We start from the raw sequence: 72,089 nt of genomic DNA, 5'->3' as shown, positions 1-72,089 counted from the left end.
CATCATTTTGATATTTTATTTAACATCATGTAATCAAAGAAAAGTCATAATAGTAGTACAGTATGTAATGTTATTTTTTATTTTTACATTAAGTATATTTCAATGTAACATTATTCAGCAGGTAGCATTTGACTTTATGAAGCAAAATGTATTAATTCTATAGGATGATGCAATGCTTTGGTCACCGCAGTACCGTGTATCTTTTCTACCCTTCTACTGTCAGAAAGAGGCAGGGACTTTACCTTTTCGGTTCAACTGAAGTCAATGTGATCTGGATGACTGTACACATGTATGGATACTGGCAAGGTCAATCCAATGAAATATAAATAACTCTTATGACTCATAACGTATCCTTCATGTGACCAAGGCTGCACCGGATATTGAGTGAGCAGTGAGCTGTGTTGATTTCTACTCTAGTATAGATACATGCCCATATTGGAAAATGTGAGAAAGCTTGAAGTGATGGTTATGCCTATTGCATAACACATATTAGTATTATTTTGTGAGCTTTTATGTTCAATATAACATTTACTACAGTCTCACTGATGTGAATTTCAAGGGACCAGCAAAATAATTTGTCTTACCAGTAAGCCAGAGACAAAGCCAAATGCATATTGTCAGTTTTGATTAAAATTACAGTAACACTGAAATCAATTTGGAATTCTTTTTACAGAGTGGCGGCAGCACTGTCAGAGACAGCAGCGGGACTGTGGACTGAGTGTGTTCGTTCTCTCAGGGGGTGTGGCCGCAGGACTGTGCACTGAGTGTGTTCGTTCTCATTGCTTGTGTTATCAGGGGGTGTGGCCACAGGACTGTGCACTGAGGGCGTTCGTTCTCATTGCTTATGTTATGAGGGGGGGCGTGGCCACAGCACTATGCACTGAGTGCTTTCATTCTCATTGCTTGTGTTACCAGGGGGCGTGGCCACAGGACTGTGGACTGAGTGCTTTCATTCTCATTGCTTGTGTTATCAGGGGTGCGTGGCAGCAGGGTTGTGGACTGAGTGTGTTCGTTCTCATTGTTTGTGTTATCAGGGGGGCATGGCAGCGGGACTATGGACTGAGTGTGTTCTTTCTCATTGCTTGTGTTATGAGGGGGCGTGGCAGTGGGACAGTAGACTGAGTGTGTTCGTTCTCATTGTTTGTGTTATGAATGGGCATGGCAGTGGGGCTGTGGACTGAGTGCATTCACTCTCATTGTTTGTGTTATCAGGGGGGCATGGCAGCGGGACTATGGACTGAGTGTGTTCTTTCTCATTGCTTGTGTTATGTCTCTATCAGTGTGTTTGTGCTTTATTTACATACATTTATTACTTTGTCTAATTGTCCCCACCCAGGTCCTCCTGAGCCGCGTACAGGACAGCGGGGGCCTGGCTGAGTTGCCGTGTGTCGTCCGCCACTGACCTGTGTGTGAATAAACGTGCCTGTTCATTTTACACACTGACTCCTCATTCTTTCCTCCAACACTGTAATCTGCTACATTATTAAGAATTTAAAAGATCTGTGCATTTTATTGAAAATGTGGTTGGTTTTTTAAAAAGTATACATTGTAAATTAACTGCACTTGAAATCTGCATGTCCCAAATCAGAAACACTGACAACTTGCATCCTGTTTGCTGTTCATCGGCCTGCTGTAGTACCCTGGTTTTTAGTACCCTGGTTTTTCAGAATGGTTGACACAGTGCTTGTGGGAAGCAGGTACTTCCTACATCTTTCCAAAATTCCAGTAATTAAATAGTGAGTGGGACAATATAAACCAGTGGTCTGTGAATACAGTACTACTAGTGAGAAATTCAAGAATCATATATTATTTTGGTCATAATTATAATTTCTGTTTTCTTCTTGAAAATGTTTCAAAGGTCAGTTTTAAGGTTCCCATTGCATTGTTTCCAAACACTTTGATCTCACGAAGGTCCGTCCCTTTGTATTAGTTGCATTGCTGAGGCAATATAAGGAGCTGTTTGCTGATAGGGTTCCTAACATTCATAAGTACGGCAGCGATAAGCTAAAACAATGGCTTGAAAAGTATTATTTATTTATTGCATTTATATAGCACTTTTTATACAAAAGTACGCAAAGCACTGTACAGTACATAGCAGAAAAAAAGTCAGACTTGTACAGTCAGACCATTTAAATGTTAGCCTGCGTAGTTCATGGGTCGTGCAGCAGGGGGCTTCCAATTTCCTGTCAATTAGTACCTATTCTCTATTTAAGCCCTGATCACTTGCACCTTCACTGTCTAGCGTTTAGTTTTTGAAGCAAACGCTCAGACGCAGTCTTTTCGTGCTTCACCGCTAATCCATACTTCGTTGCCTTTCACTGGAGGTCAATTCTCTGCACAGCGCTCCCAAGATATTATCAAATATTTTCCTACCTGCTCCGGTGCTGCTTCTCATCATTCAGCTTCTCCATTCGGCTGCAGGAGCTCCAGAGTTAGTCTTTCCTGCTCTTTCCAGCCTCCAGCCCAGCAACAGCACCGTCCAAACCGCAGCTTCATTTCTCAACTCGTTCGTGTCTTTATTAGACAGACTGCCCCTCCACTGAAACCTCTAAAGCTCCTTCAACAGGACATCGACATTCCCGTCGGCAGCGTTTGCCTTGCCATAATTCCTCTTTTTAATCCACCACAAAGATCTGTCAGCTGAACATTCCTTTACTCTTCGCTTGCAATCAAGCGCCCCTCCTCCGCTCCCAGAGCCCGCACAAATTACCGTTCCTTCAGAAGATCCTGCCCTGGATTTCTATTAGCTACGTTCAACATTTTAAAGACCTATCCAGTCGATTTCTTACTCCATTTCAACATGTGGCGGCTCGTGCTTTTGACTGGTCACAACATGCTCCAACAACACTGCTGTTCTGCAACTTTTCCAACGGCACCACTCAGTCCGTGGCTACCACGACAACGGCCTCATTGCGTGACTGCGGGGAGTGGTAAGTCACCATGGTGACCAGGCAGCTTCATCCGCACTGCGAGCTCCGTGCCTCAGTACTGCAATCTTCTGGCTTGCTGCTGCTGCGCTTTCACAATCTGCGAGGGTTCGTTCAACTTGCTGAATTGTGACATCTAATACTGTGTTAATGTATTTATATACATGACTAACTGTCCTAAAACATGTAACGAAGATATTCAAATCTAAAAGGATACGCAATTGTTGTTCTACACCGACAAGGATTTTAATCACAATAACCAAATATATTCTACTCGGCGTCACACAAGCCAATGGTTAATTCTAATCATAACCACTAGATGGCAGGATAACACCACAAATTTTATACAGTCTCTAAGCTGGTTTGCTATCACTGTGAAGCTCGCATGCTCCAACTTTTATATACATTCCTGCAGTTGTCACTCTGAGCGATTCGCAGGAGTCCCCCTCCTCTTCAACATTTTGTAGGAACTAACGTTCTCAAATTTCAACTCTTCCCCTCTTCAAGGACCTGGTCATGAAGCAACCTTACTCAGCTGTTTTTGAGATGCTCAGTATCTACCATCATAGTAACGCCCTGCTTCCCTGCATCACACATCCATTCCTGCGACTTATTTCCGTTCCCAGATTCGTGTTCCCTCATCTGGCGCTGCTCCTCCAATCTGACCAGCTTCAACAAAGTCATCATTTCATCAACGCGAGCCACTAGTCAGTCATGGAACCATGTCCTACGATTTATCAACAATGTCCTCCTACCCCCAATAGACAATAAACTGCTCCCAACCAATCAATAGGTTTTGCAGACGCCTCGGAGCAACACATTTTTCATCCTCTGTGGTTCTGCAGTGGTCTCAGATCTCTGCATTCTTCATCTCTGTTCAAAAGCAGCCCCATCTCTGGCTCCATCTAAATCTGCCTTGACACTGAAAGATGAATATCTACTGTATTCAGCAGATCCCTACTCTCTGCAGCAGACCATCGCACTCTACCGATGGTAGTCCTCCGTTCTCTATTGCAGATCTCTGCTCTCACAGCTGGGCCTCTGCACACTACTGACAGCACTCCATTGTTTTCTTCCACAGACTGCTCTGTTCAGCAGATCCCGCCCTGTACTGTTAATCGCTCCTCACTACAGCAGATCTCCACTCTCTCTTCAGATCAGCTTACTACTGCAGCTGCAAAAGTTGCTCTAGTTTACTGTTTAAATCTGCAGCTGCACTTCTCCTGAGCCTACAATGCTCCAGCCTTCCTCCAATACGCAGATCGTGGCAGCATTCCCACAATCAAGGCTAACACTAATCCCCATCTAATCAAAATGCGGGGCACTTCCTCAGCAATCCTATTCATATCTCCACTCATCCTCCCAAATGTTATAGCATTAATACTTGGTTTGAGACTTGGTACGAGACTGGAAATCTGTCTTGATTATGAGTTAAGGATTTCCACTATTAAGAGAATAACTGGCGTTGTGAAACCCAAATCTCTGAATGTGAGTTTACCTTTTCCATTTCAAGCAGACATGATAGTAGCAAACTGCTGACCGATCCTGTATTAACTAACAATTAGAAAGACGGCATCTCATCTTTGCCCTCACTTCTAGAACATGGGGCGCAAAGGAGCCGTGCTTCCCCAGTAGCCGATTCATGTTCATTCAGTCCAGCTGCCACCTCAGCCCTCAGTTCCAGCTCTCCTTCTGCCTCTACTTTCGGTATCCAAGTTCAGTCAGTAGGTCCCATTTGCTTCCACAACTCCCATCCAGAATCCTCAGCTTCTCCAGATGCTATTTGATTGAATCCTACTCTCAGTAACCTCCTTCAATCTGCTCAGCATTAACATCTGGAAAATATGTTGCCAGCATCGGATACTAGTACAGTAGCTACTACTGCTTTATTTGAATTCTGCTGCTCTTCCAGGATTCAGTACGGGAAATGCACATTTAAACTTGCATTTGTATTTTAATTTTATCAGGGTCTTATATTAAAATTAACAATAACTTTTCCTAATCATTAACACATAACACATAATTTAGTCTCCATGGAAATCTGCGGTAACATTTCCTAAAATCTGCAATAAGAAAAGAGTGTTTCTAGAATGCATATTTTTACATTTAGATACAACAACGATCTATATGTGTTTCACTGTCTCACAAAATCTCAGTAACAAATCCCATCATGCTGAAGAGCCTTCCCTGTCTTCTTAACCCTGAGTTCAGTGCCCTGTCCTGAAATCCCATCATGCTGAAGAGTCTTCCCTGTCTTCTTAACCCTGTGATCTTGCTGAAGAGCCTTCCCTGTCTTCTTAACCCTGTGATCATGCTGAAGAGCCTTCCCCGTCTTCTTAACCCTGAGCTCAGTGCCCTGTCCTGAAATCCCATCATGCTGAAGAGCCTTCCCCGTCTTCTTAACCGTGAGCTCAGTGCCTTGTCCTGAAATCTCATCATGCTGAAGAGTCTACCTTGTCTTCTTAACCTTGTGATCATGCTGAAGAGCCTTCCCTGTCTTCTTAACCTTGTGATCATGCTGAAGAGCCTTCCCTGTCTTCTTAACCCTGAGCTCAGTGCCCTGTCCTGAAATCCCATCATGCTGAAGAGCCTTCCCTGTCTTCTTAACCCTGAGATCAGTTGCTCTGTCCTGGCACACACTTGATTTGTTTTTAAAGCAGGTGGTATAAACTGGCTTACTCCAAACATTTGATGAGCTTCTATCTGTTACCCAAGTGCACAAATGCTACAGAAGGAATGTGTAGAGCACAGCAGAAAAACGCAGCTAAAGTGGAAGCGACAGCGAGTGGGAGAAGTACAGGTGTGGAAAAGTACAGAGCAGTTTAGAAGCAGTAAGGAGAAATTGCATCTTTAATTGCTTTAATCAGAAAACACAGGGCATTGGGGAAACACAGCAGCAGCTCAAAGTCAAACAGCCACGTATGTTTTTCTGATAACAAACAAGCTGAAACTCGGAGCAGCTGATTCAAATTCAGCGCCGTTCTGAGACACGGGCGAGGGGAGAAGCCAACAACACAGCAGAACAACGCAGTTAAACGAGGCAGTCTTCCCAGCTACAGCGAGTGGGAGAAGTACAGGCGTGGAAAAGTACAGAGCAGTTTAGAAGCAGTTTGAAAGCAGGTTGACGGCTGCAGAAGAAACTAAACTTAAAAAAAGAAAAACCTCAACATGGTCTTCAAGCCAGTAATCTGTGACACCTGCTTGATGTGGGAAATCTGAGAAAACCCAGCAGAGCTAAACCAAGTGTGCATAAAGTGCCGCGCGATCCAGGACTTGCATAAACTAGTAAGTATGCTAGAAATGGAGCTGGAAGAAGTGAGACAGCAACAGGATCTTGAGGAACTGGTACACCTACAATTCATGGAAGTCTGCATCAACCCTAACAGACTGAAAGCCACCAGGGAGATAGAAGGTCAGAACAGCTGGGTTCAGGTAGGCAGAAGCAGGGGAAAAAAAAATTTGTCAAACACAACCACCAGAAATCAAAACAACCAACAAATTTGAGTCACTTCAGAATTTTGATGAGCAGAACCAACAACAAGAGAACGACAGGAACAACATCCAGGACCCCATTGACAGTGGGGACCAGAGAGCAAAAAGAAGGGAGGTCATGATTGTTGGGGACTCCATATTGAGAAACACAGTAAGTTCAATTCACAGTTTGGACCCCCTTACTACAACAGTGTGCTGCAAAGGACCATATGGACAGCTGGAAATAATTAATCAAAACGAATGGCTGAAGACGTGGTGCACACGGGAAGGCTTCACCTATCTTGATCATTGGACCACATTCTACAACGAGGACTATCTGTATAGACGGGACGGACTGCACTTAAATAACAAGGGAACCAGTCTACCTGGAGAAAAGATCCTCGAGCAGGTTCGGAAGCATTTAAACTAGAAAGGAAGGGGGGAGAAATCAACAAAAAAACAGAAGGGAGACCGCATCAAAACAAGAACAACAACTCAGGTAAGACAACCATTAAATGTGTTTATCTAAATGCTAGAAGTATCAGAAACAAAATTCTAGAACTTGAAGCTATTGCACTAACAGGTAACTATGATGTGATAGCTGTTACTGAAACGTGGTTGTCTGAGAGTGATGGGGATGAATATAATATTTGTGGGTATACACTGTATAGGAAAGACAGGCAGGACAGAAGAGGAGGAGGGGTAGCGCTATACATATGTCTTGAAGCCCAGGTGTTAAACCTGGACAAAGAAAATAAAACCGAATCAATATGGGTCAGAATAACGGACAAAAATTCAAAAGGCATTGTGGCAGGCTGGCGAGTGGATAGAGGCCCAGAGACAGACCGCAGTTCAAAAAAATAACTATTTTATTATAAATAAACACAAAATGAAAGGGCACAAGGGCCAAAACAAAGCAATTTAAACACAAAGAAAGACAAAAAACAAAATTTACAAAAATAACAATCTCCAGGCTGGGCAATGCCTTGACTGGATTCAAGCTCTCCAAACAACCAAAAAAAAAACAACCTGCTTCCTCAGCTCCCTCTCTCCCAAATGAGAAGCAGAGGCCTCCTTTTATATCAGGTGGCTGGGCGCTGATTGATCGTTAATCAACCTAATCAACTAATCAACCCCAGCCACCTGAACATAATAAACCCAGGCAGGTAGGAGAAGTTAACCCCATCCCTGCCAATTTAAAGGGCAGAGCTTTGCTCTGCCACACACCTCCCCCCATGTACAACGTACACCGGCCGCAATCGGCCAACTCCCCCCTTCCCCCCCACCCCCCTCCCCCCAAGAGTCCAATTATGTCCCTTGGGTGGGCTGTTATGGTGGGTGGTGGTGGGCGGGGTTGATGTCGGAGCCCCCAAGACTTCTTTGGTTGAGGGGGCCCCGAATGTCCAAGGTAGCATGGCGACGGCGGCCCGGCTCCCTCTGGTGGCGGAGGCGGCGACGGCGGCCCGGCTCCCTCTGGTGGCGGAGGCGGCGACGGCGGCGGCCCGGCTCCCTCTGGTGGCGGAGGCGGCGGCCCGGCGGGGCTCCCTCTGGTGGCGAGGCGGCGGCGGCCCGGCTCCCTCTGGTGGCGGAGGCGGCGGCGGCGGCCCGGCTCCCTCTGGTGGCGGAGGCGGCGACTGCGGCCCGGCTCCCTCTGGTGGCGGAGGCGGCGGCGGCCCGGCTCCCTCTGGTGGGCGGAGGCGCTTCCTCACTCCTCTCTGGCTCTGGGGCGACGGCGGCTCCTCCTCCCTCTCTGGCTCTGGGAGCGACGGCGGATCCTCCTCCCTCTCTGGCTCTGGGAGCGACGGAGGCTCCTCACCCCTCTCTGGCTCTGGGAGCGACGGCAGCTCCTCCTCCCTCTCTGGCTCTGGGAGCGACGGAGGCTCCTCACCCCTCTCTGGCTCTGGGAGCGACGGCGGCTCCTCACCCCTCTCTGGCTCTGGGAGCGACGGCGGCTCCTCCTCCCTCTCTGGCTCTGGGAGCGACGGCGGCTCCTCACCCCTCTCTGGCTCTGGGAGCGACGGCGGCTCCTCCTCCCTCTCTGGCTCTGGGGACGACGGCGGCTCCTCACCCCTCTCTGGCTCTGGGGACGACGGCGGCTCCTCACCCCTCTCTGGCTCTGGGGACGACGGCGGCTCCTCACCCCTCTCTGGCTCTGGGGACGACGGCGGCTCCTCACCCCTCTCTGGCTCTGGGGACGACGGCGGCTCCTCACCCCTCTCTGGCTCTGGGAGCGACGGCGGCTCCTCACCCCTCTCTGGCTCTGGGAGCGACGGCGGCTCCTCACCCCTCTCTGGCTCTGGGAGCGACGGCGGCTCCTCACCCCTCTCTGGCTCTGGGAGCGACGGCGGCTCCTCACCCCTCTCTGGCTCTGGGAGCGACGGCAGCTCCTCACCCCTCTCTGGCTCTGGGAGCGACGGCGGCTCCTCACCCCTCTCTGGCTCTGGGAGCGACGGCGGCTCCTCACCCCTCTCTGGCTCTGGGAGCGACGGCGGCTCCTCACCCCTCTCTGGCTCTGGGAGCGACGGCAGCTCCTCACCCCTCTCTGGCTCTGGGAGCGACGGCAGCTCCTCCTCCCTCTCTGGCTCTGGGAGCGACGGCGGCTCCTCACCCCTCTCTGGCTCTGGGAGCGACGGCGGCTCCTCACCCCTCTCTGGCTCTGGGAGCGACGGCGGCTCCTCCTCCCTCTCTGGCTCTGGGAGCGACGGCGGCTCCTCCTCCCTCTCTGGCTCTGGGAGCGACGGCGGCTCCTCCTCCCTCTCTGGCTCTGGGAGCGACGGCGGCTCCTCACCCCTCTCTGGCTCTGGGGGCGACGGCGGCTCCTCACCCCTCTCTGGCTCTGGGGACGACGGCGGCTCCTCACCCCTCTCTGGCTCTGGGGACGACGGCGGCTCCTCACCCCTCTCTGGCTCTGGGAGCGACGGCAGCTCCTCACCCCTCTCTGGCTCTCGGGAAGGCGGCTCACCCCTCTTTATTGGAGTGACCGGGGCATCTCCCATGTCTACCGCCAGGTAATTAACCACCATGAGGGCAACCTCTGGGAAGGAGGCCGGGTGGTGCTGTTCCTCCCACTGTTCCCACCTCTCCCCATCTCGACGCCACAGCGTGTTGATAACTATGGGGAGATCGTGGACGAGGTCTGCCTCAGGGTGCATCAACCAGTCCCAGATCTCCTGTGAAGGTGGTGAAGGTGGTGGTGCTGGAGGTAGTGGGGTGGCCCCTGATGCCCGGGGTGAACACGGCACCTCTTCCTGGGCCTGGTTGTAGGGGCATCCTGCCCAGTTGTGGCCGTCCTCCTCACACCGGCCACACCAGTTTGCCGGTGGCACGTCTGGGCAGGACCGCCAACGATGGTCCTCCTTCCCGCACCAGGAACACCAGGGGAAGAGGCTGGCCGGGTCCTCCAGCGGTGGCTGCAGCAGCTTACATTTCTTCAGCTGCTGCTGCTTTTCCTGCCTTTGCCGCTGTCTGCTCTTCTTTCCCATTTTTTTTTTTTTCAAAAAAAAAAAAAAAAAATTATCCCAAAAATTTCCACAAAACAAAACAAAAATACTGCTCTGAGCCTCTAGGTGGCGCTATCCTACTCTGACACCAAATGTGGCAGGCTGGCGAGTGGATAGAGGCCCAGAGACAGGCCTCCTTTTATATCAGGTGGCTGGGCGCTGATTGATCGTTAATCAACCTAATCAACTAATCAACCCCAGCCACCTGATCATAATAAACCCAGGCAGGTAGGGGAAGTTAACCCCATCCCTGCCAATTTAAAGGGCAGAGCTTTGCTCTGCCACAGGCATAATAATAGGAGCATGCTATAGACCGCCAGATTCAGACGGTGAGCAAAATAATCTGTTATACAATGACATTATAAATGCGTGTAGCAAAGGAGAAGCCATACTAATGGGGGATTTCAACTTCCCCGAAATAAAATGGGAAAACCTGGTGGGTAGCACTAAGGATGAAATAGAAATGGTGGAAATGACAAATGACTGCTTCCTAACACAATTTGTCAAGGCACCGACTAGAGGGGAGGCATGCCTTGATTTAGTCTTTTCAAATAACAAAGACAGAATAACTAAAACAGAGGTCAGAGAACCACTGGCAAACTCAGACCACAACATGGTCTCATTTGAAGTGTTTTTTAAAACCCCAAAAGTAATGACTAAAGCTAAGGTTTACAATTTTAGAAAAGCAAACTATGAAGGTATGAAACAGAGACTAACAGAAGTAGACTGGAGTAAAATAGAGAAAACACCCACAGAAGAAGGATGGTTGTTCTTCAAAAATGTAGTACTAGAGGCGCAAAACAATTACATCCCTAAAGTAGACAAATCTAAATGTAAAACTAAATTGCCAAAATGGTTTAATAGATCAATTAAAAAAAATATTCAGCGAAAAAAGGCACTTTACAGAGCATTAAAAAAGGACCAAAAAGAAAGTACGCAGAAAGAGTACACAGAACTGCAAACGCAAGTCAAAAAGGAAGTTAGAAAGGCCAAGAGAGAAATAGAAATGAACATTGCTAAGGGAGCTAAAACCAATTCCAAAATGTTTTTCCAATATTACAACAGCAAGAGAACATTCAAAGAGGAGTGTGAGGCGAGAGTGTATTAAATGGAATGTCCAGACAGTAATTTATGTGTACAGAAATAAAATAATTTATTTTTATTTTCTATACACAACAAAAGGATTAAATAACAAACGAAAAACAAAATGGTGTGAGGGAAGGAGTGCAGGGGTGAAATCCAAAACAAACCGTGATGACTCGTCTTTAATTGTCTTCGTGGCGACCATACATAAACAAAAAAAAGACAAAAGAAATGTTAGTGTTTTCAAAAATCCCGCTGCACAAAACCAGTCTCTCCCTCCACCCGTTACTCCTCCTACTTTACTTTCGGACCAACCCCGAACACAGTAGTACGTTCCCTTTAGTATGTAATGTCCCGCCTCTGTAGTCAGTGGAACACCAATCCCCAACCGACACGTGTCCTTATCCTTCACTTGACTCCAGTGGCTGGAAGTTACATACTCGTACTTCCGCCCCTCACCAAGGTGCCGCCCCTCAAAAGATGACTTTTGCCATGGTCACGAGATCTTGGTAAGGGAAGTCCCGAGTTGGTTTGATGCCATCTACTGTCGGGAGGCTGAATCACAGACCGAAACCCCTTTGACTCATCACATATCCCACCCCTCAGAGTGGAGCCGAAGGAACACTCGGAAACCTCTAACCCTTCCCTTTTACCTCCCTCCCGGGAAAAAAAATCAGCATTTTGATGTAACTTACCCGCACGATACCTTATTTGAAAGGCGAAGGGTTGGAGCGCCAGGTACCACCGCGTAATCCTAGCGTTTGAATCCTTCATCGTGTCTAACCACTTTAAAGAAGCGTGATCTGTGATGAGTACAAAGGGTCGTCCCAGAAGATAGTATTTTAAAGATTCCACTGCCCATTTCACTGCCAGGCATTCTTTCTCCACTACCGAATACCTCTGTTCTCTGGGCAGTAACTTCCGACTGATGTATAGTATCGGGTGTTCTACACCATCTCTCTCCTGGGACAGAACCGCCCCCAGACCAGTCTGCGATGCATCTGTCTGCAGGACGAACTCTCGGCTGAAATCCGGGCTTATTAATGCTGGGGCCTGACTCAAATTAGTTTTAATAGATTCAAAGGCTGTCTGACACTCTGCACTCCACTTAATTTTATTTGGAGCGTTCTTTTTAGTGAGATCAGTGAGAGGGGCGGCTATAGTGGAAAAGTGTGGAATAAAGCGGCGGTAATAACCAGCCAACCCTAACAGTGATCTCACCTGGGTTTTCGTGGTAGGTACCGGTGAATCCAACAAAGCCTGGACTTTTGAAACCAACGGTTTCACTCTACCCTTACCCATTATGAAACCTAAATATTTAGTTTCTTCTTTTCCAATAGCGCACTTTGCCATGTTCGCTGTGAGCCCCGCCCTCCTCAGAGACTGTAAGACGGCTTCTAATCTAGTCAAATGTTCTTCTCCAGGAAGAACTATAAATGACTACATCATCGATATACGCAGCTGCATACTCTCGATGAGGTTGTAAAACCCTGTCCATTAGTCTCTGAAAAGTAGCAGGCGCTCCATGAAGTCCGAACGGCATAGTACAAAATTGAAAAAGACCCTCTGGGGTTGAAAATGCCGTTTTCTCACGAGAGGCTTTCGTTAATGGAATTTGCCAATATCCTTTCGTCAGATCCAGAGTTGAAATAAACCGAGCTTGCCCCAGTTTGTCTAAGAGTTCATCTACTCGAGGCATGGGATATGCATCAAACTTGGAGATAGCATTCACCCTCCTAAAATCGATACATAATCGTAGTGACCCATCTGGCTTGTCTATTGGTACTATTGGGCTACACCACTCACTTCGGGAAGGTTCAATTACCCCAAGTTTCAACATACACTCCACCTCCCTTCGAACAGAATCTCTCCGACTCTCTGGAATGCGATACGGTCTCTGTCTAACTCTTAGACCTGGCGGAGTGATAATAGCATGTTCGATCAAATGCGTTCTTCCAGGCACGTTAGAAAACACATCACTGAACATTTTAATTAGATTGCTTACCTCTTCACGCTGATCAGGAGTTAATTGTTCCCCCATCGGGACCTCAATTGCTGACTCTGACTCAATTGAGGGTCCAAAATCCTCTCCCTCCTGTACAGGAGATATAAAATGGACTTCCCGTTCTTTCCACGGTTTCAGGAGATTAACATGATAAATTTGACTTTCTTTCCGACGCCCAGGCTGTCGGATCTCATAATTGACTTTACCAATTGCTCGAATAACCTGAAAAGGACCCTGCCATTTAGCAAACAACTTAGATTCCGATGAGGGCAACAATAACAACACTTTGTCTCCAGGTCGAAAGTTCCGAATTCTTGCATTTTTATTGTAGCTTTGTTGCTGCTTCTGCTGTGCCGCTTTGAGATTGTCATGTGCCAATCGACCGACTAATTCTAAGCGATCGCGTAACTGCAACACGTATTTTACTACATTTTTAGACTCCTTTGACTGTTCTTCCCAGCCTTCTCTTATGAGATCCAAGATACCCCGCGGCTGCCGACCGTACAAGAGCTCAAACGGGGAAAACCCCGTTGAGGATTGTGGTACCTCGCGAACTGCAAAGAGCAAGTAGGGAAGCAGTTTAGCCCAATTGCGTTTTTCTTGATCTACAAAGCGGCGCAACATATTTTTCAAAGTCTGATTAAATCGTTCAACAAGCCCATCCGTTTGTGGATGAAAAACTGAGGTTCTAATTGAACGAATTTTCAATAATTTATATAGTTGCTGAATACAGTCTGACATAAAATTAGTGCCCTGATCAGTGAGAATTTCTTTCGGGATTCCCACCCTAGAGAATATTTTTACCAATTCATTCGCTACAGCTATTGCATTCATAGAGCGTAAGGGAACAGCTTCTGGATATCTCGTTGCGTAGTCCACTACTACTAAAATATACCGATATCCTGACTCTGTTCCCTCCAGAGGGCCTACTAAATCTACACCAATCCTTTCAAACGGTACCCCAATAATTGGAAGTGGAACCAGAGGTGCGGGGCGAACTGACTTAGGGGCAGCTAATTGACATTCAGGACACTCCGATACATACTTCCGCACAAGACCATAAACCCCAGGCCAAAAAAACCGGGCCAGAATTCGTTCCTGAGTCTTTTCAGTTCCCAAATGACCTGAAAATGGAATGTCATGCGCCAATCTCATGATTTCTGACTGAAAAGGCCTAGGAACCAATAACTGTTTTACGAGCTGTCCCGTCCCGGGAGCCCGGGTTATTCTATATAATAAGTGCCCAGATACAGAAAAATGCGGAAATACCACCGGTTGTCCTTCCTGCATATCCTTCCCCTCGATATATCTAACCCGTTTCCAAGCATACTGTAACGTGGGATCATTTTGTTGTTCATATCCCAAGTCAATATCTCGGTCCCAATGGTTAGGTACACAGAGAGGAGTGTCTTTTATTACATGACCTTCCACCTCAGTAACCTCGCAGCCCCGGTTACACTGAATACCTACTCCCTTTCCTTGCCGTTTCAGCGATTGGTTTACTTTTGTGTCAGACCCCTCCCCTTGTCGTCTCAGAGTTCCCTCATATTTTTCCACCCGACGCTCTCTTTTTGTTTTTCTTGGGCGGATTTTAGGGTTAAACAGGTCGGATTGCAACGGAAAAATCTCGCCAATTGTTTTCTCCTGTTGCTTTAATTGTCCCCTGGTAGAAACTAAGACCATTTCCCGACCTAAAATACGATCAAAAAACGGCCAGTCTCTTCCCAGGAGAACAGGGTATGGTAAACATTGCGCTACAGCCACTTTAACGCAAGCTGAATAATCACCTACAATAAGTCTAACTTTAGTGGTGGGATAAACCCGAGTTTCTCCATGAATACAGGAGATAGCCACTTTACCCTGTGGCTCCCAGGCTACCCCATCCAAGAGAGCTTGCCGAATCAATGTTTGTGCACACCCAGAGTCCGCAAATGCGTAAGTACTCTTTCCCCCGACCTGTACTCTTAACTGATAAGGGCCCTCCCGACATTCCCCAGTGTTCCTACCTGTTACTGCTGACCAGGATCTTGTCGCCAGGTCCACCTTTATTACTGGACAATTCCTGGCAATGTGTCCAGGCTCATTACATTGGTAGCACACTTGGTTAGGAGGCATCAACGGAGTTAATCTGTCCTGCGAGTCCGCGACCGGCAGGTTAGGGGGATTCTCTCTCGCCCAGGATGGGGCTAACCTCGACCTCCATGGTCTGAAGGTCCGGTTACCCCCTCTGGGCTTCATTGGTTGGTTGGTCCGAGTTAGTTTAGGGGCAGGAGTGGGGTCTGACCCGGCACCTTCGTTTGCGTCTTCGTAGGCCTCCGCCAGGAGGAGGGCATCCTCGAGAGTGGTAGGTCTATTCCTCTTAATCCACTCTCGATTCCCTGGCGGTAGTATAGACGCAAACTGTTCTATAACTATTTTCTGCACCAGTTCTTGGGGTGTATGTTCTTCTGGCCGCAGCCACCGGGTGCACTGATCTAAAAGATATTGTCCCGCAACCCGGGGCCGCATCCCCTTGGACAGCTGGTATTCCCGAAAACGGCGCCGGTATGTTTCCTCCGTGATCCCGAGGCGTGAGAGAATGGCTTCTTTAACTTTAACATAGTCCCCTGCATTCGTGGCCGTCAGGGCTCGATATGCTGCCTGAGCTTCCCCTGTCAGGCAGGGTGCCAATTTCATGGCCCAGTGTTCCCTAGGCCACTCTGCAGCCTCTGCCACTCTCTCAAACGTAATCAAGAAAGCCTCGGGATCATCTTCCGAGGTCATCTTCTGAAGATTAGGCTGAGCTGCAAACATCCGGGCAACCGCTCTCTCTGATGTTGATATTGATAGTTTTTCTACCAGCTGTCCCAAGAACTGGGCGAGCTGTTCCAGGTGCCGTGTCTCTCTCTCCTCTCGCTTCTCCTCCTGCTCCCTAAACATTGTCAAAACTGTAGCTGGATCCATTTTCACTTCTGACACCACGTGTGAGGCGAGAGTGTATTAAATGGAATGTCCAGACAGTAATTTATGTGTACAGAAATAAAATAATTTATTTTTATTTTCTATACACAACAAAAGGATTAAATAACAAATGAAAAACAAAATGGTGTGAGGGAAGGAGTGCAGGGGTGGAATCCAAAACAAACTGTGATGACTCGTCTTTAATTTGTCTTCGTGGTGACCATACATAAACAAAAAAAAAACAAAAGAAATGTTAGTGTTTCAAAAATCCCGCTGCACAAAACCAGACTCTCCCTCCACCCGTTACTCCTCCTACTTTACTTTCGGACCAACCCCGAACACAGTAGTACGTTCCCTTTAGTATGTAATGTCCCGCCTCTGTAGTCAGTGGAAGACCAATCCCCAACCGACAAGTGTCCTTATCCTTCACTTGACTCCAGTGGCTGGAATTTACATACTCGTACTTCCGCCCCTCACCAAGGTGCCGCCCCTCAAAAAGATGACTTTTGCCATGGTCACGAGATCTTGGTAAGGGAAGTCCCGAGTTGGTTTGATGCCTTCTACTGTCGGGAGGCTGAATCACAGACCGAAACCCCTTTGACTCATCACAAGGAGATTAAATGTTTAAGAGATACAAATGGCAAAATCGTAGAGGAAGAAAAAAAAATAGCAAATATATTAAATGATTACTTTTCACAAGTTTTTACAAAGGAAGATACTGACAACATGCCCCACATGTCATCCAGTTCCTATCCAGTTTTAAATAACTTTAGCATAACTGAGGCAGAAGTGTTAAAGGGACTAGGAGCTCTTAAAATAAACAAATCCCCTGGGCCGGGTGAGATCCTCCCAGTAGTACTCAAAGAAATGAAAGAAGTAATTTACAAACCGCTAACCAAGATCATGCAGCAGTCTCTTGACACAGGGGTGGTACCGACAGACTGGAAAATTGCAAACGTAATACCGATCCACAAAAAGGGAAACAAAACTGAACCAGGTAACTACAGACCAGTAAGCCTGACTTCTATTATATGCAAACTTATGGAAACTATAATAAGATCCAAAATGGAAAATTACCTATATGGTAACAGGGTACTGGGAGACAGTCAACATGGTTTTAGGAAAGGGAGATCGTGTCTAACTAACTTGCTTGATTTTTTTGAGGATGCAACATCGATAATGGATAATTGCAAAGCATATGACATGGTTTATTTAGATTTCCAGAAAGCTTTTGACAAAGTCCCGCACAAAAGATTAATTCTCAAACTGAATGCAGTTGGGATTCAAGGAAACACATGTACATGGATTAGGGAGTGGTTAACATGTAGAAAACAGAAAGTACTGATTAGAGGAGAAACCTCAGAATGGAGTGTGGTAACCAGTGGTATACCACAGGGATCAGTATTAGGTCCTCTGCTATTCCTAATCTACATTAATGATTTAGATTCTGGTATAGTAAGCAAACTTGTTAAATTTGCAGACAACACAAAAGTAGGAGGAGTGGCAAACACTGTTGCAGCAGCAAAGGTCATTCAAAATGATCTAGACAAGATTCAGAACTGGGCAGACACATGGCAAATGACATTTAATAGAGAAAAGTGTAAGGTACTGCACGCAGGAAATAAAAATGTACATTATAAATATCATATGGGAGATACTGAAATTGGAGAAGGAATCTATGAAAAAGACCTAGGAGTTTTTGTTGACTAAGAAATGTCTTCATCTAGACAATGTTGGGAAGCTATAAAAAAGGCTAACAAGATGCTCGGATACATTGTGAAAAGTGTTGAATTTAAATCAAGGGAAGTAATGTTAAAACTGTACAATGCACTAGTAAGATCTCATCTTGAACATTGTGTGCAGTCACCTCGCTATAAAAAAGATATTGCTGCTCTAGAAAGAGTGCAAAGAATTATTCCGGCCTTAAAAGGCATTAAGAATTGACTAAAAGAATTTAATCTGTTCAGTCTTGAACAAAGAAGACTACGTGGCAACCTAATTTAAGCATTCAAAATTCTAAAAGGTATTGACAGTGTCGACCCAAGGGACTTTTTCAGCCTGAAAAAAGAAACAAGGACCAGGGGTCACAAATGGAGTTTAGACAAAGGGGCATTCACAACAGAAAATAGGAGACACTTTTTTACACAGAGAATTGTGAGGGTCTGGAATCAACTCCCCAGTAATGTTGTTGAAGCTGACAACCTGGGATCCTTCAAGAAGCAGCTTGATGAGATTCAGGGATCAATAAGCAATTAACCACCGAACGAGCAAGATGGGCCGAATGGCCTCCTCTCGTTTGTAAACTTTCTTATGTTCTTATGTTCTAATATTCCTTTCTGCGCCTGCATGATATACTGTATAAAAATGTGGATATTCTTATCAAATACTTATTGAATACAGAGATGAAATGACAGATACCATTAGTATATTTCTCGTTGAGGGAACATAGTATGAGAAGCAAATTGTGGTAGGACTACAGCTGTACTTGAAACAGGAGTTTACAATGGCAGACAGCTCTGGGTATCAGCATTGGTTAACTGTTTTCCTGGCCTGTAACATAGTTCCTAGTAGTAGGCTCCTAGCATCAAGCGCCACATCAACATATGAGGCGACAGGATCTGAGGCATGGGCTTGGCATGGTGCAGCAATCCCAGCAGTGGTGTGTGGGCTGTATGGATGACAAAATGATTCCCCAGAAGCCATTGGTGACATTTCTTTATGGCAAAAATGACAGCAAGGGCCTCTTTGTCAATGTGGGCGTAGTCTCTTTCAGTTGAGGTAAGTGTTCGTGACGTAAAGCTGACTGGTGCTTCCTGTCCCCCAGACTCCTCGTGACTCAGCACTGTTGCCACTCCACAGGGTGCAGCAAAAGGCAAAGCAACCCTGATTATGAAATGACAAATTACATGAATGCTTCATCCTGATCCAACTTTTATGAAGATAAATATTTTCAGGTGTTTTTGTGATGCCCATGACATCCTCTTCAGAGTCAACGTTGAAACACATGAAGCTGTAGCTGTTCATTCGCACTCTTGTTCTGATGTTGAAATAAACAACTTCAAAGCTGACCTGTGTCCTGCCGAGTACAAACCAAAAACGCACACAGTTGTCACAACACAACGCTATTTAACATGTTGAGATCTGTTTGGCATTTACCTTACCTGTGTTTCGCTGTTTATTTTCCCATTTCGCAGAGACCCGCCTTATTGTTGGGCTATCTGAGCAAAAGCATTTTCAACTTACATCCCGGAAATAAAATTCCAGCCGTCAAAATTCAACTTCAAATAACATTGGCTTGTTTTCAAGACTTCAGGAATCAAAATGTAACTGCTCATCACAACCTGAGCAGCTACTGCCTGTAAAACGTAGCTCGGAGGAACTCTGGTGAGAATAACACTGGAGTGTGTATCGGCACCTGCTGCTGCCTAAGTGTAAAGAATGAAGACGCTAATTCTGGGAATGCAGCAAAACACGGAAACATATCACTAAGCGTATTTTCCCGGAGCAGTTCATAATGCTAACTAAAATACTGAAAGTTATTTCAAGTGATCTGGGAAGAGAGGAAACAGCACAGAAAGGTCCAATACCTCTTACTGTCTATGGACGTGATCCTCGTTCTTGAAGCAATCCAAACTACAACTTTGGAACGTTTAATGCCAAGACTTGTGTATATTAACCATCTAGTATCAGTACTCTGCAATTTATGGTGTCCCACAATGAACAAAGACAGTGTAGTTACATGCATTTTCCCAGTACTGAATTCTTTCAAAACACAATTGCAACAGTAAAATCAAGCACAAGAAACAGTAAGAAAAGCAATGAATAAGAAAGCAATCCACCTGCAATTACACATCTAATCACAAGATGGTGCCGTTTTTCAAATTAATTATGTGTTTTTTAGGTTTTTTGGTTCTTTTTTTTTGCCAGCACAACATACTGCTATGTCACAGAAAAGTGAATATTGCAAGACTGCATTTCAAAGGGTGTTCGGGTCATAATTGAGGTGCACATGCAGGGTTGTGAGGGGAAGCTCTGTGCTGACTGCCAGAAGCATGCTTTGTTGAACTAGAATCCTAGAGAAATCTCTGATCTCTTCAGTATTGCAGACAGCCAAAGTAACTACAGCTAGGAGACATAATATTGTAATTTTCAGTGCTCGGCTTACAAAGAATTATATTCTTGTTACTGACAACCTTGAAATGATGCTTTTTTTTGGTTGCATACAGTATAGCTCTGTCTTCCAGTCCTTGCTGTGCTGCATTCTGTGGTTAAAGAATGGGTTACATGTACAGGGTATGTTTTCCAGGCACACAGCCCTGCTTTGTTGTTGTTTACATGCTGGAACATCACCTGGTGAGCAACAGGGAGCGGCACTTGACCCAGAACTGCTCTTTTGGTTTCTGCATCCCAGATATAATGCATGGGACGTGCAGGCACTGATGCTAAGAACTCACCAATTGAAAGAACACAGTAATGCTAAGAGTCAAAGAACTGGCTTCTGCAAGCTGTACCAGCCATTGCTCTTCAAGATGAATATGTCAGGAGATACCTTGTCAAATAAAGCAAAGCCTGTTTGGCCCAAACATCTAGTAAGAATGGGTGTCCGTGGAATTCATTCTGGGTGGGGGCAAGGTGTTTAAAAGTAGTTGGGTAGCGTGACTTTGTATTGCATAATAACTGTTAGAATTCTAAGCCTTGTTTACATTTACAACTCAGACTGAAGCCGGCACAGGTCAGGGTTGCAAAAGAGATCTTTCTCATTTTCAGGTAGCGTTTCCACTTGTCTGTCTTTATGTAATTCAAGAGCACAGTGAGGGGAATTTAAGAATACACTCTAGCTACTGTCTCTGCATCTATATATTTATTTTAACCACACAGGAACATGTAGAAATAAAATTTGAAAAAAAGCAGTCATAAAGTAGCGTGCTTTATCAACATACTTGAAACAATTATAAATATACTTCGAAAAAAAAACAAAACCACAACCAAGCAGAGCAGGAAATGTAAACTACAAGACAAACATCGCCACCTACTGGCATATTTCAGTAACAAAATGCCTGTTCCACTGCCGCGCACTGCTCCAACCTAAATGAACTATTTAACCACACAAACAACACAAACTTAAACAGCATGATACTATGATAGTCATCCCCCATAGGTTTGTGTTCTCAGAGTCGGAGTACTAACACACCTTACTTGAGCTACAGAATTACAATCTTGAAAATGGCCAGCTGTAACATAATTACACAAACTAGTTCATTAATTAGATTTATTGTTAAATCTGTACCTAAGTTAAAAGCTGGCAATATTATGTTTCCATAGGCATCTTTTCTGAATGTTTTTTATTCTCAGACTGTGGCACCACCTCATTGCACTTCCTGCCTCCGGAATTCTGGAAAACCCTGGACTTGATACACTATACAGTGGGACCGTCTCAACATTGGATTGAGCAAATGTTCTTCCTTTCTTTGTCTTTGTTTTCTTTCCCAATTGAAAATCTCATGTTTTTCCTGCTACCTAATTGGAATTAATTGTGTGTGGTTCTTTTCTTATGCAATACAATTATTAATCTGCACAGCTGCATTTGTAAATATTTCTGTCCCGACTTGCTGGCATTCCCCATGTGGTTACATGGGATTATTGTTATTTAATTATACTTACTTTAAATTTAAGCGCTTAGTGAGTTGGGTAAAAAAAAAAAAAACTATAAAATGATTTTATTACTTAAACATGTTATTTATAATAAATAACTATAATAGCAGTACATCATATTTATATTATTTTTTATTTAGCAGACCCCTTTATCCAAAACAACTGGAGGCTAAGCTGTGAACTGTGCAACAGAAATCATTGTTGCGGGGTCACCTAAATTAGGACCTCGGTTTCACTCCTCATCCTAAAGACAGAGCACAAGGAGGTTCAGTGACTTGCTCAAGGTCACACAGTCAGTCAGTGGCTGAGCTGGGATTTAAAGCCAGGAACCTCCTGGTTCCAAACCGTTTCTTTAACTATTGGACCACACAGCCTCCACAGAATATAACTATGAACAGAAAATAAAATAGAACTGTTGTAAAAATATTTTCAGCTCGTCTGCACCATCACATGTAAAACAAAGCAAGAAAAAGATATTCACAGTTGGTCACTCGCATTGTATGAAATTTGATTTAATACACTGCTTCAAAAGCATTTAAAATCAAATGATTTAAATGCAATGCACAACAAATAACTATGTCAAAGGTACCGAAAGTACCACATGAATACAAATGCATTTATCTTTGTATATGTTGCCCTTTGTGAAAGAATGAATGATTTAAGTTGCTTGCAGACCCATAGAAGAAGAATAAACACAAGTACAAAACAGCCCCTCTTATTAATGCATGATGCTCTCTAGCTGAGCAATCAGGTTTTCAAGAAAAACACCACCAGTCTTCACAACAGTCCTAGTTTATTGTATAACTAAAAAAAAAAAAACATACTACTTGCTGTCAAATTTGAAAGATGAATTTAATGATCTTACAGAGAATAAAATCTGTGCTTCATAAACTGGGAGATGTAAGATGTTTACCCAGTAAACTTCCTGAAAAGCCATGTGCTGTGAATTCCGAGAGCTGGCATGGTATAAGACTAACCTGACCTTTCACTATTTTACATTTACAGAAATTCACTATAAATGCAGTGTTTTTTAAACACCAAATATTCATATTTTTGTTTTACCAGTAAAAGCACCGTCTTTGGGCCGTCCCCTTCCTACCCTAAAACTTTCAGGCTAAACTTTTTTAATCTAAAAAACTGCACATCTGACTGGAACGAATTCAGCCACGTCAAGAGACAATTACCCTACAAGACCATCCATGCAAAATGTCGTGCCAGTCCATTTAACAGAGTCGAAATTATTAAAGTGCAAAAATTGGTGTCTAACAATAAAGGGCCACTGTAATGAACAGTTCAATTTACGCTGTAATATCCAGCACACTAAGTTGTATAGAGTAGCATTTAATCTTTGAGTAAAAGCAAATCAAAGTTTACATTTTTATAAAGGCAGCAGAAAGGTAAAGCACATACTGTATATGTACACATAAATCACCTACAACATCAGATGAAAAGCAATATTGTAAATGTGCCTCCATATTGACTGCAATTATCAAATTCAAACATAAGTCAACAAATACAGAGTCAAGATTTGATCTAATAAGTATCTTACTGGTCCAGGTTTCTTTGCGCTCCTGGATGTCTGAATTTGTGAGTTCTTAATGTCGCACTGCTTTTCTTTCCCTGTACTCTGCTCTACTTAACGCACAAGTTTTTTCCCGCCAGCGAAAAAAAAAGTAAAAAAGTTCCTGCACAAGGTTCAGCAATGACATATTTTGATGCTCAAATCTCCTCTGTAGTCAAATCCTCCTTCCACCACCTCCGAAACATCTCAAAGGTTTGTCCCTACCTTCCCTCCCACATGCAGACATACTCTGTCATGCATTCATCTCCTCTCGAATAGACTACTGCAAATCTCTCTATGGTGGTCTTCCATCACGCGCCATAAACTGATTGCAGCTGGTTCAAAATGTCGCTAACAGGATCCTTACCAGATGTAAAAAACATGATCACATCACCCCCGTCTTGCCCAGCTGCACTGGCTACCTGTAAAGTTCAGGATTACTTTCACATTTCTCCAGCTTGCCGTCATCACACAGGCCCAGAGTATCTCTCCAACCTGCTGACCTGCTATGTCCCTGCATGCAAGCTGAGGTCCTCTGACTCTGGCTTGCTTGTTATACCCTAGCAAAAGTGCACCACACTCAGAGAGCGTTCTTTTAGCTTAATGGCCCCGACTCTCTGGAACTCTCTCCCAGCTCTAGTGCGTGCAGCTCCTACAGTCGCTTGCTTCAAATCAACTCTCAAGACCCACTTGTTCTCTTTTGTTTTCAATGCTCTTCAAGCCTGATATCTGTTCTTAGCTGTTGTCTAAATTGTTTTTTCAGGTTTTTCACTCCATCTTATTCGTATGATTTTGTATGACACACGCATCCACAATGTTTAGAATTCACATCCTAGCCATGTATTTAATGTAATATGCCTGTATTTAATGTATTATGCATTGTTTTTTACTGTATGTGCTATGCCCTGTATTTCACTGTATTTAATGTATTATGCATTGTTCCTCACTATCTTAGCCAAAGATATGATGCTGTTTTCACTGTTGATCGTAAAGGATTCCGACAGCTTGCAGAAACTCTGAATCCGAAATACCGATCGCCTACTAGAAAGCATGTTTCTAACAGCGTGATCCCGACTATCTATTTCAGAATTGAGAGGCAATGGAAGTTAAACTGTCAAGTTTAAGTGGTGAAGGGGAGCTGGGGTTCATGAGTGCCACAAGCTGGTGTATGGATCTCTATATGGGAATCACAGTCCACTGCATAGACAAAGAATGGGCTCTTCAAAGCTGCTGTCTTGCATACCCTTTGACGATGACCACACGGCAGAAAACATCAGCACTGTTTTTAAAAACATTTTCAGTGAGTGGAGTCTCTTGGTAAACAGTCTTGTGTCAATCACAACAGACAATGCGGCATGAAACGAGCATTCACTGACCTCCAAGAAAACGATGGCCAGCTTGCTGATATGAAAAGGTTGAGCTGCTTTGGCCAAAACCTTGACTTGGCTATCAATAAAGGACTAAAGCTGGATAGCGTGGAACAGGCAATAAGGACTGCCAAGAAAACAGGGAATGCTTTCACACAAAGCTAGAAGAGACTTAAAAATGAAGGTCATGCAACTTCCTAAACACTCTATTATACATGTAAGTATAAAGCACTTTTCAAAATATTTTAATACCAGCTATATTAGTGAAGGCAGATGCAATAAACATAAATACGTTATGGCTTTGGATTTCATTGTTGTTAATGATAGTTGAAGGCTTGTAATTCGATTCTACTCACAATGACATCACAAAAAAAGGCGAAATAGGCCAATATGGAGGATTTATGTATTTATTAAATGTAAAAACACCCTGCTATGGATATATTTACACATCATTTGTTTCTGCTTTAAATGTAAAATATGACGACTATGGAATTTGTTATTGTTGTTATTATTGTTGTATCAAAAAAATAATTTATAGTAGTGTCAAAAACGATTAAACTTGATGGTTTCGTACTTTAGTATCAATTTACAATTTATCTATCCATAAATTCTTATGTTTCAGAGTTTATATATATATATAATATATATATATATATATATAAAACACAATAATTCAAGCCATCACAAAAAAAACAAAAAACACAAGCCATCTCATCTGTTTTTTCATCTGATCGCAAGTCTGGCATCTGATGCCTTGTGAAGGAGACATTACCCCGTTTGAGGGCTTGACAGATGTAACCGTACCCTTGCTACAGTTCACTGATGCACTCAGCGGAGACATTACCCTGTTTGAAGACTTGACAGATGTAACCGTACCCTTGCTACAGTTCACTGATGCACTCAGCGGAGACATTACCCTGTTTGAGGACTTGACAGATGTAACTGTACCCTTGCTACAGTTCACTGATGCACTCAGCGGAGACATTACCCTGTTTGAGGACTTGACAGATGTAACCGTACCCTTGCTACAGTTCACTGATGCACTCAGCGGAGACATTACCCTGTTTGAGGACTTGACAGATGTAACTGTACCCTTGCTATAGTTCACTGATGCATTCATTGGAGAAAAATGTCACTGCTTCTGCTATTCATCCAATACTGACCAACATACTTGATGATATTCTTACTGCCCAACCTACAGACAGAGCACTTGAAAGAGACCTGAAAGGTAATCAGAAACAACCTGCAGAAGTGTTATGGTCTTTATCTTGATTCATGCACTGTTTTGGATCCAAGGTTCAAGACTGTGCATGCGATGGACCACAGGACTGCTGCTGCTCACTTGGTCGAGGAATGCATAGAATTGCAGAGTACAATCAGAAGAGGCAGCAAGGCTTCAGAGGAAGGAGGCTTGGATTCATGTAATGTATTTATTTACTGACTCATTTACTGCAGCAGGTAATTGTGATTATTAGTACTTTTTTTTCTCTTCTGAATATTGATCAGTGTATTTGCTGTAATAAGAATTATTTTTATGAATGCATACACTGGCTTTCATTGTATGTTGATGTCTTTTGAAATGTTTTAATGGACAGTTATTTGGGATGTTTATGGATTAATATTAATATCTTGTAGTTTTTATCTTTTGCTCCTATTAGATCATTAAAGGCACCTAGATTAACATACGGACCAGATGGGAGAAAAACTGCATTAAAAATAGTTTACAAGGTAAAATACATTTTTAAATGTGAAAATGTAGTAAACTCCTACTGATTTGTTACATAATTTTTAAACTTGTCTTTAGATTGTAAGGAGGAATTCATCTCGGCCTCACATCATACATAAAGAAGTAACAGCGTTTGTGAGCATGCCAACGGCTGACATGAAGACAGAACCATTAATAAAGAAGTTACAGCCTGAGTGAGCATGCCAACGGCTGACATGAAGACAGAACCATTAATAAAGAAGTTACAGCCTGTGTGAGCATGCCAGGCGCTGACATGAAGACAGAACCATTAATAAAGAAGTTACAGCCTGTGTGAGCATGCCAGCGGCTGACATGAAGACAGAACCATTAATAAAGAAGTTACAGCCTGTGTGAGCATGCAACGGCTGACATGAAGACAGAACCATTAATAAAGAAGTTACAGCCTGTGTGAGCATGCCAGCTGCTGACATGAAGACAGAACCATTAATAAAGAAGTTACATCCTGTGTGAGCATGCAGGCACTGACATGGGCAGAACGATTAATAAAGAAATTAGAGCCTGTGTGAGCATGCCAGCGGATGACATGAAGACAGAACCATTAATAAAGAAGTTACAGCCTGTGTGAGCATGCCAGCTGCTCACATGAAGACAGAACCATTAATAAAGAAGTTACAGCCTGTGTGAGCATGCCAGCGGCTGACATGAAGACAGAACCATTAATAAAGAAGTTACAGCCTGTGTGAGCATGCCAGGCACTGACATGAAGACAGAACCATTAATAAAGAAGTTACAGCCTGTGTGAGCATGCCAGCGGCTGACATGAAGACAGAACCATTAATAAAGAAGTTACAGCCTGTGTGAGCATGCCAGCGGCTGACATGAAGACAGAACCATTAATAAAGAAGTTACAGCCTGTGTGAGCATGCCAGCGGCTGACATGAAGACAGAACCATTAATAAAGAAGTTACAGCCTGTGTGAGCATGCCAGCGGCTGACATGAAGACAGAACCATTAATAAAGAAGTTACAGCCTGTGTGAGCATGCCAGCGGCTGACATGAAGACAGAACCATTAATAAAGAAGTTACAGCCTGTGTGAGCATGCCAGCGGCTGACATGAAGACAGAACCATTAATAAAGAAGTTACAGCCTGTGTGAGCATGCCAGCGGCTGACATGAAGACAGAACCATTAATAAAGAAGGTACAGCCTGTGTGAGCATGCCAGCGGATGACATGAGGACAGAACCATTAATAAATAAGTTACAGCCTGTGTGAGCATGCCAACGGCTGACATGAAGACAGAACCATTAATAAATAAGTTACAGCCTGTGTGAGCATGCCAGCCGCTGACATGAAGACAGAACCATTAATAAAGAAGTTACAGCCTGTGTGAGCATGCCAGCGGCTGACATGAAGACAGAACCATTAATAAAGAAGGTACAGCCTGTGTGAGCATGCCAGCGGCTGACATGAGGACAGAACCATTAATAAAGAAGTTACAGCCTGTGTGAGCATGCCAACGGCTGACATGAAGACAGAACCATTAATAAAGAAGTTACAGCCTGTGTGAGCATGCCAGCCACTGACATGAAGACAGAACCATTAATAAAGAAGTTACAGCCTGTGTGAGCATGCCAAGCGACTGACATGAAGACAGAACCATTAATAAAGAAGTTACAGCCTGTGTGAGCATGCCAGCGGCTGACATGAAGACAGAACCATTAATAAAGAAGTTACATCCTGTGTGAGCTTGCCACTGACATGAAGACAGAACCATTAATAAAGAAGTTACAGCCTGTGTGAGCATGCCAGCGGCTGACATGAAGACAGAACCATTAATAAAGAAGTTACAGCCTGTGTGAGCATGCCAGGCGCTGACATGAAGACAGAACCATTAATAAAGAAGTTACAGCCTGTGTGAGCATGCCAGGCACTGACATGAAGACAGAACCATTAATAAAGAAGTTACAGCCTGTGTGAGCATGCCAGCTGCTGACATGAAGACAGAACCATTAATAAAGAAGTTAAACAGCCTGTGTGAGCATGCCAACGGCTGACATGAAGACAGAACCCATAATAAAGAAGTTCCAGCCTGTGAGAGCATGCCAGCAGCTGACATGAAGACAGAACCATTAATAAAGAAGTTAAAGCCTGTGTGAGCATGCCAGCTGCTGACATGAAGACAGAACCATTAATAAAGAAGTTACAGCCTGTGAGAGCATGCCAATGGCTGACATGAAGACAGAACCATTAATAAAGAAGTTACAGCCTGTGTGAGCATGCAAGCTGCTCACATGAAGACAGAACCATTAATAAAGAAGTTATAGCCTGTGTGAGCATGCCAGCGGCTGACATGAAGACAGAACCATTAATAAAGAAGTTACAGCCTGTGTGAGCATGCCAGCGGCTGACATGAAGACAGAACCATTAATAAAGAAGTTACAGCCTGTGTGAGCATGCCAGCGACTCACATGAAGACAGAACCATTAATAAAGAAATTAGAGCCTGTGTGAGCATGCCAGCTGCTCACATGAAGACAGAACCATTAATAAAGAAGTTATAGCCTGTGTGAGCATGCCAGCGGCTGACATGAAGACAGAACCATTAATAAAGAAGTTACAGCCTGTGTGAGCATGCCAGCGGCTGACATGAAGACAGAACCATTAATAAAGAAGTTACAGCCTGTGTGAGCATGCCAGCCGCTGACATGAAGACAGAACCATTAATAAAGAAGTTACAGCCTGTGTGAGCATGCCAAGCGGCTGACATGAAGACAGAACCATTAATAAAGAAGTTACAGCCTGTGTGAGCATGCCAGCGGCTGACATGAAGACAGAACCATTAATAAAGAAGTTACAGCCTGTGTGAGCATGCCAGCGGCTGACATGAAGACAGAACCATTAATAAAGAAGTTACAGCCTGTGTGAGCATGCCAAGGCATTGACATGAAGACAGAACCATTAATAAAGAAGTTACAGCCTGTGTGAGCATGCCAGCAGCTGACATGAAGACAGAACCATTAATAAAGAAGTTACAGCCTGTGTGAGCATGCCAGCGGCTGACATGAAGACAGAACCATTAATAAAGAAGTTACAGCCTGTGTGAGCATGCCAGCGACTGACATGAAGACAGAACCATTAATAAAGAAGTTACAGCCTGTGTGAGCATGCCAGCTGCTCACATGAAGACAGAACCATTAATAAAGAAGTTAAAGCCTGTGTGAGCATGCCAGGGGCTGACATGAAGACAGAACCATTAATAAAGAAGTTACAGCCTGTGTGAGCATGCCAGCGGCTGACATGAAGACAGAACCATTAATAAAGAAGTTACAGCCTGTGTGAGCATGCCAGCGGCTGACATGAAGACAGAACCATTAATAAAGAAGTTACAGCCTGTGTGAGCATGCCAGCGGCTGACATGAAGACAGAACCATTAATAAAGAAGTTACAGCCTGTGTGAGCATGCCAGCAGCTGACATGAAGACAGAACCATTAATAAACAAGTTAAAGCCTGTGTGAGCATGCCAGCTGCTGACATGAAGACAGAACCATTAATAAAGAAGTTACAGCCTGTGTGAGCATGCCAGCTGCTGACATGAAGACAGAACCATTAATAAAGAAGTTACAGCCTGTGTGAGCATGCCAGCAGCTGCGGCTGACATGAAGACAGAACCATTAATAAAGAAGTTACAGCCTGTGTGAGCATGCCAGCGGCTGACATGAAGACAGAACCATTAATAAAGAAGTTACAGCCTGTGTGAGCATGCCAGCGGCTGACATGAAGACAGAACCATTAATAAAGAAGTTACAGCCTGTGTGAGCATGCCAGCGGCTGACATGAAGACAGAACCATTAATAAAGAAGTTACAGCCTGTGTGAGCATGCCAGCGGCTGACATGAAGACAGAACCATTAATAAAGAAGTTACAGCCTGTGTGAGCATGCCAGGCACTGACATGGACAGAACCATTAATAAAGAAGTTACAGCCTGTGTGAGCATGCCAGCGGCTGACATGAAGACAGAACCATTAATAAAGAAGTTACAGCCTGTGTGAGCATGCCAGCAGCTGACATGAAGACAGAACCATTAATAAAGAAGTTACAGCCTGTGTGAGCATGCCAACGGCTGACATGAAGACAGAACCATTAATAAAGAAGTTACAGCCTGTGTGAGCATGCCAGCAGCTGACATGAAGACAGAACCATTAATAAAGAAGTTACAGCCTGTGTGAGCATGCCAAGCGGCTGACATGAAGACAGAACCATTAATAAAGAAGTTACAGCCTGTGTGAGCATGCCAACGGCTGACATGAAGACAGAACCATTAATAAAGAAGTTACAGCCTGTGTGAGCATGCAAACGGCTGACTCACATGAAGACAGAACCATTAATAAAGAAGTTACAGCCTGTGTGAGCATGCCAGGCAATGACATGAAGACAGAACCATTAATAAAGAAGTTACAGCCTGTGTGAGCATGCCAGGCACTGACATGAAGACAGAACCATTAATAAAGAAGTTACAGCCTGTGTGAGCATGCCAGCGGCTGACATGAAGACAGAACCATTAATAAAGAAGTTACAGCCTGTGTGAGCATGCCAGCATGCTGACATGAAGACAGAACCATTAATAAAGAAGTTACAGCCTGTGTGAGCATGCCAGCCGCTGACATGAAGACAGAACCATTAATAAAGAAGTTACAGCCTGTGTGAGCATGCCAGCGGCTGACATGAAGACAGAACCATTAATAAAGAAGTTACAGCCTGTGTGAGCATGCCAGCGGCTGACATGAAGACAGAACCATTAATAAAGAAGTTACAGCCTGTGTGAGCATGCCAGGCACTGACATGAAGACAGAACCATTAATAAAGAAGTTACAGCCTGTGTGAGCATGCCAGCTGATGACATGAAGACAGAACCATTAATAAAGAAGTTACAGCCTGTGTGAGCATGCCAACGGCTGACATGAAGACAGAACCATTAATAAAGAAGTTACAGCCTGTGTGAGCATGCCAGCTGCTGACATGAAGACAGAACCATTAATAAAGAAGTTATAGCCTGTGTGAGCATGACAGGCACTGACATGAAGACAGAACCATTAATAAAGAAGTTACAGCCTGTGTGAGCATGCCAGCGACTCACATGGACAGAACCATTAATAAAGAAATTAGAGCCTGTGTGAGCATGCCAGCTGCTCACATGAAGACAGAACCATTAATAAAGAAGTTATAGCCTGTGTGAGCATGCCAGCGGCTGACATGAAGACAGAACCATTAATAAAGAGTTACAGCCTGTGTGAGCATGCCAGGCAATGACATGAAGACAGAACCATTAATAAAGAAGTTATAGCCTGTGTGAGCATGCCAGCGGCTGACATGAAGACAGAACCATTAATAAAGAAGTTACAGCCTGTGTGAGCATGCCAGCGGCTGACATGAAGACAGAACCATTAATAAAGAAGTTACAGCCTGTGTGAGCATGCCAGCGGCTGACATGAAGACAGAACCATTAATAAAGAAGTTACAGCCTGTGTGAGCATGCCAGCAGCTGACATGAAGACAGAACCATTAATAAAGAAGTTACAGCCTGTGTGAGCATGCCAGCGGCTGACATGAAGACAGAACCATTAATAAAGAAGTTACAGCCTGTGTGAGCATGCCAGCTGGCTGACATGAAGACAGAACCATTAATAAAGAAGTTACAGCCTGTGTGAGCATGCCAGCGGCTGACATGAAGACAGAACCATTAATAAAGAAGTTACAGCCTGTGTGAGCATGCCAGGGGCTGACATGAAGACAGAACCATTAATAAAGAAGTTACAGCCTGTGTGAGCATGCCAGCGGCTGACATGAAGACAGAACCATTAATAAAGAAGTTACAGCCTGTGTGAGCATGCCAGCGGCTGACATGAAGACAGAACCATTAATAAAGAAGTTACAGCCTGTGTGAGCATGCCAACGGCTGACATGAAGACAGAACCATTAATAAAGAAGTTACAGCCTGTGTGAGCATGCCAGGCGCTGACATGAAGACAGAACCATTAATAAAGAAGTTACAGCCTGTGTGAGCATGCCAGCGGCTGACATGAAGAAAGAACCATTAATAAAGAAGTTACAGCCTGTGTGAGCATGCCAGCGGCTGACATGAAGACAGAACCATTAATAAAGAAGTTACAGCCTGTGTGAGCATGCCAGCAGCTGACATGAAGACAGAACCATTAATAAAGAAGTTACAGCCTGTGTGAGCATGCCAGCGGCTGACATGAAGACAGAACCATTAATAAAGAAGTTACAGCCTGTGAGAGCATGCCAGCGGCTGACATGAAGACAGAACCATTAATAAAGAAGTTACAGCCTGTGTGAGCATGCCAGCTGCTGACATGAAGACAGAACCATTAATAAAGAAGTTACAGCCTGTGTGAGCATGCCAGCGGCTGACATGAAGACAGAACCATTAATAAAGAAGTTACAGCCTGTGTGAGCATGCCAGCGGCTGACATGAAGACAGAACCATTAATAAAGAAGTTACAGCCTGTGTGAGCATGCCAGCGGCTGACATGAAGACAGAACCATTAATAAAGAAGTTACAGCCTGTGTGAGCATGCCAGCGGCTGACATGAAGACAGAACCATTAATAAAGAAGTTACAGCCTGTGTGAGCATGCCAGCGGCTGACATGAAGACAGAACCATTAATAAAGAAGTTACAGCCTGTGTGAGCATGCCAGCGGCTGACATGAAGACAGAACCATTAATAAAGAAGTTACAGCCTGTGTGAGCATGCCAGCGGCTGACATGAAGACAGAACCATTAATAAAGAAGTTACAGCCTGTGTGAGCATGCCAGCGGCTGACATGAAGACAGAACCATTAATAAAGAAGTTACAGCCTGTGTGAGCATGCCAGCGGCTGACATGAAGACAGAACCATTAATAAAGAAGTTACAGCCTGTGTGAGCATGCCAGCGGCTGACATGAAGACAGAACCATTAATAAAGAAGTTACAGCCTGTGTGAGCATGCCAGCGGCTGACATGAAGACAGAACCATTAATAAAGAAGTTACAGCCTGTGTGAGCATGCCAGCGGCTGACATGAAGACAGAACCATTAATAAAGAAGTTACAGCCTGTGTGAGCATGCCAGCGGCTGACATGAAGACAGAACCATTAATAAAGAAGTTACAGCCTGTGTGAGCATGCCAGCGGCTGACATGAAGACAGAACCATTAATAAAGAAGTTACAGCCTGTGTGAGCATGCCAGCGGCTGACATGAAGACAGAACCATTAATAAAGAAGTTACAGCCTGTGTGAGCATGCCAGCGGCTGACATGAAGACAGAACCATTAATAAAGAAGTTACAGCCTGTGTGAGCATGCCAGCGGCTGACATGAAGACAGAACCATTAATAAAGAAGTTACAGCCTGTGTGAGCATGCCAGCAGCTGACATGAAGACAGAACCATTAATAAAGAAGTTACAGCCTGTGTGAGCATGCCAGGCGCTGACATGAAGACAGAACCATTAATAAAGAAGTTACAGCCTGTGTGAGCATGCCAGCGGCTGACATGAAGACAGAACCATTAATAAAGAAGTTACAGCCTGTGTGAGCATGCCAGCAGCTGACATGAAGACAGAACCATTAATAAAGAAGTTACAGCCTGTGTGAGCATGCCAGGCACTGACATGAAGACAGAACCATTAATAAAGAAGTTACAGCCTGTGTGAGCATGCCAAGCGGCTGACATGAAGACAGAACCATTAATAAAGAAGTTATAGCCTGTGTGAGCATGCCAGCCGCTGACATGAAGACAGAACCATTAATAAAGAAGTTACAGCCTGTGTGAGCATGCCAGCCGCTGACATGAAGACAGAACCATTAATAAAGAAGTTACAGCCTGTGTGAGCATGCCAGGGGCTGACATGAAGACAGAACCATTAATAAAGAAGTTACAGCCTGTGTGAGCATGCCAGCGGCTGACATGAAGACAGAACCATTAATAAAGAAGTTACAGCCTGTGTGAGCATGCCAGCGGCTGACATGAAGACAGAACCATTAATAAAGAAGTTACAGCCTGTGTGAGCATGCCAGCGGCTGACATGAAGACAGAACCATTAATAAAGAAGTTACAGCCTGTGTGAGCATGCCAGGCGACTGACATGAAGACAGAACCATTAATAAAGAAGTTACAGCCTGTGTGAGCATGCCAACGGCTGACATGAAGACAGAACCCATAATAAAGAAGTTCCAGCCTGTGAGAGCATGCCAGCAGCTGACATGAAGACAGAACCATTAATAAAGAAGTTAAAGCCTGTGTGAGCATGCCAGCTGCTGACATGAAGACAGAACCATTAATAAAGAAGTTACAGCCTGTGTGAGCATGCCAGCGGCTGACATGAAGACAGAACCATTAATAAAGAAGTTACAGCCTGTGTGAGCATGCCAAGCGGCTGACATGAAGACAGAACCATTAATAAAGAAGTTACAGCCTGTGTGAGCATGCCAACGGCTGACATGAAGACAGAACCATTAATAAAGAAGTTACAGCCTGTGTGAGCATGCCAGGCACTGACATGAAGACAGAACCATTAATAAAGAAGTTACAGCCTGTGTGAGCATGCCAGCCGATGACATGAAGACAGAACCATTAATAAAGAAGTTACAGCCTGTGTGAGCATGCCAGGCACTGACATGAAGACAGAACCATTAATAAAGAAGTTACAGCCTGTGTGAGCATGCCAACGGCTGACATGAAGACAGAACCATTAATAAAGAAGTTACAGCCTGTGTGAGCATGCCAGGCGCTGACATGAAGACAGAACCATTAATAAAGAAGTTACAGCCTGTGTGAGCATGCCAGCCGCTGACATGAAGACAGAACCATTAATAAAGAAGTTACAGCCTGTGTGAGCATGCCAACGGCTGACATGAAGACAGAACCCATAATAAAGAAGTTCCAGCCTGTGTGAGCATGCCAGCAGCTGACATGAAGACAGAACCATTAATAAAGAAGTTACAGCCTGTGTGAGCATGCCAGCGGCTGACATGAAGACAGAACCATTAATAAAGAAGTTACAGCCTGTGTGAGCATGCCAGCGGCTGACATGAAGACAGAACCATTAATAAAGAAGTTACAGCCTGTGTGAGCATGCCAGCTGCTGACATGAAGACAGAACCATTAATAAAGAAGTTACAGCCTGTGTGAGCATGCCAGCGGCTGACATGAAGACAGAACCATTAATAAAGAAGTTACAGCCTGTGTGAGCATGCCAGCGGCTGACATGAAGACAGAACCATTAATAAAGAAGTTACAGCCTGTGTGAGCATGCCAGCGGCTGACATGAAGACAGAACCATTAATAAAGAAGTTACAGCCTGTGTGAGCATGCCAGCGGCTGACATGAAGACAGAACCATTAATAAAGAAGTTACAGCCTGTGTGAGCATGCCAGCGGCTGACATGAAGACAGAACCATTAATAAAGAAGTTACAGCCTGTGTGAGCATGCCAGCTGCTCACATGAAGACAGAACCATTAATAAAGAAGTTACAGCCTGTGTGAGCATGCCAGCGGCTGACATGAAGACAGAACCATTAATAAAGAAGTTACAGCCTGTGTGAGCATGCCAGCGGCTGACATGAAGACAGAACCATTAATAAAGAAGTTACAGCCTGTGTGAGCATGCCAGCGGCTGACATGAAGACAGAACCATTAATAAAGAAGGTACAGCCTGTGTGAGCATGCCAGCGGATGACATGAGGACAGAACCATTAATAAAGAAGTTACAGCCTGTGTGAGCATGCCAACGGCTGACATGAAGACAGAACCATTAATAAAGAAGTTACAGCCTGTGTGAGCATGCCAGGCGCTGACATGAAGACAGAACCATTAATAAAGAAGTTACAGCCTGTGTGAGCATGCCAGCGGCTGACATGAAGACAGAACCATTAATAAAGAAGTTACAGCCTGTGTGAGCATGCCAACGGCTGACATGAAGACAGAACCATTAATAAAGAAGTTACAGCCTGTGTGAGCATGCCAGCCGCTGACATGAAGACAGAACCATTAATAAAGAAGTTACAGCCTGTGTGAGCATGCCAGCCACTGACATGAAGACAGAACCATTAATAAAGAAGTTACAGCCTGTGTGAGCATGCCAGCGGCTGACATGAAGACAGAACCATTAATAAAGAAGTTACAGCCTGTGTGAGCATGCCAGCGGATGACATGAAGACAGAACCATTAATAAAGAAGTTACAGCCTGTGTGAGCATGCCAGGCGACTGACATGAAGACAGAACCATTAATAAAGAAGTTACAGCCTGTGTGAGCATGACATGAAGACAGAACCATTAATAAAGAAGTTACAGCCTGTGTGAGCATGCCAGCGGATGACATGAAGACAGAACCATTAATAAATAAGTTACAGCCTGTGTGAGCATGCCAACGGCTGACATGAAGACAGAACCATTTTTAAATAAGTTACAGCCTGTGTGAGCATGCCAGGCGGCTGACATGAAGACAGAACCATTAATAAAGAAGTTACAGCCTGTGTGAGCATGCCAACGGCTGACATGAAGACAGAACCCTTAATAAAGAAGTTCCAGCCTGTGTGAGCATGCCAGCAGCTGACATGAAGACAGAACCATTAATAAAGAAGTTACAGCCTGTGTGAGCATGCCAGCCGCTGACATGAAGACAGAACCATTAATAAAGAAGTTACAGCCTGTGTGAGCATGCCAGCGGCTGACATGAAGACAGAACCATTAATAAAGAAGTTACAGCCTGTGTGAGCATGCCAGCGGCTGACATGAAGACAGAACCATTAATAAAGAAGTTACAGCCTGTGTGAGCATGCCAGCGGCTCACATGAAGACAGAACCATTAATAAAGAAGTTACAGCCTGTGTGAGCATGCCAGCTGCTCACATGAAGACAGAACCATTAATAAAGAAGTTATAGCCTGTGTGAGCATGCCAGCGGCTGACATGAAGACAGAACCATTAATAAAGAGTTACAGCCTGTGTGAGCATGCCAGGCGACTGACATGAAGACAGAACCATTAATAAAGAAGTTACAGCCTGTGTGAGCATGCCAGCGGCTGACATGAAGACAGAACCATTAATAAAGAAGTTACAGCCTGTGTGAGCATGCCAGCGGCTGACATGAAGACAGAACCCATAATAAAGAAGTTCCAGCCTGTGAGAGCATGCCAGCAGCTGACATGAAGACAGAACCATTAATAAAGAAGTTAAAGCCTGTGTGAGCATGCCAGCTGCTGACATGAAGACAGAACCATTAATAAAGAAGTTACAGCCTGTGTGAGCATGCCAGGCGACTGACATGAAGACAGAACCATTAATAAAGAAGTTACAGCCTGTGTGAGCATGCCAGCGGCTGACATGAAGACAGAACCATTAATAAAGAAGTTACAGCCTGTGTGAGCATGCCAGCGGCTGACATGAAGACAGAACCATTAATAAAGAAGTTACAGCCTGTGTGAGCATGCCAGCGGCTGACATGAAGACAGAACCATTAATAAAGAAGTTACAGCCTGTGTGAGCATGCCAGCGGCTGACATGAAGACAGAACCATTAATAAAGAAGTTACAGCCTGTGTGAGCATGCCAGCTGCTGACATGAAGACAGAACCATTAATAAAGAAGTTACAGCCTGTGTGAGCATGCCAGCCAGCTGACATGAAGACAGAACCATTAATAAAGAAGTTACAGCCTGTGTGAGCATGCCAGCTGCTGACATGAAGACAGAACCATTAATAAAGAAGTTAGAGCAGCAGCATGCCAGCTGACATGAAGACAGCAGTGCAGCCTGTGTGAGCATGCCAGGGGCTGACATGAAGACAGAACCATTAATAAAGAAGTTACAGCCTGTGTGAGCATGCCAGCGGCTGACATGAAGACAGAACCATTAATAAAGAAGTTACAGCCTGTGTGAGCATGCCAGCGGCTGACATGAAGACAGAACCATTAATAAAGAAGTTACAGCCTGTGTGAGCATGCCAGCGGCTGACATGAAGACAGAACCATTAATAAAGAAGTTACAGCCTGTGTGAGCATGCCAGCGGCTGACATGAAGACAGAACCATTAATAAAGAAGTTACAGCCTGTGTGAGCATGCCAGCGGCTGACATGAAGACAGAACCATTAATAAAGAAGTTACAGCCTGTGTGAGCATGCCAGCGGCTGACATGAAGACAGAACCATTAATAAAGAAGTTACAGCCTGTGTGAGCATGCCAGCGGCTGACATGAAGACAGAACCATTAATAAAGAAGTTACAGCCTGTGTGAGCATGCCAGCGGCTGACATGAAGACAGAACCATTAATAAAGAAGTTACAGCCTGTGTGAGCATGCCAGCTGCTCACATGAAGACAGAACCATTAATAAAGAAGTTACAGCCTGTGTGAGCATGCCAGCGGCTGACATGAAGACAGAACCATTAATAAAGAAGTTACAGCCTGTGTGAGCATGCCAGCGGCTGACATGAAGACAGAACCATTAATAAAGAAGTTACAGCCTGTGTGAGCATGCCAGCGGCTGACATGAAGACAGAACCATTAATAAAGAAGTTACAGCCTGTGTGAGCATGCCAGCGGCTGACATGAAGACAGAACCATTAATAAAGAAGTTACAGCCTGTGTGAGCATGCCAGCGGCTGACATGAAGACAGAACCATTAATAAAGAAGTTACAGCCTGTGTGAGCATGCCAGCGGCTGACATGAAGACAGAACCATTAATAAAGAAGTTACAGCCTGTGTGAGCATGCCAGCGGCTGACATGAAGACAGAACCATTAATAAAGAAGTTACAGCCTGTGTGAGCATGCCAGGCGGCTGACATGAAGACAGAACCATTAATAAAGAAGTTACAGCCTGTGTGAGCATGCCAGCGGCTGACATGAAGACAGAACCATTAATAAAGAAGTTACAGCCTGTGTGAGCATGCCAGGCGGCTGACATGAAGACAGAACCATTAATAAAGAAGTTACAGCCTGTGTGAGCATGCCAGCAGCTGACATGAAGACAGAACCATTAATAAAGAAGTTAAAGCCTGTGTGAGCATGCCAGCTGCTGACATGAAGACAGAACCATTAATAAAGAAGTTACAGCCTGTGTGAGCATGCCAATGGCTGACATGAAGACAGAACCATTAATAAAGAAGTTACAGCCTGTGTGAGCATGCCAGCATGAAGCTGACATGAAGACAGAACCATTAATAAAGAAGTTACAGCCTGTGTGAGCATGCCAGCGGCTGACATGAAGACAGAACCATTAATAAAGAAGTTACAGCCTGTGTGAGCATGCCAGCGGCTGACATGAAGACAGAACCATTAATAAAGAAGTTACAGCCTGTGTGAGCATGCCAGCTGCTGACATGAAGACAGAACCATTAATAAAGAAGTTACAGCCTGTGTGAGCATGCCAGCGGCTGACATGAAGACAGAACCATTAATAAAGAAGTTACAGCCTGTGTGAGCATGCCAACGGCTGACATGAAGACAGAACCATTAATAAAGAAGTTACAGCCTGTGTGAGCATGCCAGCCGCTGACATGAAGACAGAACCATTAATAAAGAAGTTACAGCCTGTGTGAGCATGCCAGGCAGCTGACATGAAGACAGAACCATTAATAAAGAAGTTACAGCCTGTGTGAGCATGCCAGCAGCTGACATGAAGACAGAACCATTAATAAATAAGTTACAGCCTGTGTGAGCATGCCAGGCACTGACATGAAGACAGAACCATTAATAAAGAAGTTACAGCCTGTGTGAGCATGCCAGGCACTGACATGAAGACAGAACCATTAATAAAGAAGTTACAGCCTGTGTGAGCATGCCAGCAGCTGACATGAAGACAGAACCATTAATAAAGAAGTTACAGCCTGTGTGAGCATGCCAGCGGCTGACATGAAGACAGAACCATTAATAAAGAAGTTACAGCCTGTGTGAGCATCCCAGGCGCTGACATGAAGACAGAACTATTAATAATGAAGTTAGAGCCTGTGTGAGCATGCCAGCAGCTGACATGAAGACAGAACCATTAATAAAGAAGTTACAGCCTGTGTGAGCATGCCAAGCGGCTGACATGAACCATTAATAAAGAAGTTATAGCCTGTGTGAGCAAGACAGAACCATTAATAAAGTAGTTACAGCCTGTGTGAGCATGCAAGCTGCTCACATGAAGACAGAACCATTAATAAAGAAGTTACAGCCTGTGTGAGCATGCCAGGCAATGACATGAAGACAGAACCATTAATAAAGAAGTTAAAGCCTGTGTGAGCATGCCAGGCACTGACATGAAGACAGAACCATTAAGAACCATTACCTTCATAGTTTGCTTTTCTAAAATTGTAAACCTTAGCTTTAGTCTTTACTTTTGGGGATTTAAAAAACACTTCAAATGAGACCATGTTGTGGTCTGAGTTTGCCAGTGGTTCTCTGACCTCTGTTTTAGTTATTCTATCTTCGTTATTTGAAAAGACTAAATCAAGGCATGCCTCCCCTCTAGTGGGTGCCTTCACAAATTGTGTTAGGAAGCAGTCATTTGTCATTTCCACCATTTCTATTTCATCCTTCGCGCTACCCACCGGGTTTTCCCATTTTATTTGGGGGAAGTTGAAATCCCCCATTAGTATGGCTTCTCCTTTGCTACACACATTTCTAATGTCATTGTATAACAGATTATTGTGCTCACCGTCTGAATCTGGCGGTCTATAGCATGCTCCTATTATTATGCCTTTTGAATTTTTGTCTGTTATTCTGACCCATATTGATTCGGTTTTTATTTTCTTTGTCCAGGTTTAACACCTGGGCTTCAAGACTGTTTCTTATGTATAGCGCTACCCCTCCTCCTCGTCTGTCCTGCCTGTCTTTCCTATACAGTGTATACCCACAAATATTATATTCGTCCCCATCACTCTCAGATAACCACGTTTCTGTAACACCTATCACATCATAGTTACCTGTTAGTGCAGTAGCTTCAAGTTCTAGAATTTTGTTTCTGATACTTCTAGCATTTAGATAAATACATTTAATGGTTGTCTTACCTGAGTTGTTGTTCTTGTTTTGATGCGGTCTCCCTTCTGTTTTTTTGTTGATTTCTCCCCCCTTCCTTTCTAGTTTAAATGCTTCCGAACCTGCTCGAGGATCTTTTCTCCGAGTAGACTAGTTCCCTTGTTATTTAAATGCAGTCCATCCCGTCTATACAGATAGTCCTCGTTGTAGAATGTGGTCCAATGATCAAGATAGGTGAAGCCTTCCCGTGTGCACCACGTCTTCAGCCATTCGTTTTGATTAATTATTTCCAGCTGTCCATATGGTCCTTTGCAAGGTGCGGGTAGTATACCAGAAAATACCACAGTTTTGGTTTTCTCTTTTAATTTCCTTCCTAGCTCTCTGAATTTGTTTTGCAGGGATTTTGGTCTGTCTCTTCCAATGTTGTTTGTACCGATGTGGACGACTACTACCGGGTCGTCTCCTGTTCGTTCTAGGAGCCTGTCCACGTTTTCAGTGATGTGCTTGACCGAGGCTCCCGGAAGGCAGCACACTGTTGTAGTAAGGGGGTCCAAACTGCGAATTGAACTTGCTGTGTTTCTCAATATGGAGTCCCCAACAATCATGACCTCCCTTCTTTTTGCTGTCTGGTCACCACTGTCAATAGGGTCCTGGATGTTGTTCCTTTCATTTTCTTGTTGTTGGTTCTGCTCATCAAAATTCTGAAGTGACTCAGATCTGTTGGTTGTTTTGATTTCTGGTGGTTGTGTTTGACAAAGTTTCTTTTTTTCCCTGCTTCTGCCTACCTGAACCCAGCTGTTCTGACCTTCTATCTCCCTGGTGGCTTTCAGTCTGTTAGGGGTGATGCAGACTTCCATGAATTGTGGGTGTGCCAGTTCCTCAAGATCCTGTTGCTGTCTCACTTCTTCCAGCTCCATTTCTAGCATGCTTACTAGTTTATGCAAATCCTGGATCGCGCGGCACTTTACGCACACTTGGTTTAGCTCCGCTGGGTTTTCTCGGATTTCCCACATCAAGCAGGTGTCACAGATTACTGGCTTGAAGACCATGTTGAGGTTTTTTTTTTTTTGAAGTTTAGTTTCTTCTGCAGCCGTCAACCTGCTTTCAAACTGCTTCGAAACTGCTCTGTACTTTTCCACGCTTGTAGTTCTCCCACTCGCTGTCGCTTCCACTCGCTGTCGCTGGGAAGACTCCAACCATTACGACTGGCATTAGCACTGAATTCTATCAGCATGACTTACAACTCCCAGCGACAGCGAGTGGGAGAAGTACAGGCGTGGAGAAGTACAGAGCAGTTTCGAAGCAGAAAGGAGAAATTGCATCTTCAATTGCTTTAATCAGAAAACAGAGGACATTGGGGAAACACAGCAGCAGCTCAAAGTCAAACAGCCGCGTTTGACTTTGATAACAAACAAGCTGAAACTCGGAGCAGCTGATTCAAATTCAGCGCCGTTTTGAGACACGGGCGAGGGGAGGAGCCAACAGCACAGCAGAACAACGCAGTTAAACGAGGCAGTCTTCCCAGCGACAGCGAGTGGGAGAAGTACAGGCGTGGAAAAGTACAGAGCAGTTTAGAAGCAGTTTGAAAGCAGGTTGACGGCTGCAGAAGAAACTAAACTTCAAAAAAAAAAAACCTCAACATGGTCTTCAAGCCAGTAATCTGTGACACCTGCTTGATGTGGGAAATCCGAGAAAACCCAGCGGAGCTAAACCAAGTGTGCGTAAAGTGCCGCGCGATCCAGGATTTGCATAAACTAGTAAGTATGCTAGAAATGGAGCTAGAAGAAGTGAGACAGCAACAGGATCTTGAGGAACTGGCACACCCACAATTCATGGAAGTCTGCATCACCCCTAACAGACTGAAAGCCACCAGGGAGATAGAAGGTCAGAACAGCTGGGTTCAGGTAGGCAGAAGCAGGGAAAAAAAAGAAACTTCGTCAAACACAACCACCAGAAATCAAAACAACCAACAGATTTGAGTCACTTCAGAATTTTGATGAGCAGAACCAACAACAAGAGAATGAAAGGAACAACATCCAGGACCCTATTGACAGTGGTGACCAGACAGCAAAAAGAAGGGAGGTCATGATTGTTGGGGACTCCATATTGAGAAACACAGCAAGTTCAATTCGCAGTTTGGACCCCCTTACTACAACAGTGTGCTGCCTTCCGGGAGCCTCGGTCAAGCACATCACTGAAAACGTGGACAGGCTCCTAGAACGAACAGGAGACGACCCGGTAGTAGTCGTCCACATCGGTACAAACAACATTGGAAGAGACAGACCAAAATCCCTGCAAAACAAATTCAGAGAGCTAGGAAGGAAATTAAAAGAGAAAACCAAAACTGTGGTATTTTCTGGTATACTACCCGCACCTTGCAAAGGACCATATGGACAGCTGGAAATAATTAATCAAAACGAATGGCTGAAGACGTGGTGCACACGGGAAGGCTTCACCTATCTTGATCATTGGACCACATTCTACAACGAGGACTATCTGTATAGACGGGATGGACTGCATTTAAATAACAAGGGAACCAGTCTACTCGGAGAAAAGATCCTCGAGCAGGTTCGGAAGCATTTAAACTAGAAAGGAAGGGGGGAGAAATCAACAAAAAAACAGAAGGGAGACCGCATCAAAACAAGAACAACAACTCAGGTAAGACAACCATTAAATGTATTTATCTAAATGCTAGAAGTATCAGAAACAAAATTCTAGAACTTGAAGCTACTGCACTAACAGGTAACTATGATGTGATAGGTGTTACAGAAACGTGGTTATCTGAGAGTGATGGGGACGAATATAATATTTGTGGGTATACACTGTATAGGAAAGACAGGCAGGACAGAAGAGGAGGAGGGGTAGCGCTATACATAAGAAACAGTCTTGAAGCCCAGGTGTTAAACCTGGACAAAGAAAATAAAACCAAATCAATATGGGTCAGAATAACAGACAAAAATTCAAAAGGCATAATAATAGGAGCATGCTATAGACCGCCAGATTCAGACGGTGAGCACAATAATCTGTTATACAATGACATTAGAAATGTGTGTAGCAAAGGAGAAGCCATACTAATGGGGGATTTCAACTTCCCCCAAATAAAATGGGAAAACCCGGTGGGTAGCGCGAAGGATGAAATAGAAATGGTGGAAATGACAAATGACTGCTTCCTAACACAATTTGTGAAGGCACCCACTAGAGGGGAGGCATGCCTTGATTTAGTCTTTTCAAATAACGAAGATAGAATAACTAAAACAGAGGTCAGAGAACCACTGGCAAACTCAGACCACAACATGGTCTCATTTGAAGTGTTTTTTAAATCCCCAAAAGTAAAAGACTAAAGCTAAGGTTTACAATTTTAGAAAAGCAAACTATGAAGGTATGAAACAGAGACTAACAGAAGTAGATTGGAGTAAAATAGAGAAAACACCCACAGAAGAAGGATGGTTGTTCTTCAAAAATGTAGTACTAGAGGCGCAAAACAATTATATCCCTAAAGTAGACAAATCTAAATGTAAAACTAAATTGCCAAAATGGTTTAATAGATCAATTAAAAAAAATATTCAGCGAAAAAAGGCACTTTACAGAGCATTAAAAAAGGACCAAAAAGAAAGTACGCAGAAAGAATACACAGAACTGCAAACGCAAGTCAAAAAAGGAAGTTAGAAAGGCCAAGAGAGAAATAGAAATGAACATTGCTAAGGGAGCTAAAACCAATTCCAAAATGCTTTTCCAATATTACAACAGCAAGCGAACATTCAAAGAGGAGATTAAATGTTTAAGAGATACAAATGGCAAAATCGTAGAGGAAGAAAAAAAAATAGCAAATATGTTAAATGATTACTTTTCACAAGTTTTTACAAAGGAAGATACTGACAACATGCCCCACATGTCATCCAGTTCCTATCCAGTTTTAAATAACTTTAGCATAACTGAGGCAGAAGTGTTAAAGGGACTAGGAGCTCTTAAAATAAACAAATCCCCTGGGCCGGATGAATCCTACCAGTAGTACTCAAAGAAATGAAAGAATTAATTTACAAACCGCTAACCAAGATCATACAGCAGTCTCTTGACACAGGGGTGGTACCGACAGACTGGAAAATTGCAAACGTAATACCGATCCACAAAAAGGGAAACAAAACTGAACCAGGTAACTACAGACCAGTAAGCCTGACTTCTATTATATGCAAACTTATGGAAACTATAATAAGATCCAAAATGGAAAATTACCTATATGGTAACAGGGTCCTGGGAGACAGTCAACATGGTTTTAGGAAAGGGAGATCGTGTCTAACTAACTTGCTTGATTTTTTTGAGGATGCAACATCGATAATGGATAATTGCAAAGCATATGACATGGTTTATTTAGATTTCCAGAAAGCTTTTGACAAAGTCCCGCACAAAAGATTCATTCTCAAACTGAACGCAGTTGGGATTCAAGGAAACACATGTACATGGATTAGAGAGTGGTTAACATGTAGAAAACAGAAAGTACTGATTAGAGGAAAAACCTCAGAATGGAGTGTGGTAACCAGCGGTGTACCACAGGGATCAGTATTAGGTCCTCTGCTATTCCTAATCTACATTAATGATTTAGATTCTGGTATAGTAAGCAAACTTGTTAAATTTGCAGACGACACAAAAGTAGGAGGAGTGGCAAACACTGTTGCAGCAGCAAAGGTCATTCAAAATGATCTAGACAAGATTCAGAACTGGGCAGATACATGGCAAATTACATTTAATAGAGAAAAGTGTAAGGTACTGCACGCAAGAAATAAAAATGTACATTATAAATATCATACGGGAGATATTGAAATTGGAGAAGGAATCTATGATAAGTTTTGTTGACTCAGAAATGTCGTCATCTAGACTATGTGGGGAAGCTATAAAAAAGGCTAACAAGATGCTCGGATACATTGTGAAAAGTGTTGAATTTAAATCAAGGGAAGTAATGTTAAAACTGTACAATGCACTAGTAAGACCTCATCTTGAATATTGTGTTCAGTTCTGGTCACCTCGCTATAAAAAAGATATTGCTGCTCTAGAAAGAGTGCAAAGAAGAGCGACCAGAATTATTCCGGGCTTAAAAGGCATGTCATATGCAGACAGGCTAAAAGAATTGAATCTGTTCAGTCTTGAACAAAGAAGACTACGTGGCGACCTAATTCAAGCATTCAAAATTCTAAAAGGTATTGACAGTGTCGACCCAAGGGACTTTTTCAGCCTGAAAAAAGAAACAAGGACCAGGGGTCACAAATGGAGTTTAGAAAAAGGGGCATTCAGAACAGAAAATAGGAGACACTTTTTTACACAGAGAATTGTGAGGGTCTGGAATCAACTCCCCAGTAATGTTGTTGAAGCTGACACCCTGGGATCCTTCAAGAAGCTGCTTGATGAGATTTTGGGATCAATAAGCTACTAACAACCAAACGAGCAAGATGGGCCGAATGGTCTCCTCTCGTTTGTAAACTTTCTTATGTTCTTATGTTCTTATGTACAAGTAGTGTGTAATATAGAGCCAGGATTACTGCTCAGACGGGACTCCATGCAGGCTTTCTAGAACCAGTAGAAATGTCTTCACTGTTGCACGGGTATTGAACCCCACTAATCACCCAATGGAATTCCCTCAAGGTTGGCAACTTGGTCAGTTTCATGCCACAGATAACACAGACTTAATACAGTCAGAGCCTCTGTCACAACTGACCATGGGTATATTCAATGGCCAATGACAAACCAGACCTGTTGCAAAGTGATTTATCTAATTGCAACGACAGCAGCTCTCTGCACTGTTATCACTCTTGTGTATTCAGCAAGGGCCCCACTGGTTTCAGATGGACTGATCTTTCCACGCACAAAATTCGAACCAGCACCACCTATCAGGTCGTGAGCTTACCACAAACGAGGGAGGAAATTCAAACCCAGGTCGACAACATGCTAGAACAGGGCAGTTACCGAGTGCCACACCCCCTGGGGCTTCACCGGTAATTATGGTTTTCAGCACAGATGGACCTTTCATCAGGCTATTGGCAGGTTCAAATGGACAAGACAGATCGCGAAAAAACTGCTTTTACATCTGGTGAAAATGGTAACCAGCACCAAAAATGTTAGCTCAAATACGGATATTCTACAGCCAATTATTTCCGTAGGTGGGTTGGATAAGTGTGATACAGAACGCGTGATCTGTCCTTCTCAAAAATTCCTCGTCCTCTGCAGTTTCTTCCCCTGAACAGATTACCGGTATACTGCGAGATCAGATATGTGAGCTACCTTCTGCGCCCCCTGGTCTTCCTACCGCTGCAGACCTCAGCCGTAGTGTAATCAATTGTGCGTAACTTTGTATACGTGCATCTATTTCGGAAGTGTTCAAAATTATTCACTCAAAAAACAAGCCGCGGTGGGCGGGGTCCGCTGACATTTGATATTCCTCTTGCCCGGTTCGTACACATTTAATTTTGGAAAGTTTAAACTTGAGTCGGAAACATTATTTCTTCGTGCGCATGTCATTCGTGGCAGCATTTAATTTTTCTTCGGTGCATCATTTATCCGTGCATTTTCGGAAAGTTTTAAACTGTAGTGTCGGAACATGATTTCTCGTCATTATTTCGGGAAAGTGTAATGAAAAGTGATCTGACGGGACATTTAATTTCTTCGTGCATTTATTTCGGAATCACTTTTCAGCATGTGGACCTTTCATCAGGCTATTGGCAGGTTCAAATGGACAAGACAGATCGCGAAAAAACTGCTTTTACATCTGACGTCGTGGTAATTTTACCACATCTAGTTTTATGCCGTATAAGATTGGTAAAGGCTCCACCAACCTTTCACTATGTCTTGCAGCTAGTTTTGAAGGGACTTTCTTGGCATCACAATGACATCAGCCTTGTAATAAAGAAGCACGTAATAAAGCCTTTATTTTCAGCCTTGTAAAGAAGCACGTAATAAAGCCTTTCACATTTTGACATCAGCCTTGTAATAAAGAAGCATGTAATAAAGCCTTTCACAATTTGACATCAGCCTTGTAATAAAGAAGCATGTAATAAAACCTTTCACAATTTGACATCAGCCTTGTAAAGAAACGTAATAAAGCCTTTCACAATTTGACATCAGCCTTGTAATAAAGAAGCACGTAATAAAGCCTTTCACAATTTGACATCAGCCTTGTAATAAAGAAGCACGTAATAAAGCCTTTCACAATTTGACATCAGCCTTGTAATAAAGAAGCACGTAATAAAGCCTTTCACAATTTGACATCAGCCTTGTAATAAAGAAGCACGTAATAAAGCCTTTCACAATTTGACATCAGCCTTGTAATAAAGAAGCACGTAATAAAGCCTTTCACAATTTGACATCAGCCTTGTAATAAAGAAGCACGTAATAAAGCCTTTCACAATTTGACATCAGCCTTGTAATAAAGAAGCACGTAATAAAGCCTTTCACAATTTGACATCAGCCTTGTAATAAAGAAGCACGTAATAAAGCCTTTCACAATTTGACATCAGCCTTGTAATAAAGAAGCACGTAATAAAGCCTTTCACAATTTGACATCAGCCTTGTAATAAAGAAGCACGTAATAAAGCCTTTCACAATTTGACATCAGCCTTGTAATAAAGAAGCACGTAATAAAGCCTTTCACAATTTGACATCAGCCTTGTAATAAAGAAGCACGTAATAAAGCCTTTCACAATTTGACATCAGCCTTGTAATAAAGAAGCACGTAATAAAGCCTTTCACAATTTGACATCAGCCTTGTAATAAAGAAGCACGTAATAAAGCCTTTCACAATTTGACATCAGCCTTGTAATAAAGAAGCACGTAATAAAGCCTTTCACAATTTGACATCAGCCTTGTAATAAAGAAGCACGTAATAAAGCCTTTCACAATTTGACATCAGCCTTGTAATAAAGAAGCACGTAATAAAGCCTTTCACAATTTGACATCAGCCTTGTAATAAAGAAGCACGTAATAAAGCCTTTCACAATTTGACATCAGCCTTGTAATAAAGAAGCACGTAATAAAGCCTTTCACAATTTGACATCAGCCTTGTAATAAAGAAGCACGTAATAAAGCCTTTCACAATTTGACATCAGCCTTGTAATAAAGAAGCACGTAATAAAGCCTTTCACAATTTGACATCAGCCTTGTAATAAAGAAGCACGTAATAAAGCCTTTCACAATTTGACATCAGCCTTGTAATAAAGAAGCACGTAATAAAGCCTTTCACAATTTGACATCAGCCTTGTAATAAAGAAGCACGTAATAAAGCCTTTCACAATTTGACATCAGCCTTGTAATAAAGAAGCACGTAATAAAGCCTTTCACAATTTGACACCAGCCTTGTAATAAAGAAGCACGTAATAAAGCCTTTCACAATTTGACATCAGCCTTGTAATTGTAATAAAGCCTTTCACAATTTGACATCAGCATTGTAATAAAGAAGCACGTAATAAAGCCTTTCACAACTTGACATCAGCCTTGTAATAAAGAAGAACGTAATAAAGCCTTTCACAATTTGACACCAGCCTTGTAATAAAGAAGCACGTAACAAAGCCTTTCACAATTTGACATCAGCATTGTAATAAAGAAGCACGTAATAAAGCCTTTCACAACTTGACATCAGCCTTGTAATAAAGAAGAACGTAATAAAGCCTTTCACAATTTGACACCAGCCTTGTAATAAAGAAGCACGTAATAAAGCCTTTCACAATTTGACATCAGCCTTGTAATAAAGAAGCACGTAATAAAGCCTTTCACAACTTGACATCAGCCTTGTAATAAAGAAGCACGTAATAAAGCCTTTCACAATTTGACATCAGCCTTGTAATAAAGAAGCACGTAATAAAGCCTTTCACAATTTGACATCAGCCTTGTAATAAAGAAGCACGTAATAAAGCCTTTCACAATTTGACATCAGCCTTGTAATAAAGAAGCACGTAATAAAGCCTTTCACAATTTGACATCAGCCTTGTAATAAAGAAGCACGTAATAAAGCCTTTCACAATTTGACATCAGCCTTGTAATAAAGAAGAACGTAATAAAGCCTTTCACAATTTGACATCAGCCTTGTAATAAAGAAGCACGTAATAAAGCCTTTCACAATTTGACATCAGCCTTGTAATAAAGAAGCACGTAATAAAGCCTTTCACAATTTGACATCAGCCTTGTAATAAAGAAGCACGTAATAAAGCCTTTCACAATTTGACATCAGCCTTGTAATAAAGAAGAACGTAATAAAGCCTTTCACAATTTGACACCAGCCTTGTAATAAAGAAGCACGTAACAAAGCCTTTCACAATTTGACATCAGCATTGTAATAAAGAAGCACGTAATAAAGCCTTTCACAACTTGACATCAGCCTTGTAATAAAGAAGAACGTAATAAAGCCTTTCACAATTTGACACCAGCCTTGTAATAAAGAAGCCGTTAAAGCCTTTCACAATTTGACATCAGCCTTGTAATAAAGAAGCACGTAATAAAGCCTTTCACAATTTGACATCAGCCTTGTAATAAAGAAGCACGTAATAAAGCCTTTCACAATTTGACATCAGCCTTGTAATAAAGAAGCACGTAATAAAGCCTTTCACAATTTGACATCAGCCTTGTAATAAAGAAGCACGTAATAAAGCCTTTCACAATTTGACATCAGCCTTGTAATAAAGAAGCACGTAATAAAGCATTGTAATAAAGAAGCATGTAATAAAGCCTTTCACAATTTGACATCAGCCTTGTAATAAAGAAGCACGTAATAAAGCCTTTCACAATTTGACATCAGCCTTGTAATAAAGAAGCACGTAATAAAGCCTTTCACAATTTGACATCAGCCTTGTAATAAAGAAGCACGTAATAAAGCCTTTCACAATTTGACATCAGCCTTGTAATAAAGAAGCACGTAATAAAGCCTTTCACAATTTGACATCAGCCTTGTAATAAAGAAGCACGTAATAAAGCCTTTCACAATTTGACATCAGCCTTGTAATAAAGAAGCACGTAATAAAGCCTTTCACAATTTGACATCAGCCTTGTAATAAAGAAGCACGTAATAAAGCCTTTCACAATTTGACATCAGCCTTGTAATAAAGAAGCACGTAATAAAGCCTTTCACAATTTGACATCAGCCTTGTAATAAAGAAGCACGTAATAAAGCCTTTCACAATTTGACATCAGCCTTGTAATAAAGAAGCACGTAATAAAGCCTTTCACAATTTGACATCAGCCTTGTAATAAAGAAGCACGTAATAAAGCCTTTCACAATTTGACATCAGCCTTGTAATAAAGAAGCACGTAATAAAGCCTTTCACAATTTGACATCAGCCTTGTAATAAAGAAGCACGTAATAAAGCCTTTCACAATTTGACATCAGCCTTGTAATAAAGAAGCACGTAATAAAGCCTTTCACAATTTGACATCAGCCTTGTAATAAAGAAGCACGTAATAAAGCCTTTCACAATTTGACATCAGCCTTGTAATAAAGAAGCACGTAATAAAGCCTTTCACAATTTGACATCAGCCTTGTAATAAAGAAGCACGTAATAAAGCCTTTCACAATTTGACATCAGCCTTGTAATAAAGAAGCACGTAATAAAGCCTTTCACTTGTAATAAAGAAGCACGTTGACATCAGCCTTGTAATAAAGAAGCACGTAATAAAGCCTTTCACAATTTGACATCAGCCTTGTAATAAAGAAGCACGTAATAAAGCCTTTCACAATTTGACATCAGCCTTGTAATAAAGAAGCACGTAATAAAGCCTTTCACAATTTGACATCAGCCTTGTAATAAAGAAGCACGTAATAAAGCCTTTCACAATTTGACATCAGCCTTGTAATAAAGAAGCACGTAATAAAGCCTTTCACAATTTGACATCAGCCTTGTAATAAAGAAGCACGTAATAAAGCCTTTCACAATTTGACATCAGCCTTGTAATAAAGAAGCACGTAATAAAGCCTTTCACAATTTGACATCAGCCTTGTAATAAAGAAGCACGTAATAAAGCCTTTCACAATTTGACATCAGCCTTGTAATAAAGAAGCACGTAATAAAGCCTTTCACAATTTGACATCAGCCTTGTAATAAAGAAGCACGTAATAAAGCCTTTCACAATTTGACATCAGCCTTGTAAAAAAGAAGCACGTAATAAAGCCTTTCACAATTTGACATCAGCCTTGTAATAAAGAAGCGCGTAATAAAGCCTTTCACATTTTGACGTCAGCCTTGTAATAAAGAAGCGCGTAATAAAGCAATTTTCTCCGGAACAAGTAAACGAAGTGCCAGACTTCTCTACTGCAGGTGGTGTAGCGCTGCAGTGGCACAGGCACAGAACCAGTCACGGGGAACATGTCTAGCAAAAGGACCAGCTGGCATTGCTGAAGTCCAAATGACAAGGTTTAACAAACTGATGATATGTTAGCGTCATGATACGATAAATCTGCTCATAGTTCATTCACACTGCAGTATCCCCGTGCTGTGTGGACTTCAGCACTGCCCCTATGGTCAATATTTTATGGGATCATTGTGTTTCCTATGGCTTGTTCTGTGGCAGTAACAAAATGCAGCAGTCCACGTCAGCTAGTTAAGCAGCAGCATGTGTGGATAAAACCCAAGCCAATAGACTTCTTGCCTACCATGTACTAAGCTACATATATAAAAGGTAATAGATTTTCGATGTGAGTGTGAATCTTCAACGTCAGATAATGTGAGGGGGCTGAACTGTTAGTGACTAGACGATATTCACTAGATTTTCATGTTCTTGTGTTCAGTGAAAAGGCAATGGATATGTGCCAAGCTGTGGGAATTGGATACAGCAGGTTTGCTGAGATGTAGCCACCCCCATTGTACTGAATGCAGAAGCAAATAATTTAGGGGCCTTGGGTTAACACTCAGGGTTGTACACTGTGTCCAAAACAAAAAAGCAGCTATAATTAGCAAAATTTTAACCAAGTCGCATAAAGTTGATTTGCATGTGCAAGCTGAACAAAAGCACAATGCGACAACCCCTCCTGCAAGAAGCACAAGAACGCCATTATGAACAGGAGAGCAGGTTAATGTTCTAAAAACATCTTTTCAATGTGCTAGTATCTATCTGTGTGACACAGCTGTTACAGAACAACACTAGAATCGGAATCACATCACAATGTCTAACAGAATCCTGCTCTGCAATTATATGGCCTGGGAGCGTGGCCCCCTGGTGGCCCACCACAGCATTCACACCTCAACCCTCCAACAGGTACTGGGACCAGGTTGGGACAGAAGGGTTGACTCTCTAGTAGAACTGACCTGGCGGATGGCATTCTTTTAAAAAAAAAAGCTGGGCAGTTCCAGCATAATTATGTAGTATAGGTATAGCTTTTATAGACTGCACACGTGCTATAACTTACCTAGCTGGATTACAGTGCTGGAATTTGATAATAGAACAGAACATGTCTTGACACACACACACACACACAAACACACACACACACACAATGCAATGCTTAATTAACTATGAGTGTGTGACAGAGGTTGAATGATTCTTGGTGTTAGATCTCCCTCCTGACCTGTGAGGGCACTGTATAAAGGTAAAGAGTACCCTGGACTGGATGGCTGGACAATTCATTCCCAGGGTTAGATGGAAGTAGGCCATATAGAAAGGGGACAGAGCTACGGTACACTAAATCAATGACCCAGAAGGGAAACGATGTGGCTTCCGTGTATTGGTAGAGCTGCTGCACTAGTTAACCAAGGGGTCATGGTTTCTTTGGATTATTGCACCAGCACTGCACCTGCTCTACACCTGCTCACTATCAGCAGCCACTTTGCCACATGCATGTATAAACAATAGTACCTGGGTATCAGCAATACAAATAGGGTTTTTTTCCACAAGTGAATCTTGTTAATATAATATCTTTATTTTCATATAGCACCTTTCATAGTGGGCCACCATCACACAGCACTTTATAGAGGTAGGCTGTGAAAGGTGCATTATATGCAGAGTCACTTACAACAGGACATTGATTTAACATCTCACCCATAGGATGGAGTACAAGGAGGTTAAGTGACTTGCTCAGAGTCACACAGTGAGTCAGTTAGTGGCAGGGGAGGGATTTGAACCGGTGACCTTCTGGTTACAAGCCCTGGATTCTAACCACTGGACCACACTGCCTCCTCTTGCTGTGTTTAAATTCTTCAGTTTTCCACTTGCTGTGGCAAACATTCTTCAGTTTTCCACTTGCTGTGGCAAACATATACGGCATTTCCCTTTGACGACTCATGATATCAGTAAGAAACAATACAGTGCAATGCCAGACTGTGTTGTCTATATAATCGCTGGATAATGATAAACTATCAAAATGAATGATTGCCGTGATGACTCTGAGCTCGAGCAATAACATCACCATGGCAACCGTCGGAATTTTATTTGTTTGTGAAGAAAACTTCTTATATGTGATTATATTGTGTCTGGGGTGGATCAAAACATGGAAGACATGATGTCTCATTAATCACCGCCCTACAGCAAATGGCGCCCCTGTTTTCTACTCGGCTACTTGAATTGCATTTTGCAAGTATCTTTACTTCCAGTACTCCACTCATTTTAATCACAAAATAACAAGTTTAATCACCAGTCCTTCCAGTTTTGCAGAATTGCTCGCTGGAAAATGGATGAATCATGCACAAAAAATATAACGGCTAAAGACTGGTGAACAGCACCCCTAAACTACAGGATGAATCATACACACAGAATATAACTGCTAAAAACTGCTGAACAGCACCCCTAAACTACAGGGTGAATCATACACACATAATATAACTGCTAAAAACTGCTGAACAGCACCCCTAAACTGCAGGGTGAATCATACACACAGAATATAACTGCTAAAAACTGCTGAACAGCACCCCTAAACTACAGGATGAATCACACACACAGAATATAACTGAGAAATACTGCTGAACAGCACCCCTAAACTACAGCATGAATCACACACACAGAATATAACTGAGAAACACTGCTGAACAGCACCCCTAAACTACAACATGAATCATACACACAGAATATAACTGCTAAAAACTGCTGAACAGCACCCCTAAACTACAACATGAATCATACACACAGAATATAACTGCTAAACACTGCTGAACAGCACCCCTAAACTACAACATGAATCACACACACAGAATATAACTGAGAAACACTGCTGAACAGCACCCCTAAACTACAGGATGAATCATACACACAGAATATAACTGCTAAAAACTGCTGAACAGCACCCCTAAACTACAGGATGAATCATACACCAACGTTGTTGACGACTGTCGTGGGTATTTGATGTCCCTAAACAGTACTGATTCTGAATCCCGGTCTACTGATTATCGAGAGTAAATCTAACTTCTCGTAGGACTTATGTCCTACTTAGTCATCGCGAGTGATCACCCCTTATACTTTGATGATTCAGCGGTCTGACGCCTATGTGCTGGGATTTGATGACGTCCCCTTAGTATGTGTGTTTAATCATTGACACAAAATTTTACGACTTGTCGCTGACAACACCCCTAAACTACTGATGAATCATGTGTACACATTTTGAAAAGTGTTGAATTTAAATCAAGGGAAGTAATGTTAAAACTGTACAATGCACTTGTAAGACCTCATCTTGAATATTGTGTGCAGTTCTGGTCACCTCGCTATAAAAAAGATATTGCTGCTCTAGAAAGAGTGCAAAGAAGAGCGACCAGAATTATTCCGGGCTTAAAAGGCATGTCATATGCAGACAGGCTAAAAGAATTGAATCTGTTCAGTCTTGAACAAAGAAGACTACGTGGCGACCTAATTCAAGCATTCAAAATTCTAAAAGGTATTGACAGTGTCGACCCAAGGGACTTTTTCAGCCTGAAAAAAGAAACAAGGACCAGGGGTCACAAATGGAGTTTAGAAAAAGGGGCATTCAGAACAGAAAATAGGAGGCACTTTTTTACACAGAGAATTGTGAGGGTCTGGAATCAACTCCCCAGTAATGTTGTTGAAGCTGACACCCTGGGATCCTTCAAGAAGCTGCTTGATGAGATTTTGGGATCAATAAGCTACTAACAACCAAACGAGCAAGATGGGCCGAATGGCCTCCTCTCGTTTGTAAACTTTCTTATGTTCTTATGTTCTTATGTTTTTTTAATATAACTGCTAAAAACTGCTGAACAGCACCCCTAAACTACAGGATGAATCATACACACAGAATATAACTGCTAAAAACTGCTGAACAGCACCCCTAAACTACAGGATGAATCATACACACAGAATATAACTGCTAAAAACTGCTGAACAGCACCCCTAAACTACAGGGTGAATCATACACACAGAATATAACTGCTAAAAACTGCTGAACAGCACCCCTAAACTACAGGATGAATCATACACACAGAATATAACTGAGAAAAACTGCTGAACAGCACCCCTAAACTACAGGATGAATCACACACACAGAATATAACTAACTGCTGAACAGCACCCCTAAACTACTGAATCATACACACATAATATAACTGCTAAAAACTGCTGAACAGCACCCCTAAACTACAGGATGAATCATACACACAGAATATAACTGAGAGATACTGCTGAACAGCACCCCTAAACTACAGGATGAATCATACACACAGAATATAACTGAGAGATACTGCTGAACAGCACCCCTAAACTACAGGATGAATCATACACACATAATATAACTGCTAAAAACTGCTGAACAGCACCCCTAAACTACAGGGTGAATCATACACACAGAATATAACTGAGAAATACTGCTGAACAGCACCCCTAAACTACAGCATGAATCACACACACAGAATATAACTGCTAAAAACTGCTGAACAGCACCCCTAAACTACAGGATGAATCATACACACAGAATATAACTGCTAAAAACTGCTGAACAGCACCCCTAAACTACAGGATGAATCATAGACACAGAATATAACTGAGAGATACTGCTGAACAGCACCCCTAAACTACAGGGTGAATCCTGCACACAGAATATAACTGCTTCCATGAAGACAGTAGGAAGCTGTTTTGCAATATTGAGAGACCACTTAAAGTACAAGTGGTCACGGAGTTCGAAAAAGAGAATCCAATGAAATATAAAACAGTGCTGCATACCAGCTTTCATGCAAAGACAGGCACGAGGGAAGAAAAACATGTAGGAAGCTAATTTTAATTCAAACATAATTAAAGGAATTTCAGTACCTGATGAAAGGAGGGAGTCATGGCACTGGTATCTACAAGGATATGAAGTTGTTGTTTTTTGTTGTTTTTTTTCTCCAAGCTTTCGGACCCCTCTAGGGTTCTCTGAGTGCCTGGGCCCCTGTGCCGTTTCCCCTCTGCTTCGACTGTTCCTCCACCACAGGTGTCTGATACAATTTGTGGTGTTGGTGAATAGGATTTGTTTTGGCCAGCACCTGTAGGTAAAGTTCCAATTCATTGAACTTGAGTCAAGCAAAGTAATGAAATATTTAAGTCAGAAGCTTTCATGACCAACAAAAACCTCTTTCTTTATATTTTTGGCATTAACTCAAAAATTTCTCGCAGTACTGCTAAGGAGACCATGTGCTTAGGTGAAAGAATAGGAGACTAAGAAAAAGAAAATACCCAGTTTAAGAATGATAATCTGTTAAGATTAGAGTTTTCTTAATTATAAAAACTGTGTTTGACATATATGGTGTCCATGGTAACACTTAGCTCAATAAAATGGTCCAATTACAACACAAAAAAAAAAATACCTGCTTCTACAGTAGAGCTCTGACTAAACACTTTGCATCACCTAGAATTTTAGGATTGAGAAATAATAATAAAAAAAAAAAAACTAACAAATCTTGACCTCTCAAGATAAGACCCTTGAACTTCCACATTCTTCTCTTTTACTGAATTGAGCCCATTGTGTTTGAATCTACACAGTTCATGGCTCTGCACGCCTGCCATGCACTCATTTTCCACCCTTGGACCTTTTTGGATTGCTTTTTCTGAGAAGTGTTGTGAAGCAGCAATGGCTTGGCCCTGTCTTTTATTGCACATTTATGGTGCATGTTTTATAGTAACCCAGCTCCCAGCTTTGACAACAATGTGCATTGCTGCAAAACTGGTGAATGCAACGATGCCATGGCAAATCCATTTTGTCATATTTTCCATGCTGGTGGCAATTATAATTCTAATTTAATGTTTATTTAAATTACAATTACAGTGATATTTTATTCAATTACAATTACAATTATGATGCAGTAATTGCAATTATCTTAAAAAGTAGCAAAAACAACTATACACATTAACATGTTTCTTCTAGTCTTAATAACCAAACAGTAATCGCAGGTAAACATACAGAAGCATACTGTAGGACTTTTTTCAAACAAATTAGGTCACTAAAAGTGGCTGCAAATATGAGAAGAATGTTCGCTCAGTGTAAAACACAGCATGAATTGTTTCAGCTTGGAAAGGTGTGGATTTGAACTGGAATCCATCAGCTGTATGGTAAAGTTACAATTACAATTATGCAGGTTTGCCAGAGTTAGACTGTGGTTACAATTACATTGTAATGTTCTTAACCCTGACTATGAATTCCAACAAAACAGGAGTTGGAAATTGTCTTAATAGCAGTAGGGGCCATAGAAAATATGTGTCGTTCCTATGAACCTATGAAAATATGTATAGTTCCTATGTTCCACCACAAGAGGGAGACTACCTGTTGCTCCCAAGGATCTACTCCTGCCCGCACGTGCCAAGCCTGCACCGCCTAGGGGTGCCAAGCCTGCAATGCCTGGGGAGGCCTGCTCGCCACTGCCCTGGGGAGTCCTGTTCGCCACCACCTGGGGAGACCTGCTCACCACCGCCCTGGGGAGTCCTGCTCGCCACTGCCTGGGGAGGCCAGCTCACCATCGACTGGGGAGGCCTGCTCGCCACCACCTGGAGAGACCTGCTCGCCACCGCCTGGGGAGGCCTGCTCGCCATCGCCTGGGGAGGCCAGCTCACCATCGACTGGGGAGGCCTGCTAGCCACCGCCTGGGGAGACCTGATCACCACTGCCCTGGGGAGTCCTGCTCGCCGTCGCCTGGGGAGGCCAGCTCACCATCGACTGGGGAGTCCTGCTCGCCATTGCCCTGGAGAGTCCTGCTCGCCATCGCCCTGGGGAGTCCTGCTCACCATCGCCTGGGGAGGCCTGCTCACCATCGCCTGGGGAGGCCAGCTCACCATCGCCTGGGGAGGCCTGTTTGCCATCGCCTGGGGCCTGTTTGCCATCGCCTGGGGAGGCCTGCTCATCACCGCCCTGGGGAGGCCTGCTCTCACCGCCTGGGGAGGCCTGCTCACCACCGCCTGGGGAGGCCTGCTCACCACCGCCTGGGGAGGCCTGCTCGCCACCGCCTGGGGAGGCCTGCTCACCATCGCCTGGGGAGGCCAGCTCACCATCGCCTGGGGAGGCCTGTTTGCCATCGCCTGGGGAGGCCCGCTCATCACCTCCTGGGGAGGCCTGCTCGCCATTGCCTGGGGAGGCCTGCTCACCATCTTTGAGCGGGACTTTTGGGATTTTAAGGGGGAGGTGGCCTTTGAGGGCATGTGTGCTCTGCACAAGGGGGGAGATGTATGGCGGGGTACTCCCCATTTTTGTACTTTACTCGTGAGACTGCTTGACTGTCGGCTAGTAATTATTTAATTAGCTGACAGTCACGCAGATTTATTAAACCCATGCAAAATGTGACCGAGGGGTTAATAAGAAAATGCATAGCTAGTTAAACCCTCGGTCACCACTACAAAAGACCTGCAGCGCTGGCTGAACGGGAAGTGTGTTCGGAGGTGGAATGAGGGTTGGGAGTAAAGCTTAAAGAAAAACTAAAAGCCAGTAACAATTGCTACATGTTCTGGTTTACGACCAGCACAATGCTTGTTTGTTGAATATCCATTTGCTTTGTTTGTCTGTTTTGGCTGCTGTGCCGTTTTATTTTACAAAGTGTTTTTGTCTTGTTGAAATCTTTTGTTTATTAAAAAGCGCAAGCAGTGCATTCATTGCCCCTGCCTTGTGTGTGTGTATTGTTATCCTAGTCACAGGGAGGTAAAATCCGATGGTATTACAGACGTTGTCTCTGGTGTTCCACAGGATTCCATTCTAGGTATCTTCCAAACCACACTCTGAGATCACAGGATGCAGGGCTGCTGGTTACTCCCAGGGTCAACAAAAGCAACACGGGAGGAGGGAGGGCTTTTTCTTGTAGAGCTCCTAAATTATGGAATGCTCTGCCTTCGTTTGTCAGGGAAGCTGGTTCCACTACAGTTTTCAAGTCAAGACTAAAAACATACTTTTATAAAATGGCTTTCTTATCTTAGTGGGTTTTAATGTAACTTTAAAATTGCTGCTTTTGTATTATTATGTGTATACTGTTATTTAAATGGTCTGACTCTACAGTCTGACTTTTTTTCTGCTATGTACTGTACAGTGCTTTGCGTACTTTTGTATAAAAAGTGCTATATAAATGCAATAAATAAATAATACTTTTCAAGCCATTGTTTTAGCTTATCGCTGCTGTAGTTATGAATGTTAGGAACCCTATCAGCAAACAGCTCCTTATATTGCCTCAGCAATGCAACTAATACAAAGGGACGGACCTTCGTGAGATCAAAGTGTTTGGAAACAATGCAATGGGAACCTTAAAACTGACCTTTAAAACATTTTCAAGAAGAAAACAGAAATTATAATTATGACCAAAATAATATATGATTCTTGAATTTCTCACTAGTAGTACTGTATTCACAGACCACTGGTTTATATTGTCCCACTCACTATTTAATTACTGGAATTTTGGAAAGATGTAGGAAGTACCTGCTTCCCACAAGCACTGTGTCAACCATTCTGAAAAACCAGGGTACTAAAAACCAGGGTACTACAGCAGGCCGATGAACAGCAAACAGGATGCAAGTTGTCAGTGTTTCTGATTTGGGACATGCAGATTTCAAGTGCAGTTAATTTACAATGTATACTTTTTAAAAAACCAACCACATTTTCAATAAAATGCACAGATCTTTTAAATTCTTAATAATGTAGCAGATTACAGTGTTGGAGGAAAGAATGAGGAGTCAGTGTGTAAAATGAACAGGCACGTTTATTCACACACAGGTCAGTGGCGGACGACACACGGCAACTCAGCCAGGCCCCCGCTGTCCTGTATGCGGCTCAGGAGGACCTGGGTGGGGACAATTAGACAAAGTAATAAATGTATGTAAATAAAGCACAAACACACTGATAGAGACATAACACAAGCAATGAGAACAAACACACTCAGTCCACAGCCCCATTGCCATGCTCCCTCATAACACAAGCAATGAGAACGAACACACTCAGTCCACAGTCCCACTGCCACGCCCCCTCATAACACAAGCAATGAGAAGAAACACACTCAGTCCACAGCCCCACTGCCATGCCCCCCTGATAACACAAGCAATGAGAACGAACACACAGTCCACAGTCCACTGCCACGCCCCCCTGATAACACAAGCAATGAACACACTCAGCCCCCCTGCCCCCCTGATAACACAAGCAATGAGAAGAACACACTCAGTCCAAGTCCCACTGCCACATAACACAAGCAGAAACACACTCAGTCCACAGCCCCACTGCCAGCCCCCTGATAACACAAGCAATGAGAACGAACACACTCAGTCCACAGCCCCACTGCCACGCCCCTCATAACACAAGCAATGAGAACGAACACACTCAGTCCACATGAGAATGAGAAGAAACACACTCAGTCCACAGCCCCACTGCCATGCCCCCCTGATAACACAAGCAATGAGAACGAACACACTCAGTGCACAGTCCTGCGGCCACACCCCCTGAGAGAACGAACACACTCAGTCCACAGTGCCGCTGCTGTCTCTGACTGTGCTGCCGCCACTCTGTAAAAAGAATTCCAAATTGATTTCAGTGTTACTGTAATTTTAATCAAAACTGACAATATGCATTTGGCTTTGTCTCTGGCTTACTGGTAAGACAAATTGTTTTGCTGGTCCCTTGAAATTCATATCAGTGAGACTGTAGTAAATGTTATATTGAACATAAAAGCTCACAAAATAATACTAACATGTGTAAACACATGTACTAATATGTGTTATGCAATAGGCATAACCATCACTTCAAGCTTTCTCACATTTTCCAATATGGGCATGTATCTATACTAGAGTAGAAATCAACACAGCTCACTGCTCACTCAATATCCGGTGCAGCCTTGGTCACATGAAGGATACGTTATGAGTCATAAGAGTTATTTATATTTCATTGGATTGACCTTGCCAGTATCCATACATGTGTACAGTCATCCAGATCACACTGACTTCAGTTGAACCGAAAAGGTAAAGTCCCTGCCTCTTTCTGACAGTAGAAAAGTAGAAAAGATAGGCGGAATGAGGGTTGGGAGGTAAAGCGAAGTAAAGCTTAAAGAAAAACTAAAAGCCAATAACAATTGCTACGTGTGCTGGTTTACCACCAGCACAATCCATGTTTGTTGAATATCCGTTTGTTTTGTCTGTTTTGGCTGCTGTGCCGTTTTATTTTACAAAGTCTTGTTGAAATCTTTTATTTATTAAAAAGCACAAGCAGTGCATTCATTGCCCCTGCCTTGTGTGTGTGTATTGTTATCCTAGTCACAGGGAGGTAAAATCGGATGGTATTACAGACGTTGTCTCTGGTGTTCCTAACCACCTTCCAAACCGCACTCTGAGATCACAGGATGCAGGGCTGCTGGTTATTCCGGGGTCAACAAAAGCAACACGGGAGGAGGGAGGGTTTTTTCTTGTAGAGCTCTTGAATTATGGAATGCTCTGCCTTCGTTTGTCAGGGAAGCTGGTTCCACTACAGTTTTCAAGTCAAGATTAAAAACACACTTTTATAAAATGGCTTTCTTATCTTAGTGGGTTTTAATGTAACTTTAAGATTGCTGCTTTTGTATTACTATGTGTATCCTGTTACTTAAATGGTGTGACTGTGGCAGTTGTATGTGTGACATTTTATATAAATGCATTGTGGTTTGTTTTTTTCTGCTATGTACTGTGCAGTGCTTTGCGATACTTTTGTACAAAAGGCGCTATATAAATGCAATAAATAAATAATAAATAAATATGGTAACCCTAGACACAGATCACTTCCATTTCAAGTTAAGGCAGCCTTGCAGCCCAATCGGGTCATGTGTCATCAAAAACACTGCTTCTCTGAAACTACAAATACAGCAGGGGAAAACGATAGGGCATTCCAAATTGAGGGGAAAATAAAAGCAAATCATTGTTACTGCAGTGGAATACGTTGTAATCTCTCACTGTTTGAAAATTCATTCTCTGTCCATTACAGTATGCTAAACTTACATGTTTGCTAAAGAAAGGGTTTGTGAAATAAATATCAAATCATTGCAGTATTTAGGCTAGGCATGTATTCTTTCAAGGTACTGTTCTTCCGATTGCAGTGTTTGTATAGAATGTGTATGAAAGACTTTATGAATCCTCCCAAAATCTGAAATCCATTTTTTGGGTTTTGCATAGACAAAAACATTTCATTGAATCTGCTCGAGTCCTATCTCTGGAAGGCGACAAAGATGGCTTTTAGTTGTTTTACAGGAGGTACTGATGGCACGCTGCAGGTAATAAATTAAAAAAAGCAGTACAGTTACATTTTCATATTTCTAAATTTCAAGACAATAAAGTGAAACATTACAAATAATCTATTAAAAATGAGAGAAGCAAAGCACTCAGTCAGACAAAATGATATTACGGATGTAAACCCGGTTCCCTGAAAGAAGATGACTGCCAATGATACTTTTGGGATATACCTGCTTGTCAGGTATTCGCTGAGCATTTCATATCAAAGCTGCCGATAGGCTCCTCCGTGGAGTGACATCCTCCGTCCCGCCTCACTGAGGTAATAAATAGTCTCTTCTGCATTGAACCCAAGAATGTGAGTGATGTGACCTCACAAGGTTGCCAGTCATCTTCTCTTTTAGGGAACTGTGGCAGGCTGGCGAGTGGATCGAGGCCCAGAGACAGACTGCCCCCCCCCCCCCCCCAGGAGTCCCATTATGTCCCTTGGGTGGTCTGTTTTGGTGGGCGGGGTTGATGTCAGAGCCCCCAAGCCTTCTTCGGTTGAGGGGGCCCCGGATCTCCAAGGTAGTACGGCGACGGCGGCCCGGCTCCCTCTGGTGGCGGAGGCGGCGGACGGCGGCCCCGGCGGGGCGCGGCGGAGACCGCCGCCTACCCCGGAGCCCGCTGCCGCCGAGGCCGAGTGGCGACCGCCGGCTCCCGCCGCGGCCGAGGCGGCGCGGCGGCGGCCGAGGCGGCGACCACCGGCCGCTCCTGGCTTCCTCCGCCGCGGAGGCTGCCGAGGCGGAGGCGACCGCGGCTGTCGCTGCCCGCTGCCCCTCTGGGCGGCGACCGCCGGCGGGCACGGCGGCCCGGCTCCCTCTGGCGGCGGAGGTGGCGACGGCGGCCCGCGCCCCCGCGGCGCGGCGGAGGCGCCGACGGGCGGAGGGCGGCGGCCCCGCCTCTCCCTCTGGCGGCGGAGGCGGCGACGGCGGCCCGGCTTCCCTCTGGCGGCGGAGGCGGCCGACGGCGCCCGGCTCCCCTGGCTGGCGGCGACGGCGGCCGCTCCCTCGGCGGTGGAGGCGGCGGGCGGCGGCCCCGGCCCCCTGGCGCTGTGCCCCGGCGACGGCGGCGGCCCGCTCCCTCTGCGCCGAGGGCCGGCGCCGCCTCCCGCGAGGCGGCCCCGTCCCGTCTCCCTCTGGGCGAGGCGGCGGCGGCGGCCCGGCTCCCTCTGGTGGCGGAGGCGGCGACGGCGGCAGCGGACCCTCGGCAACCCTAGAAAAGAAAAAGGAGACACCAGCAGCCCCAAGCGATGTGGAGCAGCAGGCAACCCCAGGTGATCCAAATGCGTCATCCCTGAGCGGAGCGGGCGTGGCATCCCTGAGCGGTGCAAGGCTCCATCCTTGGGCCATAGCTCCTCCCTCTCTGGGCTCTGAGAGACCTGGCCTAGCTCCCTCCCGAGGAGGGGTTTCCTCTGAGACCCTCGGCTCTCCCCCTCTCCTCTGGCGAGACGGCGGCTCCTCCCTCTCCGCTCCGGGCGGCTCGGCTCCTCCCTCTCTCGCCTCCGAGATGCGGATAGCTCCTCCCTCTCTGGCTCCGGAGGGCGGAGACCGGAGCCCCTCGCCGCCGGGAGCGGCGGAGACCTCTGCTCCGGGAGCGGCGGCTCCTCCCCCTCTGGCTCCGGGAGCGGCGGCTCCTCCCCCTCTGGCTCCGGCGGCGGCTCCCCCCCCTCTGGCTCCGGGAGCGGCGGCTCCTCCCCCTCTGGCTCCGGGAGCGGCGGCTCACCCCTCTCTGGCTCTCGGGACGGCGGCTCACCCCTCTCTGGCTCTCGGGACGGCGGCTCACCCCTCTCTGGCTCTCGGGACGGCGGCTCACCCCTCTTTGTTGGAGTGACTGGGGCAACCAAACGAGCAAGATGGGCCGAATGGCCTCCTCTCGTTTGTAAACTTTCTTATGTTCTTATCTCCCATGTCTACCGCCAGGTAATTAACCACCATGAGGGCAACCCCATCTCGACGCCACAGCGTGTTGATAACTATGGGGAAATCGTGGACGAGGTCTGCCTCAGGGTGCATCAACCAGTCCCAGATCTCCTGGGACGGTGGTGAAGCTGGTAGTGCTGGAGGTAGTGGGGTGGCCCCTGATGCCCGGGGTGAACACTGCACCTCCTCCTGGGCCTGGTTGTAGGAGCATCCTGCCCAGTTGTGGCCATCCTCCTCACACCGGCCATACCAGTTTGCCGGTGGAACGTCTGGGCAGGACCGCCAACGATGGTCCTCCTTCCCACACCAGGAATACAAAGGGAAGAGGCTGGCCGGGTCCTCCAGCGGTGGCTGCAGCAGCTCACATTTCTTCAGCTGCTGCATTTCCTGCCTTTGCCGCTGTCTGCTCTTCTTTCCCATAATCAAAAAAAATAAAATAAAATAAATTGTCCCAAAAATTAAAAAAAAATATATATATATACTGCTCTGAGTCTCTAGGTGGCGCTATCCCGCTTCTAAACCAAATGTGGCAGGCTGGCGAGTGGATAGAGGCCCAGAGACAGACTGCAGTTCAAAAACATTACTACTTTTATTACAAAAAATAAAGATATTTAAACACAAATAAAGCAAAAAGCAAAACTTACAAAAATAAAGGTTTCCAGGCTGGACAATGCCTTCACTGGATTTAGAAAATTTCACAAAACCAAAAAACCAACCTGCTTCCTCAACTCCCTCCTCCCAAATGAGAAGTAGAGGCCTCCTTTTATGTCAGGTAGCTGGGCGCTGATTGATCATTAATTAAGTTAATCATTTAATCAACTAATTAACCCCAGCCACCTGAATATAATAAACCCAGGCAGGTAGGGGAAATTAACCCCATCCCTGCCAATTTTTGCTTTGCTCTGCCACAGGAACTTTCCCTTTCAATTTGAAGATGACCGTCAATGATACTTTTGGGAAAGTATTCCAAAGCCGTCGTGAGGGAGAATGAGCAAATAGCATCTGAGGGCCATCTCGCAACTGCCTTCTAGTGTTGGTGGTGTGAGTGTGCAACCTAAAGGACCCTGGTGCCTATTAAAGGCACAGAGGGATCTATGACATTAAGTCAGTAGAACCTGGTAAATGTATGCAAGGTAGTCTAGCTAGCCACAGCACATATAACGGCCAACGTGGCACCTCTGAAGAGGGCCCATGACGTGGCCACACCTCTGGTGGGGGTAAGTTGGACTAGTATGTGTTGGAAAATATGGATTGAGAATTGATTAGCAGTTTGCTACGCATGTGGACTGGCAGAGCTATACTGGTGTTCTTTTCTGAAAAGAGACTAATATTGCAGATAGCAGACTGTTTGGTTCAAATTGCATGTACTGCTAACCACTGATAGAGACGTTGCGTCTACAAGCTTCTTGCCCAACATTGACTGCAAGCTAACAAGATAACAATGCTGTGGACCAGAAGGGGCCAGGCTGTAGGACTTTGGAATGCAAAGCATAAAGGGGCTAAAAGGCTCCCAGGGACTGGCATTGGACCCAGAGGTTCTCAGAGAGATCGAAAGAGATAATGCCACTAGGATCAAAGGGGCAGATTTATGGACCTTTTTTCTCCAGGAGTGTGAAGAATGCACTGAGTTCAGAGGTTGTCACACAAGACTACACACACACACACACACACACACACACACACACACACACACACACACACACACACACACACACTAAATTAACAGAATAATGTGTTGTACCTTGACCATTGGTTAAGTGTCAGAGAAAGGGGAGGTGGACCATCTATACAGAAGGGTATTTAATGTCATGCAAACATTGTAATGTTGAGTATTGTTTGTCCTGTACCTGGGACCAGACTCCCTGCATATTTCAATAAACCTGGCAACTGATTGAAGAAAAGGACTCTGTGCATTTTCTTGAATCTATTTACTCACCATCTATTTTTTGTAAGTTACTTCAGTATGCAACTGTCAAAACCGTGTCCACAATCCAATGGGACAGTCGCTGCTTAGAGAGGCCTGACCTCGGGTCCGTACACCGTGGCAAACAAAAAGCTGGTCAGACTGACGTAGTGCTCTTGTTCTATCCACATAACAACTCAATGCCCAAACTGGGCAGATGGAATTTAATCTCCTATCCGACTCCTCTGCAAAGAGGGGGTGGGGGTGGAAAGCCTCTAGTTCCACTGATTGATTCAAATGAAGCGCTGTACACCTTGGGGAGGAAAGCAGGGTTCATAAGCAAAGATACCCTGCCTTCATCGTCCCTAACACGCATACAGGAACTGTGCAAGGACAGTACCTGTAGCTCACTGACCCGCTTAGCAGAGGTGATAGCTAACAGGAAGACTGTCTTTATAGAGAGATATTTCAGCTCAATGGTATCTATGGGCTCAAATGGGGCCTTAGTTAGAGCCACCGATACCATGTCTAGACTCCATTCGTGGGAGGAAGTCCTTTATAGGAGGAGAGAACCGCCGAGCACCTTTTAGAAAACGGGTCGCCAATATATGAGCGCCCGTGGATACTGAGTCAGTGGGAACAAGGCAAACAGATACACTTTCAATGCCTCTAGCAGATCTATAGTGCAATACATGGGATCAGGACCTCTGGTCATGCACTGTTTTTTTTAAAATATTTCCATTTATAGGTGTACAGCGCTCTTGTGGAAGTGTATTCTGCAGTGTACTCACCACTGTGTTTGAGAGCTCCAGGGCGGAGAGATGGTCCCGTTCAGGGGCCACACCCACAGTTGGAGTCTGCCCGGTTCTGGGTGCTAGAGGGAGACTTTCGCCAGACACAGCGAGATCTCCTAGTGCTGGCCCTGCTGCAACTGGCAGAGGTTCGAAAACCAGGTTCTCCTGGGCCTTCTGGGGGCCACCAGGAGAACTGTTGCTTCCTCTCTTCTGACCTTTTCGAGGAAGGCAGGGAGCAGCGGTACAGACAGGAACGTGTATAAAGGCACTTTGGGCCATTCGTGTGCAAGGGTGTCGACCCCTAGTGGAGGGAGACCCACAGGGTCAACTGGTCATCTTTGCAGTGGCAAAGAGGTCAACCCAGGCTTCCCTGAAGCCTTCCTTAATGTGCTGCACCACCTGAGGGTGTACTCGTCATTCTGACGGGTGAGGACCCTCCCTCGAGAGGAGATCTGCCGTCCAGTTCACCACTCCTGGGAGATGGACAGACCGGAGGGACAGGATGTGCCTCTGTGCCCAGATCAGTCGAAAGGCTATGTGGTTCAACCCCGGGGACCGAAGCCCTCCCTGGTGGTTCATGTACGCAAACGCTGACATGTTGTCCATGCAGACAAGAAGTTGTTTTTTGCAGAGCACAGAGAGAAAATATTGCAGTGCGAGGTGGAGCTCTAGTGCATTTATGTGCAGGGACGTCTAGCGGCCAGACCAGGATCCACAGACTCCTCTACCTGCCCGGATTGCCCCCAACTGGAGTAGGATGCATCTGTCGTCACCACTTGACAATTGTAAATGCCTCCCATCTTTATGCCTTGGCTCAGGTGAGGGGCTTGCCTCCATCAGTGTAGCTCTTTCCAGCACAGACGAGACACTGTCAGCCGACGATGTCTGTCGCTCTTGGGTTGTAGCCGAAAGACATTGAGCCACGCTTGAAGCTGGCGCATGTGAATTATCCCCAGTTAAATGGCTGAGGATGCTGCAGCCATCAGACCCATTAGTTTCTGGCACAACACTAACTCCACTGTGGACCCTGGATGAAACAGGGCCAGGCAGTTGCGAATAGCAGCTACCCTGTCGTCCGACAGGTAGACTCGCATTACAAGGGAATCCAGCAGGAGACCCAAATAGACCATACTCGGTGCCGGTATTTATTGGCTTTTTGCATCGTTGAGGGTGAGACCCAGCCTCGACATGTGCTCCGTCACAATCGCTGTGTGGGCCACTGCTCCTTCCTGGGACTGGGAACAAATGAACCAGTCGTCCAGGTAATTCATCACACTGATCCCTTGCAGCCACAAGAGAGCTAGGATGGCATCCATGCACTTTGAAAATGTGCGGGGGGCTAAGAAGGGCCAAATGGCAGCACAAAGAACTCAAAGACACTCCCCTGAAAGGCAAAGCGGAGATCACATCCGCGACCCTCGCCTGAGGAAGCCTGAGATGTGCCCGAGACCGCACGTGGCTCTGAAGCTGGCAGCTCAGGGAGGGTCACGGAGTGCAGCATTCCATCAACATAGGCCATTAAGAGACGCGTTACCTGCACTTCAGCCACGTAAGCCTTCTTAAGGTGGGCTTCTGTGATCCTGCATTGGCCGTTAGGATTCTTGGACAGACTTACCACCTCTGCTCCCTCCATGGAGGCGAGTGTGGCTGCGCTCTTCGACATGCTGGGTGCTGAGACCGGGTGTTCCCAAGAGGATTTGACCTTCTCCAGGCAGTCAGAAAAGGCTGGGGGTCGAAGTCTCCGCTGGTCTGAAAGCAGACCTGCGCTGCTCTGAACTCACCTTCCAGGGTACCTGTAGGAAGTTGGTAGCCCTCTCTATCAAAACTAAAATTCGAGGGCCCTGGAATATCAGGCTTTGAGGCGAGCTTGGAGCTGGGGACCATTACCCGAGTAAGGTCTGGGTCCTGAGTCTCCGGCCGCAAGAAGGACTCCTCATCCCAGGAAGCCACTAAGGAGAGCGGATCCTGTTCCTCCTCACTCTTCACCATGTCCTACTGATCAACCTCTGCAGCAAACAACTGTCAAAGCCAGGCTAGGCTCTGGGGCAGGCAGTGGTGGAGCTGGGGCAGGCACTGGTGGAGCTGGGGCAGGCGCTGGTGGAGCTGGGGCAGGCGCTGGTGGAGCTGGGGCAGGCACAGGGGGGACTGGCTGCCTGCTTAATTGCTTCAGTATCTGGGTCATTTGGCCATTTAACTGCAATATCCCTCGCCTGGTCCGCGTTTCTTGATCTCTTCCTGCCCCTCGAGGGAGATCTAGAGCGACTGCAGGGGTGCTGTGGAGCCAGCGGACAAGAAATACTTTGCATAGAGCTCAGAGGGTGGGGAGGGGAGGCCTGGGATCTCGAGACTGATGATGGCTCTCCTAGGCTGGCTGTAAGGTTCTCGTCTGAGAAAAGCACCATTCTTTTTTGCAGGGTGGTCTCTTTGGACCCGGCGCAAAAAGAGCAGGACAACCTACCTGCCAATGCAGCAGAGCCGTGCTCACTGCCCAGGCACCTCACACACAGGGTGTGTTTCTCCTGCAGAGGCAATTTCCGTCTGCAGGACGTGCATGGGTGGAAAATCGACATTTCAGTCGAGGTGTTTAGCTCTGGGGCATTGTTGGAGCCAAAACACTGAGGCATCGAGGCTGTGTATCACTGAGGCACCGAAAAACCCAGAGGTGTGCTATGTGAAGCGCCGCAGGCATCGAAGGTACTGAGGCTATGCAGTACCAGGGGTCTGAGGGTCTGGAGGGTAAAGGGGCGCAATGCTTAAAAACCTTGAAGCGTCGAAGTGCTGAGCATATAGTCTGAGGCACTCAGGGCGTTGAGGACACTGATGCGTAGTGCTCACGTGCCTTAAAGTCGTCAAAGTGGCAAGGCGTTAAGGTCTGGAGGTACCGAGGTTATGGAGCACAGGGGCACCGGGGCCACCAGGGGCACATTGCATGGAGCTTGAAAGCCTTGATAGCACTGGAGCGCCAAATTGTGGAGTCCTCGAGACACAGAGGGCATCAAAGCACCAGGGTACTGAGGCTCTGGGGCAGTGGGGCACCAAAGGAGCCACTGCACAGGCTCAAAAAGCCTCGAGGAGTCAAAGCGCCGAGGCGTGTAGCTCTTGAGGCACGGAGGATGCAGAAGCACCAAGGCTATAGAGCACGAGGCACAAAACCACTGATGTCAGGAAGTGCTTGAGCGCTGAGAGTTCGATGCTTTTTTCAACTGAAGGCTGAGGCGCCGTGCCACGGAGGCTCTGAGGAACTGAGGACCCGAGGGTACCACGGGTGTCGAGGCCTAGACACTGGGGCGCTGAAGCACTGAGCATCAAGTATCGAGGTCAAAGCACCAAGGTACTGAGCTGAGTGTCTTTGTCTGGGTACGCAATGGAGCAGCATGTAGCTTGCAGTTGGGTAGTACAGTCAGGGACCTGGAGAAGAGAGAAAACATACAGAGTGGTGTGGTGGTAATGCATGCAGTCTGCTCAACGCTAAGGCCAAGGCCTAATGGAGGAAGCACGCGCTTGTCGTTTATTTATTTATTTATTTTTAAAACTGCAATGCAGTAGTAAAAAGACACTCGTCAGCAAGCTGGAATGGTCTTTTTTTTTTTTTTTTTACTCTAAACAGTAAAACTAATAGTAATAATC

Source organism: Polyodon spathula, chromosome 3, assembly GCF_017654505.1.
Source record: "Polyodon spathula isolate WHYD16114869_AA chromosome 3, ASM1765450v1, whole genome shotgun sequence".
Classification (NCBI taxonomy): Eukaryota; Metazoa; Chordata; class Actinopteri; order Acipenseriformes; family Polyodontidae; genus Polyodon; species Polyodon spathula.
This window is presented reverse-complemented; position numbering follows the sequence as displayed.